Raw genomic sequence first — 72,089 nt, forward strand, 5'->3', positions numbered from 1 at the left:
GAAAGGCTGAGAACATTTGCTCTTGTATATTTGGTATTAATGCCTGTGGCCAGATACAGTATGTTGAACAGAGGCACAGGAATCAGGGCGGAGGGATATGCACTTTTAACCTTCTTCTACTGATGTATTTTCAGTGCGTTTGTTTCTAAAAATTCAGAAGTTCAGAAAATTCAGGGGCTTTTTAAAAAGAAGGTTTAGGGTAAGAAAACAATCTCACAACTGGATGTAATGGGTTAAGCCATCTCCAAACACACCAATACTTCAGGCCAATGAAAGCACTGAATGGGACATTAGTACACGGCAGGAAATATTAAAAAAAGACCCAATGTACCACTTGATCAGTAAAACAATCAAAATATTGGGAAAATGTCAAATTTGAATGCTAACATATTTGAGTTTTGATGGACCCAAGGGCAGGAGAATATAATAAGGAGAAGAGACCTGCAGACTAAAAACCTTAAAGTGGCACAAGTAGAAGTCACTGGGCCCCAACAACAAATGTTTTGAGCCCCCAAAATCATTCTATGATGATCTGTTATATACACATGGCAAAGCTGCCCATCAGTAAGAACCTCCTACCCAGGACCTCCAACACAGGACCTTCTACCCAGGACCTCCTACCCAGGACCTCCTACCCAGAACCTCCAACCCAGGACCTTCTACCCACGACCTCCTACCCAGGATCTTCAACCCAGGGCCTTCTACCCAGAACCTTCTACCCAAGACCTCGGTTCTCCTACCCCCAAAAGATGCTGAGCCTACGGTTTCTGATGTTATTCTGCGTAAGCAGCAATGTACACTGAACTCAACCAATATTATAGGAAACAATGTTTGGATTATTTATGGGAAATGACCCTGAATAACATGTGTCTGTTCTTATTATATAATATTTCAGTTATGGTTTCAGTTTCCTTACAAGATGTTTCCTGTAGAAGAGTAGGAATTTCTTCTAATACCCAGAATTTCCAAGACTAATGAAAACTCCACCTTCTTTGACCCAACAGCTATAACAGATACACTGTCTAGACACTGGGACTGAAAAGGCCACGGCTTTATTGCCACATAATGGACGTTGTAAATTAGAATAGAAGACAACATACACATAACAAAGACCTTTAATGAAGACGTGCCCAAGGAAATACTTGTTATAATTACCAACTAGCACTTATCAGACCTGAGCTGAGTGGGCAAGTGAACGTAGGCAACCAGTTCTTACCACCTTTTGAGAGTCACCCTTGCACAGGGCCTGTGTCCCCTGCTCCCACTGAGTAGGTAAGGAGGGGGGAATTCTTAGACCCCGCAGTCGGGCCCCCCCTGTCCTCCAAGCTCCCCTGCGACCACAGGGTCTGCTTTCTCTATAGTTCCACCACTAATTATGGGGTTGTTCACCTTTGTGAACCTAACCTCACTATATGGCTCTGTACTTCATGTAAACCCATTGGACGATGATCTCAAATCATTATATTAGTTAACCAACCTTATACTTTACCCTAAGTCACATCTTTCTAGCTTCTCAAGTGTCCTGAGAGGGAGGAGCATAACTTGATCCGGTCGGATATGAGATGACATCAATGTATTCATTGCCCTTAGTTTCTTCTCATACACATGCAGCCAGAAAGTTTTCATGTTGTCTCACCATGTCCAGACACCATTTTTGAGTTTTAAATCCTGCCTCTAGATGGTGCTAGAGTGCAAAGACTTGGTAGCAAAACACAACAAATAACGCCATAGACCAGGCTCCACCTGATGGTGCATTTACAGTGAAATCTGAATGATTGTTTACTGAACAGGAGGCAGCTTTGTGAAGGAGAATAAGCAATTTAACTGGTTGATCCACATAACTGAATTGTTGTATGATCTAAATTTGTCTCAGTTCTGTTTCCTCTGATGAAACATGAAACCTGCACACACAGCAAATTGCTGAGAGCACAGTGTGTACAAATGCAGGTCCTTTAGCCCCATGTATAGCGGAACGTCCATGACGTACGAGGAATCATGTGAGGCGGATGAGGAAAATTAAAAAAATTATGACATTTTACTCTGTGGATTTCCTGATATGGTAACAGTTTAGGTTTTAGAGCTGCAGGGAAGTGTATTAAACTGATTCTGTTGCGCAATTTATATATATATTGTGGTGTTACACAAAATTTGCCCTTTTGAAGAACATTTTAAAAGTTCACCCTCAACTCTGTGGGACATGGCACTGCGGTACCTACCCCGGCCCCTGAGTCTGGGTGGGGCTCTGTATTGGCGCACAATTCCTGCTAACTGGGCCTCATTTCACATGCCATTATCTTGTGGTAATGTACAGTTTGGCCCATGAAATGGCATCAGTCTAGCCACAAGCTTTAAAGGGAAACTAACCCCCCAGAATGAATACGTAACTAACAGACAGTTTATATTATATTAAGGGACCTATTAAAGAATCTCCCCAAACTGGAATATATATATCAGTAAATATTGCCCTTTTACATCCTTTCCCTTGAGCCGCCATTTAGTGACGGGCTGTGTGCCCCCTCAGAGATCAGCTGACAGGAAGTGATGCAGCTCTAACTGTAACAGGAAGTAGTGTGGGAGCAAAAGGCAGAACTCTGCGCATTCATTGGCTGATGGGGCCTAGCATGTATGTGTGCCTTGGCTTGTTTGTGTGCACTGTGACTCCTATGATCCCAGGGGGCGGCCCTTAGTACTTAAAATGGCAGTTTCCTATTTAGGATTACCCAATGGCACATACTGCTAAATAAGTATATTTATATGAAAATGGTTTATTTAGATAAAGCCGGGTTTTACATATGAGCTGTTTATGTGATACATATATTTATTGCAATTTGCAGCTACCACACAAATTTCTCAACAGGACTGCAACTTTTTTTTGACACGCCTGCAACTTTTTTTTTTCTATGCGACCGTCGCTCTGCGAATTTCGTAAAAAATTTCTGCAATGGCAAAATGAGTAACTTTGCAGTGAATCCGTGTCTGGCAAATAATTTCGATTCTCACTAGTAACCTCAAGATTTTACATTATTACCAGAACCGTCTGACTGCTCCCAACCAACAGAACAGAAACTGGGATTCCCCTGTGGGGTTTGTGCCAGCGATACGGCAGTTTTATATGGGAACTGGGTATTTGCGCTACTCTATTAACAGAGCAGGTTTAGTGGGATTCACCTCCAACCTCTACGTTTGTTATATTGACAGGTAATCACGTTCCAGGAATGGAGATTCAGGTTATTTAATGTGGGACCCTGGGTATTATCTTCTGCAAATGGTGCTGTCTTGCAGAATCTCTGATTACACTGATATAAATTTGCTGTAAGCAGCAGTCCTGCCCTGCTTTATGGCTGAGATTCTAGCTATCTGTATAACAGAGCATTCTGTCACAGTGGCACAGATCCTATCTGATCCCCCCATTGTAAGCAGCAGTCCTGCCCTGCTTTATGGCTGAGATTCTAGCTATCTGTATAACAGAGCATTCTGTCACAGTGGCACAGATCCTATCTGATCCCCCCCCCCATTGTAAGCAGCAGTCTTGCCCTGCTTTATGGCTGAGATTCTAGCTATCTGTATAACAGAGCATTCTGTCACAGTGGCACAGATCCTATCTGATCCCCCCCCCCATTGTAAGCAGCAGTCCTGCCCTGCTTTATGGCTGAGATTCTAGCTATCTGTATAACAGAGCATTCTGTCACAGTGGCACAGATCCTATCTGATCCCCCCCATTGTAAGCAGCAGTCCTGCCCTGCTTTATGGCTGAGATTCTAGCTATCTGTATAACAGAGCATTCTGTCACAGTGGCACAGATCCTATCTGATCCCCCCATTGTAAGCAGCAGTCCTGCCCTGCTTTGACCCTCTGAGAATTGGTTGCATTTGTAGTGTATTTTGCTGTATAGGACTTTGCACATCAGGAAATCCCCTACGATGTAATTTAAAAAAATCAGTCATACACCTGCTTGGCTGGAGGTAGAACAAAATATTTACATGTCTGGAGGAAGCAACACTAAAAATGTCCAGTATCAGTTTTACTCACTCACTACATAACCAGGTGCAAGGCTCTGAGTATCACTCATGTATTATAAGGGATAATGTACCCCCTACTGTAAATGATAAGGATATTAGCAGTCACTGAGGGGTTCTGTGCCCCCCATATAAAGGCACAAGGCTGCAGGCTGAGTTATACAGGGAACTCTGAGTATCACTCATGTATTATAAGGGATAATGTACCCCCTACTGTAAATGATAAGGATATTAGCAGTCACTGAGGGGTTCTGTGCCCCCCATATAAAGGCACAAGGCTGCAGGCTGAGTTATACAGGGAACTCTGAGTATCACTCATGTATTATAAGGGATAATGTACCCCCTACTGTAAATGATAAGGATATTAGCAGTCACTGAGGGGTTCTGTGCCCCCCATATAAAGGCACAAGGCTGCAGGCTGAGTTATACAGGGAACTCTGAGTATCACTCATGTATTATAAGGGATAATGTACCCCCTACTGTAAATGATAAGGATATTAGCAGTCACTGAGGGGTTCTGTGCCCCCCATATAAAGGCACAAGGCTGCAGGCTGAGTTATACAGGGAACTCTGAGTATCACTCATGTATTATAAGGGATAATGTACCCCCTACTGTAAATGATAAGGATATTTGTCACTGGGGGTTTCTGTGACCAGACTGAGTTATACAGGTCATAGATTTCTGAAAATTGTTGACCTACCCCTGAGTTTGGTAAATAAGATAAAGGATGTTCAGCTCAGGAATTTCCCTGTGACAGTCAGAGTAGAAATCTGAGCTCCAGGTCCTGTTCTGCTTTCAGAGATTCTTTTGTGCATAAATAAATATATAGATCACATGAGAAACGATACAGAAAGATACAAGGAGTGAATAAAATATCAGAAATATAATTGCATTTTTACTACGCACTATACCCAAGCAGCAAATCCAGCCTGGCACAGCAACAACATTATCTCTATAAGATCTTCTGAAATACTGCCCCATTTCCCTGTAATTTTCATGGTCCCAATACTCGGAATGCTCTCCGCTCTCTGAATGAAGAGGATTGGAGCGATGATAAAATCCCCCGAAGGCCGAAGATTATTAAACAATAAAAGCAAAGATTTGGCTAATAAAGTAAATCTCACATGAACCAATCAGCAGAGGCCCCCCAGGCGACCCGGCCGGCAATTGTGCCCGCACTGCCAGAAGCCCCCACCGCCAGAGGCCCCAAACTGCCAGTGTAAGGTCGTGGGCAGAAGAGCTCAACCTGAACCTATCCGCGACCCGCAAATGCTCCGCCTCTTTTGTGATGTCATTGGCAGGGTGGGGGGGGGTGCAGGTCTATAAATAGAGGAGAGAAGCCAGGTCGGGTAGGGTTCTGATTGGGAGGTGGGTTAGGGTCAGGTCGATCCGCACATCACTAATTACTACAATACAAGTGCGCTAAGGGGCAAAATCACATGACCTATTGTACAGCGCTGCGGAATATGTTGGCGCTTTATAAATAAATGTTAATAATAATGTTAATAATGATCTATTTATCTGACAATCTCTATTAACCCCCATACACTGCTGTGTAATAGTAGCCACGCCCACTCTAATGTTTTGGTTCTACTATGAGCCAACTGGTCCCATATTCTCATGTTGGGCTGAACACTTGGCCTCGTAGATCTATAAGCTCCTCGTGGAAACATGAGGGAGGGGCAATAAATCTGAACTCACTAAACTAGAGTTTTGTTGCCCTCTGCAGGTCAAAGAGAGAATTACTAGAACATACTGCGGCATTCACTCTAAACTCAGGGGGCGCTGCACTTCTGAATAAGGGTTTCTGTCCCATTCCCTTCTATGAATTCCTATTCATAGAAGGGAATGGGACAGAAAACCTTATTCAGTTCTGCAAGCTGGGTCAGTACATTCCCCCCAACATATAAATCTGTGCCACCGGCACTGCCACCTCTCCTGCCCCCAAACTGCCCAGCAGTGAGCTCAGTTCCCCTTTAATGTCTGACTTCTCATCACTCAGTTGCAAATAGCTCAACTAATAGTATTTCTAGGGTATGTTTAATGGTAACCCCCAAAGTGATGTTCTTATGTAAAAGCCTCGTTAGCTTGTGCTCCAGGCAGGGGGCGGTGGCCATGTTGTGGGGGTGGGGCGGTGATGTCATGGCATGGGGCTAGTAATGTTGGGGGAGGAACCATGACATCATGAGGGCGGACTATGATATGTTGATTGGTCATTCGCCGCATCAATTAGGAGAAGTCCTGTCCAGATTTCCTTATTAAACTTGGCAGGCAGTTTTGACCTGTAAAGCCCCTGGGTCTGGGTCAAATCCGGACAGGTGGCAACCCCAGCTAAATGCACACAGCCCCAAAGCACTGATGTTTTTGGCAAATAATATACCCTTTGCACATAGGGACATGTCATTTCTTGCTACAAACAGGGCAGCAAGATAATAGGTAGGCTGGCAGGGTTGGACAGGGGGTGCAGGGCTCACCGGGGCTGCCGCCCCAGGGGCCCTGCTGGTGCCCCTGCCCGCCGCGTCCCCCATACCCCCAACCCCCCCCGTAGAGCCTCCCTTACACTCCCCCAGGGGCCCCCGCAGAGCCTCCCTACCCCCCCACCCCATAGGGTCTCCCACCCGACGTCATCCCCTACGCATCAGGGGAGGAACTGTCAGCCAGGGGAGCACCAGCAAGGGTTGGGTCTGGGCCGCTGGGGCCCACTGGGTTTTTTCCCGGTGTCCCGGCGGCCTAGTCCGACCCTGTGGGCTGGGATTCTTTTCCAGAAAAGGCACAACCTTTGCTGTAGATATAAAATACAGAGAAATCTCAGTATTTTGCACCATTAAGCATAGGTAAGTGCATTAAGCCTGCGGGCCCATCAGCTGGTAATGCCAAGTGCCGCCTTTAGCCTCCCCCATCAGAAATAGCAACCTCCGCCTGTGTCCCTAACCAATCACACGGGGCCCTACTAGTCAGCAGTGAGATATTAGAGGACTAACCTGCCCCTAACATAGGGCTAGGCCTAAAAGATACCAGGGGATTATAAGCAATCAATCCCCCCCGCTCCTTTTAGATTGTAAGCTCTATTGGGCAGGGCCCTCTTCATCTTTTAATCAGATTTGTATGGGATCTGTAGGCTCAGTGTATGCACCCATTTATTGTACAGCGCTGCAGAATATGTTGGTGCTTAATATATTTGTATTAATAATAATAGCAATAACCTCAGGAGGTAAATACTACATTGGAGATAGGGTTGCTACCTTTTGAGATGCAGGGGGGCAGGGTGGGGCGTGGCCTAACTGGGAGGGAGAGTAATGTTACATGGGTGGGACTATCACATCATGGGGGTGGGGCTATGTCAGGGTGATCGAGGATTGGCCAACTGCCATATCAGTCACAAAGAGCCCTGCCCAGTTTTCCAAATTGAGGAAACCGGGTGGGGGGGTTTGACCCAGACAGCTTTTAGGCAACTATAATTGGTGATGACACTTTATAACATACTAAATTCACTTTACCTATCTAACAAGTGTCCAGCCCTGTACAGTCACATCATTAGAATAAATACTTGTCCAGAGTAATATTCTGAGACAATTTGCAATTGGTCTTCATTTTTTTATTATTTGTGGTTTTTGAATTATTTATCTTTTTGTTTAGCGGCTCTCCTATTTGGACTTTTAGCAGCTACTGTACAGTATCTGGTTGCTAGGGTCTAAGGTACTTAGTTAAGCGGCACTAAAGGAATGTATAAGTGTGGGAGCCACCCCAGGACTGGCCAAGGATATGATATAAAGCATTATATAAACTGCCATTCGGACTATGTTATATACATTTTGAATGAATTCATGTTAGGATGTATGCACTGTCACTTTAATTGATGTGTTGTGCAGTAATATAATGGCACTATTATGTACTATCACTTTAGTATATTGATTCTGGATAATAAATTATTTTGCAATCTTTATCAATTTCTTTATATTATAATGTTCTGTATATGAAATATCTGCTGTACTTCAACATAAGAGCAATATTGTGCTGTGTCCCTAAAGAATACATTTTATAAAGATATCCTTATTGTGATAATACCCCTGGTGTGTGTTGCTTTATGTGAGTGCTAGTCAAGTGCAAGTAGTCTTATGTACCTGTATGGGGGTATATTTGGGCTCTATTGCACCTTATTCTACTTTTAAAGTTTTCATTCTTTATATATAAAATGCCTGTTTGAGTTTCAGTGTGTACATTGGGGGTGCCGTATAAACAAATACAATTTAATACAGTCAATGCTTCCCAGGTTTGCCCATTTTGGTCATCTGCTGCCTCTTGAGCAATTAGTAAGGCTGAGGGCTGACCAAGTGGGGCTCATTTACCAACACTGGGCAAATTTGCCCCTGGACAGTAACTCATAGCAACCAATCAATAATTTGCTTTTTTTCAGCCAGTTGCTGCTAGAACAATGAATGCAATTTGATTGGTTGTCATGGGTTTTTGCCCATGGGCAATATTGCCCAGTATTGATAAATGACCCCCACTTGCAGGGGGGGTTTCTCCTTAATTGTTACAGACTTGAACTTGGCATTGTCATACCATAGGCGCAGTAGTTTGAACTCACCACTAGGTGTCACTAGATGATTCCCTAAAGGGGTAATAAAAAAGGAATAAGTAAATATGGGGTTCAACTGATCCCAGATAGACGCAGTGGAGGATGAAATAAAAATAGAAAGTAAAAATAATAAAATATTATGTTGAATACTGTCTTTCTTCTCCATGTCACTCGCTTTTATGGCAGCTGTTTGTGCCCTCTGTATGTGCCACCCCCTCCAGGCTAAACTCTTTGACTCTACACTCATTTCTATATAAGCTAGAAAAGGCTGATTATCTCCAACATGACTAAGTTCTCTCCTGTACTGTACACCAGCAATAGAAACAGGGGTTAAAGGAACAGTAACACCAAAACACAAAGTAAATTAATTAAAATATAATGTACTGTTGCCCTGCACTTGTAAAAGTTGTGTGTTTATATAAAGCAGCGACCGTGTAGCCCTAGGGGTAGTTATTCAGTCTGAAAAAGGCACAGGTTAAATAGCAGATAACTCTGTAGAATATAATGGTGTTCTACAGACCTTATCCTTTATCTGCTATTTAACCTGTGCCATTTTGCCCCATTTCAACTGCCCCCATGCCTACTCAGAAGCTTGTTTATCTACATATATATTAGTTTTTTTGAAGCAAACACACCAGTTTTACAATTATATTTTAATTACTTTTCATTTTTTGGTGTTCCTGGTATACAAATTTTTTCTCAGTCCAAGCCATTAATTAGCCAGGAGGGAGGTATTTTGGATTTTTCATTTACATACGCGTACGGTATGTAGGGGGTGGTATCTCCCTTTAATAAATAACGTTTTGAATGATGGGTGGGGCAACCTTGTGCTTAAAAATGTACTTTGGAACCCATGGGGCCACAACTGCCTATGACTAATTACCGGTGGGGTACAAAACGCGTAAGGCGGCATTTTGTGGGATTTGTATGTTTGAGTTTTGAAAAAAACCTTAACATGGAGGCTGAGGGGGTCTAAGACCTATACCCACCACCCTTGTGTGCACTGAAGCAAGATAAGGATTTAATATTAATATCTGTTATAATCTATATATATATAAATAAATATCTGTTATAATCTAAATATCCAGTTGTCTGTGGTGTTGTATATAAATTTGTTTTGAAACAAGTCTGAATACCCATGGCACAGTGACACATATGAGTAATGCCTTGGGTTGTGTAACTGTAACTCTCCTACAGCGCATAGTGCTTAGTAATGACTATATGCAATCCCAAACCACAGAGGCAGTTCTGCAAAACAAACAGCGTTTGGGTCCAGTAAAAATACAGAATAAAAGTCACAAGACAAGTCTGGGCCCTAAGCCAGTGAGCCCAAAGCCATCAGATTCAATATATATATATAATAGGCACATATATTCTCTGTGTTTGTGTCCAGCAGCCCCGGCACCGCAGCACCCAGTTGCCTCTCCCGTCTCCTCTCTATTCTCAGAAGCGAGACACCCACACTGTATGAAAGTGACTGCTGGGGCAGCCGAAAGGAAGTTCTTGCAACATTGCCGGAGTAACTCTCGAGCTACAGGGGGGCTTCATACGTTCAGCTATAGACCCCCCCTAAAGGCACAAGCACATTGTTTGTTTGTTTGATATTTGCCCTTTAGTAAATGCTAACTAGGCTAGACTCGCCGCAAACCATTATTATTGTCATTTCCTTTCGCTCATTTTGGGTGCATTTCACTGAAGGGTGAGTAATTATTCACCTTTTTGTCAATAAACAACAAATGTTGTTGTTGCACAACTAGATCAGCCCATTGCCTATCTCAGCATTAGGATTTTAAATAAGTAAAAACCAACCAGCGGCCAATTAGTTCATTAGGACCTTTACAGGGCTGGACTGACCTGTAGCCAATCAGATCAAGCAGAACATTAGAATATTTCTAGGATATAACCTGCAGGTTAATTTAGGCCCCAGGATGATTCAGGGTGAAGATCCAGGGGTGGGGCCACAGGGGGCAGGGGGGCCCGGATTGCAGGGTCCTCCATTTTACATACAAATCCCACTCCATGCCGATGGGTAGGAGAGAGGTCGGGAGCAGGGATTTATACGCAAGTGGCAGAGTTGTCAACCCCAACGCTTAGATTCCTGGGGGGAATGTGCCACGTTGGCCAAATTTTCACAGACATCCCCCGCGCTTCCAGGAGTGATGCCATGCACAAAATGGCAGCTGAAGCCGAAAAAATTTAACCGGGCGGAATTCACACAGGACTTTGGGACAATACAGAAAAATCAGGGGAATGGTGTGTGGGGATGGGCGACCAGGAGGAGAGCCACCAAAATTGGCAACAAAATTGCCCAACAAATGGAGGGGGTCAAAAGCTCAGGAGTGGGCAGAATGAGGGGAATATGTCAGGGCAGGGGGCCTGGTAAGTTGGCTACTCAAAGGGGGAGCCCAGAGCAGAGTAGTTACGCCACTGGGCCTGGAGAAGGTATAAGGAATCAAAATAGGAAAGCTGGAGAGCAGGAATTAAGGTTTCAGAAGTGGCGGTGGATGAGGTAGAACAAAAAGACATTGGGAGAAATAAGGGGACAGCAGAGGAGGTGTCCAGGAGAAGAGGAGACCTTAAGGAATGGTGGAGATGGGGTAGAGCTGAATGGATGTTGGGGAGTGGGTGAGAGCCAAAGAAATTGTGGGGGAGAAAGGGAGAGTAGCAGGATGGTGGGGAGTGGGATAGAGTTAAATGAATAGTGGAGGAGAGGTGAAAGGAGAAGGGATGGATAGAGGGGGATAGAGGGGCAGAGCAGGGGGCAGGGTAGGGATAAGGTGACAGACAAAGTATTAATAGCAAAAAGGGGAGAGCCTAGGGAATGATGGGGAGCCAAACAAATAGTGGGGTGAGAGGGAGAACAGGAGAAATGGGGGAAGGAAGGAAGGGAAGAAGCAATTTGGGGTATGTGACTATATGAGGGACACATTTTCTGTAGATTTACGACAGCGGAAAGCCCCACATTGCATTTGCCCCAGATCCCCTGTCAGTCTATCACCCCCCCCCCATTATATGAAACCCAACTGGCCTTCAGTCTATAGCTGATAACTGTCTCAAGCCCGTGAATATAATATATAATAAAAGCTTCAATCTATCGTATTTTGCAGCTAAAGATAAATACATCAGGAAATTGCAGAACCGTCCAGTTTAAGATATCAAATCAGTAAACTATTATAATTAATACGTTGGTACATTTTGCTCATCTTACAGTTAAATCTATGGGTCTCTCTTATATTTGTCATTTTCACCTGAACATCTTTGTTTTGCTTATTTATTAGCAAGTGGCACCCATTTCTGCCTATTAGAGGCGGTGGTAGAAATACGGTAAGGGAGGGCAGGCAGTGTAGGTGTCAGAACTAAGGAAGGGAGATATGTATCGACTCCCCCCCCCCCCCCCCCAGGTGGTTTAACCCACTGCTTTATTCCTATTCTTGATGGTCTTTCTCACCTTTCATTTCCTTTCCCAGCCGAGTGACATTTAAAGTGATACTGCAATGTTTCTGTAACCTAAAATAAATTATATACATGTTTTAATTCTTCCTTTCCAAACCCCACAGCCATTGGAAGGGAATAATGAAGATTTAGGGAGGCTTAGATATCAACTGCAATATATATATATATATATATATATATATATATATATATATATATATATATACACACATACATATATATATATATATTAAACTACAACTCACAGCAGCCCCAAGATATCCTGAGAGTTATAGTGTAATGATCAACTGCAGAACTGCCCCCACATTCCAGTAGAAAGTAACAGTACAATCACATACCCTATAGAGCAGGGAGCAGGGGGTAGAACTGCCCCACATCCCAGTAGAAAGTAACGGTACAATCACATACCCTATAGAGCAGGGAGCAGGGGGTAGAACTGCCCCACATCCCAGTAGAAAGTAACAGTACAATCACATACCCTATAGAGCAGGGAGCAGGGGGTAGAACTGCCCCACATCCCAGTAGAAAGTAACAGTACAATCACATACCCTATAGAGCAGGGAGCAGGGGGTAGAACTGCCCCACATCCCAGTAGAAAGTAACGGTACAATCACATACCCTATAGAGCAGGGAGCAGGGGGTAGAACTGCCCCACATCCCAGTAGAAAGTAACAGTACAATCACATACCCTATAGAGCAGGGGGTAGAACTGCCCCACATCCCAGTAGAAAGTAACAGTACAATCACATACCCTATAGAGCAGGGGGTAGAACTGCCCCACATCCCAGTAGAAAGTAACAGTACAATCACATACCCTATAGAGCAGGGAGCAGGGGGTAGAACAGACAGGTTGAGCCTGAAAAAGCAAAAAGGAATACAAAATGGAGCCTCTGTCTATACTGTCCAGTTGCATGCTGGGTATTGTAGTTTTATAGTAACCCTAGCTGTAGGCTAATTGTTAGCTACAAACTACATTACCCAGCATGCAGTGGGACAGGCAAACTAGGGGAAAAAACTTTGACTAGTTTCCAAACTATAAACCCACCAAGGCTCCAAAAAATAGCCCAAAACTGTATCTTGGCGGGTTTGCATTTTGGAAACAGCCTGGGCATTAAATTAGTAGCCCAATTTGGCGGGAAACCCGCCAACCTGGCAACCCTGATCCACCCCTTCTCAAACACTATATTAAACTGTGGTAGGATGTGGTCTAGCCTATGGGCCACTAATAGAGGTAAATGTAAATACAAAAATAGATACATGGGCAAGGAACAAGGAAATGAAAGGGTTTAAAGCCATAGGGGCACATTAACCCTATGGGTCCCTACAATTGTTTAGGGATGTAGTTTTCCTTTAATTGGTTTTATGTAGGCAATATAATAATAAAGATTGCCTTTTATTATATGATGTTAGTGTAGTGTTATGGAGACTTCCCTTGTGTTTGCAATGTTTACCTTGTACCCATACGCACAACATCTGGGAGGGTGTGGGGTATGGGGGCATTTGGTCTATCGCTGGGGGTTACTTGGACTTAAGCAGCTTTGCAAAAGTTCAATAAACATAAACATAACTTCAAAATTTACCAGTAAAATGGAAAGGAACAGTCAGTGGTTTGTGGTAAAGGATAAAAATAACTGATAATTCAGATATGAAACATAATTCATTCAAGGGGCTCCTGTATGCAGCGCTGCACTGTAATCATTAAACAGCATTCAGCTGGCTCAGTAACTACTTCACCAGTGTGAAATGTAAATAAAATGCTCAGGTAGAATAATATCACACAACCGGGTGCAGAGGGGCTGTTTGGATCCCACTAATGGGTGCACACAGTGGGAGATAAGAAATCATCCCCTTGGGCACCCATAGGTAAAGAGTAATGAGGATTTAGAGTTGGAGCAGAAAGGGGAGTTACTGTATTTACTGTACAAACTCGGCTGTTTCTCAGCTGTGAACCAGGAAGTGAAAGTCTATGTTCCACTTAGTGACAGAGGTCAGAATGGGACTGGGAAATCTCACGGTGTTTCTCTTTGGGTTCCATTTACTCCCTCACAGATGTCAACCCGGTGCTTTCCTTTTCTAAGTACCCCCGGCCAAGCCCTGTTACAGCCTTGGTCACATCCACAGTCAGGTTCTCAGCTCTGGTCAACACTTTCTATATAGGAGGTCATTTTGGGTGCATTTTAGGCCTTGGAGCAAATCTAAGTGGGATTCTGGGCATTCTTTGGGTAAATGCTAAAATGGGATGATTCAAGAAAAATGTGTTGGTAAATCTGCTACTTAAGTGGGAACTGGATAGGGAAAACCCTCCAACAGAGCTACCCATAATTATGCTGGTCACCATTTTTATAGTTTTGGGGGCATTATGGCTTCACCCTTTAACTTACTGGCCAAACCCTGTTTCACCCAATTCCACTCCCAACACTACCCAACACTACCTGCTTTGTGAGGTTCAAGTACATTTATTTCCTTTCCACCGGCAGGGGTTAACTAATTGTGATGCAAAGGAGTAGGTGACTGCTGTGACCGGGGAAGGGAGCGAAAAACAAAATAGATTCCAAAAGAATCCTTGTGCGTTGTAATCAGCTGTGGGACTACTATAGGCTGGGTACCCCTGGAACTATAGCAGGGTGACTGTTACCCCAGTGTTTCTATATATCTGTAACCTTGTTATGGGCTAAGGGGGCCCAGCCTGAAGGCCAGTTAGGGGGGGATTTGGGGTGAGTGCTTATTTGTGCCCTGGGTACCCCTGGAACTATAGCAGGGTGACTGTTACCCCAATGTTTCTATATATCTGTAACCTTGTTATGGGCTAAGGGGGCCCAGCCTGAAGGCCAGTTAGGGGGGAATTTGGGGTGAGTGCTTATTTGTGCCCTGGGTACCCCTGGAACTATAGCAGGGTGACTGTTACCCCAATGTTTCTATATATCTGTAACCTTGTTATGGGCTAAGGGGGCCCAGCCTGAAGGCCAGTTAGGGGGGGATTTGGGGTGAGTGCTTATTTGTGCCCTGGGTACCCCTGGAACTATAGCGGGGTGACTGTTACCCCAATGATTCTATATATCTGTATGCAATATGGCAGCCACCTTTCAGTATAAATAACTGTGGGAAAATGATATTATGAATATGAGGCACATTCTATACTTAAAGTTACCTATTTCCCCAGTGCTACTTTCACATGAGAGGACAGGAAATCTATATTTGCAGCTCAGGCTGAAACTAGGAACTCCTCTCTAGTAGAACAATAGTTACAGATTTGGAAGAGCTGCGTCTCAGCTCTGGGGCTCAGTGAATACAGAGTTACTTGCACCATGACTGCGCCCTGCTGTGTATGGGACATTGGGGAGTGGCTGAATCACTGAGGAACATGAGACGGACTATGTACAACTTGGGGAGGACATGCTTGCTGCTAGCCCTGGGGCTTATGCCTTGTATGATCAGAGCAGGTAAGTTTCCCTGATTTGCATCACTTACTGGTATATATATATATACATATATTTAAGGGATTATATTATTTCAGGGGAGCAGTAGGAGCAGTAAATCGCAGGCATGGGAATGGGAGCAGGTGAGGGGGCCTGGTGCAAATTTAGTGCTTGTACAGTGGAGTAACTATGTATACACTCTGGGCAACAGGGGGGCCCGGATTATGGGTTCTGCTGTACCATAGTCCCCCTTTCTCCTACCTTTAAATATGGTGGCACAGTCGGGCAGTGAGGTGCGGAGCAAGAGGGGGGATAGAGGAATTTTCTGCAGGGAGGCCTGGAGCGACCAAGTTACACCACTGCACTTGTACCCTTGAGGCTTTAGTTATGTTAATGGGACTAGAGCTTTCATATCTAACAACAACTCTGTATTGCAGATGCAGTCTGTTTACTAGGCCTATAAACACATATGGCTAGTCAGAACCATAGTGCAGACAGGGACAAAGGAATAATGCTCTCAGCCGCAACTGCATGTAAAACTATAGGAAATGTGCTATGCGAGTGTAGAATCACATACAGAAGTAATTTAGAGGGGTTCCCTTTTGTCCGCTCTTTTTGAATATAGCTGTCTGTGCCGTATTATAGGATGATCTCAAGGTGCCCTGTCCCTAAATCCAGTACAAGAACCTGACTTCAAAGGAAGAACGTAAAATAATTTGAACTATTCTTCTAGAAGCCCTAGACTCTAGCACATTGCATTGCTGAAATCCCATAAAAAGAGGAGAGGAAGAGAAAGGTGGCCATACACGCACCGATATTATGGTGGGAAATGAGGCAAGCAATATTGGTAAAAGCCCTGTATATCAGTTGTCCTGTTGATCAGGCAGGACTGAAAATTTTGATTGTGCACCTTTGAAGTTGCCCAAACATCATAACATTAATGCTGAATCATCAGATAGGGGGAAAGAATTCCTTTATTTTTACCTGCATATCTGACGATTCAGCTCTTAACGTAAGTAGAGTGGCCCAACGATATTTCCTACTTCCAATGATCATGGGAAAGATTGTCATTGTATTGTGTATGGCCACCAAAGCATTAGGGCTCAGTTTATTTTGTGGCTGGGTCACCACTTCCTCAAGCAACGCCTGGGATATTTATTTTGTTTCACAGAACTCATAAACAAACAGTTGTATGTAGCAATTTTTCATCCATAAGCCGTAGAGAACTCACCAAGGTAAAAAGGGTAATCCAGGTGCTCGAACCCGAACCCTCAGAGGACAAGCCGTTAATGCAAAAACAAAAAGAGGAAAAAAGGGGGGCACCCTGGAAATCCAAAAGACAGCCCATTGAAAAAGTTAAAAAGAAAAAATCTTTATTATACTCTCATCTCATAAAGCTTTATCATCTTGCATATCTTGTACCTTCTCTTGGGTGCCATGGGCCAAACTAGTGTTGGTTGCCTGGTGCTAGGGTTTGGTGTACAAATGGCGGGCAGATTATCAGGTGACTAGAGAAGACCCAGCAGTCATGCCACACATTGGTACAAATAACAAACCTAGAGAAAGGGGAAGCTCCTGTATGTTACCAAGAATCTTATGGAGACTGATGAGCTTAACCACTTAAATGATGGAACTCAAATTAATGGCACTGGATAAACAAATAAGCAATATGATGTCACTGGCATTGTTAAAACATGGTTGAGTAAGTCACATGACTGGTCAAGAAATTTGGGAAAAGAAATTAAGAACAGGTCCAGTAAACAGTACAAAGCTGGAACTTTGGGGAACATTTGTGGTGCCATGACCCTCAGTCTCTCACTGTATTTAATGTATTTGTGGTACCACTACCCTCAGTCTCTCACTGTATTTAATGTATTTGTGGTGCCACGACCCTCAGTCTCTCACTGTATTTAATGTATTTGTAATGCCACGACCCTCAGTCTCTCACTGTATTCAATGTATTTTGGGTGCCACAACTTCTGCCCCTCACTGTATAGTGCATTTAGGATCTGGAGTTATTTTTCATAGAAAGTAATGCATCATTATTTACAAGTGCATACTGTGTGTGTGTATATCTATATCTCATTTACCGTACAAGCTAAATAAGGCTAATGCCACATTATGGGCACGAGAAGCCACCCTAAATTATTGTGGAGCAGTATATGCAATTTTGCTTGTTTACCCAATCACCAGAATTCAAGACAGTATCAGCAATGCTATTAACCCATGGAGGTACTATCAGTTCAGGCTGCTGAATCCTTAAGGGCTCTGGTACACGGGGAGATTAGTCGCCCGCGGCAAAACTCCCTGCTCGCGGGCGACTAATCTCCCCGAGTTGCCTTCCCTCTGCCATCCCACCGGCGAACATGTAAGTCGCCGGCGGGATGGCAGACGCGGCGAGGCGATTTCGGGAAATCGCCGAAAAAGCCTCGCGAGTCTTTTTCGGCGATTTGCGCGAAATCGCGCCGCCGCGTCTGCCATCCCGCCGGCGACTTACATGTTCGCCGGTGGGATGGCAGAGGGAAGGCAACTCGGGGAGATTAGTCGCCCGCGAGCAGGGAGTTTTGCCGCGGGCGACTAATCTCCCCGTGTACCAGAGCCCTTAGCAGACTTGTCAGGGAGCTGCTATCTTGCTCCCTTCCCATTGTTCTGCTGATCGGCTGCTGGGGGTGAGGGGGGGGATATCACTCCAACTTGCAGCGCAGCAGTAAAGTGTGCCTGAGTCTGAGCTTTCAGAAGGAGCCAGTGCTACACATTAGAACTGCTTTCAGCTAACCTATTGTTTCTCCTACTCCCATGTAACTGGAGGAGTCCCAAGCCGGACTTAGATTTCTTACTACTGAGTGCTATTCTGATACCTACTGGGAGCTGCTATCTTGCTCCCTTCCCATTGTTCTGCTGATCGGCTGCTGGGGGGGAGGGGGGGGGATATCACTCCAACTTGCAGCGCAGCAGTAAAGTGTGCCTGAGTCTGAGCTTTCAGAAGGAGCCAGCGCTACACATTAGAACTGCTTTCAGTTAACCTATTGTTTCTCCTACTCCCATGTAACTGGAGGAGTCCCAAGCCAGACTTGGATTTCTTACTATTGAGTGCTATTCTGATACCTACTGGGAGTTGCTATCTTGCTCCCTTCCCATTGTTCTGCTGATCGGCTGCTGGGGGGGAGGGGGGGATATCACTCTAACTTGCAGCGCAGCAGTAAAGTGAGACTGAAAAGTGGGAAATGAAGAATATGGCTAGCCCCATGGGAAAAACAGATAACAATGCAGGATTCTGCTGGAGAAGCTCTATTAACTGATGGGGTTTGAAAAAAACATGTTTTCCCATGTCAGTATTGCTTTAAATTCTGGTTCTTTCTGTGGTTCTCTTTTGATCACTAACTGAACTGCTCATTGGATATACTGATTTATACTGTTTAATAATTATATTTCTCTACTCCATTTTTGCTGTATAGCAGTGTAACCCATTTTTGATCACCACTAATCAATGACTCATTACTACCTCTTTAATTGGGGGATTCAACAACATGGCTGCCATTACAGCAGAGGAATAAATGAATGCCCCTTGGTATATTTGGTTCCACACAAGGCAGGCAATGATGACTTCCCAGCTCCAACCAGTGTAAATAGCAAGTGATACCAGCAGAAATCCATAAAAAGAATTAAGGCCCACACCCCAACAAAGACTGACCTGTTTCTTAAAAAAACTACAATTAGTCTTTACCATTTTCTTTAACTTCAGATTTATACTGTTGTTACTGGAGGGCGACATGTCTGTTGGTTGAAGAGACAGGTTTTGGGAGAATGGGTCAATACATCAACACTATGGCAAATAACATACTTACCCCACTCACTGCCTTTCTGTTTTGCAGAACCGCCAGTGTTAGTGACAGAGTCAGTGCGGGTCTGGGCCGGCAGTTCTACAGTACTGAGGTGTCGGCAGGATCCTGGGGACCAATTAGTGATGGTCACATGGAAGGTGCAGCTACTGGATAACTCTCACTGCACCCTGGCACTGAACTGGGAAAACCTGACCAACCGCAACAACTGCAGTGAGAGGATGAGGCAGGAGAATACGTCCCTCAGGATAGAGAATACGGCAGTAACAGACCAAGGCAACTACACCTGTGAGACTGCAAATCCCCTTGGGAACTTCTTCACCTCTGTTTTATTAGATGTTTTAGGTGAGTGTGCTCCATTATACTGTATAGGCGTTTTACTGATCCTGTTTTATATTCCCTGTTACAAATGGTGAGGAGAGCGCTACTCTGATTATAATCGCTTACCTGATACTATTGTGCTCCTGTTTACTAAACCACCCCAGCCCAGGGTATTTTCTCAAGAAGAACTGCAGTGATCAAAATGGCTGTGTCTGCTGGCACCCAGTTTCCATGTATGTGGTTTGGAAAAGCAGCCAAAGTGAACCTTACATTTATGAAACATTTTGATCACAGATAAAGCAGCAGCTTAGTTTTGATAAGAAAGGGTTCATTTCCAATGGGGGGGGGGACAAGGTGCAAAAACAGTTGCCTTGTTTTGCCTACTATGCACCAGAATGGTTTCTTCTGCTCATAGGTGCAATTCTTTGTGCTTCCCGAATAGCCCACTAATAGGTGCCCCCTTCAGTGTATGTGCTGCATTGCATACATATAATGGAACTCACAGGTTAATGGAAGATACCTGTGACCTAGTCGTGCAATTTGGATTTTATATTTCCCTGCAATATGGAGATAATCTGATAGCCTTATATTATTCAGACAGGGAATAATAGTTAAACAGATCACAAATGCCTTTGGCTGTCAGTATATTAATGTACTATACTTCTCCTTTATTTTTCTGTTATTTTCAGTTCAGCCTTCCGTGACGTTGGAGCTAAACAAGCTTGGGGTTCCTGAGTGCCGGGCACATGGGGGGAACCCAGCGGCAAATATCTCATGGATCCCAGAAGGTTCCATCAGTACAAACAGAGCAATGGAGCCAGATAGGAGCTGGACAGTTAGCAGCACTTACACTGCAACCAGCAGCAATGTCACCCAAGTGACTTGTATAGTGTCCCACCCCACATTCCCACAGCCTTACCGCACCTCCATCAGCACCGCCGGCTCGGGTATGTGAAATATATCAAGGATGATAATTGTTCCTCTGGGGTCTGGAATTTTATATCTGTATATTCTATAGTCTAGTAATATCCCAGTGACCCAATGAACCCAGACTGTAAATTATATCCTTATAATATATAATAAATATCTCTATGCACATACACTGGTAAACTAGTAACACCTATGCTCATATGTTTACTTTGTCGTATGCTACTATGTCACAAAGTCTACTAAAACCTAGTTCCATATGATATTAGGTGCGTGTATGGCAAGTCGGCGAGGCAACCAATATCGCAGGAGGCTGCTGATATCGGTCGACTCGCCGATCAGGCGGGTTAAAAGATTTTGATCGGGCGCCATAGAAGGCACCTGAGCAAAATCTGCCTTCAGGGCTGAATCGGCAGAAGGAGGTAGAAGTCCTATTGTTTCTACCTCCATATCTGCCGTTTCAGCCCTGAACGTTAGTGGCGGATTGGATCGAAAATCGCCACGTGTGTGGCCACCTTAACATTAGAGATATGCCCTTTGTTGGGTGAGACATCCCTGAAATAGGCTTGAACTCTGAGTAAAAAGCAATTGGGCACATCCAAGTTACTATGGGAAAGCTAATGTCCCAACTGGTAATGGCAACAAGCAAACAAACACGTTGTCCAAGCACAAAAATAAGAGAAGGGCATTAGTGTATGTTACAGATTAGTATCAGAAATGACTGTGTTTAAAGGGAAACTATCCCCCCAGAATGAATACATAACCAACAGACAGTTTATATTATATTAAGTGGCCTATTAAAGAATCTCCCCAAACTGGAATATATATATCAGTAAATATTGCCCTTTTACATCCTTTCCCTTGAGCCGCCATTTAGTGATGGGCTGTGTGCTCCCTCAGAGATCAGCTGACAGGAAGTGATGCAGCTCTAACTGTAACAGGAAGTAGTGTGGGAGCAAAAGGCAGAACTCTGCCCATTCATTGGCTGATGGGGCCTAGCATGTATGTGTGCCTTGGCTTGTTTGTGTGCACTGTGACTCCTATGATCCCAGGGGGCGGCCCTTAATTCTTAAAATGGCAGTTTCCTATTTAGGATTACCCTGTGGTGAATATGATTGGCAGTTGGGATAATTCCATTCTTTCATGCTGATCCATATAACATTTACGGGGTGGCATTGATTGCTGTGCTTATTTGCCCGCTTCATGGTTGTGGAATAATCATACAAAATCCAGACATACAACCTGTGCGCCAATCGTTCATGTAAAACACATCTGATGGTAGAAAATTGCATTTGGTGAGTCTGACTGTCTTTCACTTTTCCTCTAGATATGTGGAAATTCGTAACAATCCCCCTCATCATTGTGCTTATTGTGGGACTGATTTTGCGCTGGAAACGAAGACAAATCAGGTATTTTATATAAGAACTTCATGAAACTAACATGTGTATGTGAATGCTCATTATCTCCTGTCTACTCAAACAGCTCAGAATTTAGGCCATGAACTTCAATTTGCCTCCTTTGGGGCTTTATTCATGTCCGAACCCCCCACCCCCCCACCCCATGTGTACAGTGTAGTTCTCTTTACACCAGATAATTATAGAATGATCACACTGAATAACCAGCTCAAGGAACCCTGTGGCCATTATTAATTTGATCTGATTTCAAAGTAGCAGGTCTATTATTTTTATTATACAAAAGATTTCAATACATCATGTTTTTATTATTACATGTTTTTATTTATTAGACATTTATTTTACAATAACTTCCTGTTGCCTTATAAGGAACGGCAGAAAGAACTGACAGTTATGCGACTTGCCTAACCACAAGTAATTCTCACGCTTTTCAAAATAAGGACATATAATGGGTATTTGTTGTCCTTTTTCTCTAACAAATAAGGAGGGCAGCAATTTGAGGCAGATGATGGCAGCACAAAGAGTAGCTAAGTTGGTTTTTACCTACAACTTTTGCCCCCATGTAAGCACTGATAAGGTACAAAGTAACATTTTCCGCTGTTTGGCGCTGACTTATGATTCAAAATGACTGTATAAGTATGGGACCTGTTATCCAGAATATTAGGGAACTGGAGTTTTCCGGATAAGAGATCTTTCTGTAAATTAGATCACCATAAATTGCCTACAAAAAAGTTAAACATTTTTTAATGTGGGTTTTTTAATTGGGTTTTTTAACCCAATATGACTGTTCTGCCCCCAATAAGGGGTAATTATATCTTAGTTGGGATCAAGTACAGGTACTGTTTTATTATTACAGAGAAAAGGGAATCATTTAACCATGAAATAAACCCAATAGGGCTGTTCTGCCCCAATAAGGGGTAATTATATCTTAGTTGGGATCAAGTACAGGTACTGTTTTATTATTACAGAGAAAAGGGAATCATTTAACCATGAAATAAACCCAATAGGGCTGTTCTGCCCCAATAAGGGGTAATTATATCTTAGTTGGGATCAAGTACAGGTACTGTTTTATTATTACAGAGAAAAGGGAATCATTTAACCATTAAATAAACCCAGTAGGGCTGTTCTGCCCCCAATAAGGGGTAATTATATCTTAGTTGGGATCAAGTACAGGTACTGTTTTATTATTACAGAGAAAAGGGAATCATTTAACCATTAAATAAACCAAATAGGACTGTTCTGCCCCCAATAAGGGGTAATTATATCTTAGTTGGGATCAAGTACAGGTACTGTTTTATTATTACAGAGAAAAGGGAATCATTTAACCATTAAATAAACCAAATAGGACTGTTCTGCCCCCAATAAGGGGTAATTATATCTTAGTTGGGATCAAGTACAGGTACTGTTTTATTATTACAGAGAAAATGGGAATCATTTTTTAAAATATGAATTACAGGTATGGGATCTGTTATCCAGAAAGCTCCAGATTAAATAATTACCATCTCCCATAGACTCCATTATAATCAAATAATTGAATTTTTTAAAATTGATTTCCTTTTTCTCTGTAATAATAAAACAGTACCTGTACTTGATCCCAACTAAGATATAATTACCCCTTATTGGGGGCAGAACAGCCCTATTTGGTTTATTTAATGGTTAAATGATTGCAGTGCAATTAAACTGCTTTATTAGAAGGATATGGGACAGTGTAAACTAAAATTATTTGTTATGCTCTTATGTTGCTCCTTTTTACCATACAACAATTTAGACAATAATTTAGAACAATATATTCTTGAACTTTTCCTCCATATTTTTTACATTTATGATGTTGATTTAATCTCTAGGGCCCCTAGTAGCTCCAGCTAACTGGGTTGTGAGTAAGTGTATGTGTAAGTAGCACAACTCCCTGACCGCACGTGTTGTGCCAGTAAGTAGGAAGGACTGAGGTTTCACTGCAGTAAGTAGGACAAGTGTATTTCTTCAGAAACAAAAAATGAGACAAAATATGAAAATATCACTATAAAATACTGACCCATTTATTATGGGGTAATTAGAAACCATTTCCATAGAAACACGGCGGGGGGGGGGGGGGGGCAGAGTCTCAATGAAACATTCTAAAGTATAAAAGCAAAACCAGGAGGGAGATTTCTTCATTTTCAAATGTTGAATTCTGGCAATTAAACCTGATCGAGTTTTTTTCACGAGCAAGAATTTTTTCCTCAGTTGCTTATTTACAAAGCTGCTCAGATGGGAAGAACTCAATGGCAGGAAATGCAAGAAAATTACATTTTTATTTCAATTTTTTTTATATTTAAATGTTTTTCATAGGGGAAGTGTGACTATTGGATTTAGAGAGATTTGAGATTTGAATGTGCTAAATTGCTTGGGTTGAAATAAATGTAGCATTTTCAGTTCTAATGGGGGGGGGGGGGGTGTTTCTCCCACTTGTTATTGGATATCAGTAATCAGACTTATTGGGGGGGTACAGAGCAAAAAAAATCAGTTTTAAAAAAAAGGGGGCAATTTTTTAACACGTAGTTACCTAATAAAATGCGTTTTTTTCTGGCCTTAAAACTCGATATGGTATAAATTCGGAGTAACACAATCATTTCTGTAGTTCTAAAATGGCTCGACAATGCTTGTATCTTTCGTACGAAAATATCACAATTACATTCTGAAAGTTGTGACATTTTCGGGCCGAAAAGTTTGTAAACTGCACATTCGTATTCTTTGCGCAAAATATGATTTTTTTTCATGGAAATTTACGGAAATCCACAAAAAACTTGTGGAATTTTACATTCTGAAACGTTCTATAATTTAGAAAAAAATACTAATTTATCTCAAAATTATTTAGTAAATATGCCCCATAAATTTGCAACTTTTTCGAGATTTACTATGCGTCCAAACGGCAAAAAATCCAAATCCAACAACTCACCAGCTGAAACTTGCTGAGATCATGTAGAAGTCAATTCCCTGGAAGATCCTTCTTTTGCTTTGAAACTTAAGAGGTTTCAGATTTTTGACGCTGTTTTTTTGTATGACAATTTGAAAAAGTTGCGGCAAGTCGAAAAATTTGGGATCTTCATGACTTTTCCAGTTCGAATTTTTACAAATAAAAAAATGAGAAATGTTAGAGTATTAGTAAATGAGCACATAAGGGGAGATTTATCAATGTTTGAGGTTTTTTTTTGCACTAAAAAAAACTGGAATTCGAATAATGGTTCAAAAACTTGAATGTCTGGTATTTATTAAGTGCGAAAAAACCGTAAACTTGAATGTAATTCAAATTTTAAAAACAAACTCAAATTCACAAACTTGAAAATTGCTAAATAAGCCCTTAACTGTCTGCATCACACTGAAAGTGTATATTAGGGTGAGATGAGCTTCCCTAACATGAACTTAGCTGAATTGCTGTGAAACCTTGTTTTATCAAGGGTGTGTGGGATGCGGGACCAGGCTTTGGCTTCCTCTTTAAAAATGCATTAGTCACCCATCTACTGTTACTAACGTTACTGATCCCTGAAGGGGAAATGAGAGCAGGGCAGGCAGTAACCCTTCCAACACTTTCCCCTGTCTCTGCCCCTATATATTAGGTACCTACCTAGTGCTACCGACCCCTATTTCTGTAGGTAAATGGGAGCAGGGCAGGCAGTAACCCTTCCAACACTTTCCCCTGTCTCTGCCCCTATATATTAGGTACCTACCTAGTGCTACCAACCCCTATTTCTGTAGGGAAATGAGAGCAGGGCAGGCAGTAACCCTTCCAACACTTTCCCCTGTCTCTGCCCCTATATATTAGGTACCTACCTAGTGCTACCAACCCCTATTTCTGTAGGGAAATGAGAGCAGGGCAGGCAGTAACCCTTCCAACACTTCCCCTGTCTCTTCCCCTATATATTAGGTACCTACCTAGTGCTACCAACCCCTATTTCTGTAGGGAAATGGGAGCAGGGCAGGCAGTAACCCTTCCAACACTTTCCCCTGTCTCTGCCCCTATATATTAGGTACCTCCCTAGTGCTACCAACCCCTATTTCTGTAGGGAAATGGGAGCAGGGCAGGCAGTAACCCTTCCAACACTTTCCCCTGTCTCTGCCCCTATATATTAGGTACCTACCTAGTGCTACCAACCCCTATTTCTGTAGGGAAATGAGAGCAGGGCAGGCAGTAACCCTTCCAACACTTTCCCCTGTCTCTGCCCCTTTATATTAGGTACCTACCTAGTGCTACCGACCCCTATTTCTGTAGGGAAATGAGAGCAGGGCAGGCAGTAACCCTTCCAACACTTTCCCCTGTCTCTGTCCCTATATATTAGGTACCTACCTAGTGCTACCAACTCCTATTTCTGTAGGGAAATGAGAGCAGGGCAGGCAGTAACCCTTCCAACACTTTCCCCTGTCTCTGCCCCTAAATATTAGGTACCTACCCAGTGCTACCAACTCCTATTTCTGTAGGGAAATGAGAGCAGGGCAGACAGTAACCCTTCCAACACTTTCCCCTGTCTCTGTCCCTATATATTAGGTACCTACCTAGTGCTACCAACCCCTATTTCTGTAGGGAAATGAGAGCAGGGCAGGCAGTAACCCTTCCAACACTTTCCCCTGTCTCTGCCCCTATATATTAGGTACCTACCTAGTGCTACCAACCCCTATTTCTGTAGGGAAATGAGAGCAGGGCAGGCAGTAACCCTTCCAACACTTTCCCCTGTCTCTGCCCCTATATATTAGGTACCTACCTAGTGCTACCAACCCCTATTTCTGTAGGGAAATGAGAGCAGGGCAGACAGTAACCCTTCCAACACTTTCCCCTGTCTCTGCCCCTATATATTAGGTACCTACCTAGTGCTACCAACCCCTATTTCTGTAGGGAAATGAGAGCAGAGCAGACAGTAACCCTTCCAACACTTTCCCCTGTCTCTGCCCCTATATATTAGGTACCTACCTAGTGCTACCAACCCCTATTTCTGTAGGGAAATGAGAGCAGGGCAGGCAGTAACCCTTCCAACACTTTCCCCTGTCTCTGCCCCTATATATTAGGTACCTACCTAGTGCTACCAACCCCTATTTCTGTAGGGAAATGAGAGCAGGGCAGGCAGTAACCCTTCCAACACTTTCCCCTGTCTCTGCCCCTATATATTAGGTACCTACCTAGTGCTACCAACCCCTATTTCTGTAGGGAAATGAGAGCAGAGCAGACAGTAACCCTTCCAACACTTTCCCCTGTCTCTGCCTCTATATATTAGGTACCTACCTAGTGCTACCAACCCCTATTTCTGTAGGGAAATGAGAGCAGAGCAGACAGTAACCCTTCCAACACTTTCCCCTGTCTCTGCCTCTATATATTAGGTACTTACCTAGTGCTACCAACAGGGTCGGACTGGGCTGTGAAGGGCCCACCGGGACTCCCGTCCCGGGGGACCTTCAAGTGCACTCATTCGGGCGCATCCCCAAATCCCCCCCCTGTAGGGGCCCCCCTCACAGGGCCCCCACCCAACGTCCTCCCCGGGCGCATAAATTTGACGTGTCAGGGGAGGAGCGTTCGAGAGGGGGAGCGCCGGCAAGGGTCGGGTCTGGGCCGCCGGGGCCCACCGGGATTTTTCCCGGTGTCCCGGCGGCCCAGTCCGACCCTGGCTACCAACCCCTGTATTTAAAGGTAAATGTCACCCTTTCACCAACATTCCATGTTTGTCACTGCTTGACTTTGCTCCCCATGACATTTGCAGTGCACCTCCCATGTAACCACATCACCTGGGGAAAGTCCCTGCCCACAAAGCTGACAATGTGGTCGCTCACTAAAAGCCTGAGTTCCCCACAGCAACAAACAGGAAGTCTGCGCACAACTTCCTGCTCAAAGAGAGGCATAAGAGCTGAGCCAACTGAGGCCTGTATTCTTAGTGAGGCAGCATGAGTCAGGGGTATTTCAGTTATTTGCTAATGTTTATATTGCACCTAATCTAACTGATCCTCTCAGCATCTCTAGTTAAAATGGCATCGAGAGGCAAAAATTAGGATAAAATCTGGGGCAGGTTGTGTGGTGGGCAAGGTGGCGCTCGGCAGGCTAGGCCCGGCACTGTGTATTAGGGTATTGATGTTTGCTTTCAGTGGGCACAATATTGACATCTATCTGTGGGTGCAAAGATACTGTAACTCTGGGAGGGACTCACTGTGAGAGAAAACATGATGAATTGCACTATATTGTTGCTCAGAATCCTGCTAAAGTTACAAGCTGAAGCAGGAAAACATCAGGGAGGCTGCAGGGTCGAGTTCTTTAATTAAAACTGAGGTTAAACTAAGCTCACAACTAACCATAAAGGAAGGGAGTTAAACCAACCCAGTAACTGGTTGTATGTATGTATGTATGTATGTATGTATAACATATTTTTAAAGCACCACAAAGGTACACAGCGCTATACAATCTTACAATATACAATATTACACACAGGGAGGACAAGTGTAATGACAAATACAATAAATAAGTATAAATACACAGGGAGTAAGTGCCATGGGGTAGGAGACACAGTAGGAAGGAGGTCCCTGCCCTGTAGAGCTTACAATCTAAGTGGTTGGGTAACATACAGGAACAAATTGGAAGGTAAGAGGCACCAGGTATGGGCATTTGCCCTTAAGCGCAGGACTGGGCAATATAATGTTTTAGTGCCCCAGAAGGTACAGTGTGAGTTTAATGTTAAAGAGAGTGGGTGAGTGGCTGTGGTTTTAATTGTCAGATGATCAGTGACCGACTGAACTTCCCCTTAGAAGATGCTGAATGTTGTATTACAGATCCGCGTTGGTTATCAAAGCTTTGTTTAGCAGGAAAGCAACATGATGCCTTAGCAATAACTGTATCGTCCCGCACTATATATATATATGTGTAATAGGGTGAGGATCAGTATTCCTAGGGTGATCCTGAAACGTACATAATGTAGATGGCAATGACACCCTAGGGGGACCCGAAATTATTTGTCCATCACTGAATATAAAGATTCAGCTTAGTTTTTACACCCAAGAGGGCTCTGCCTATGGCCCAGTATGGTACTTCTGATCCCAACCAGCAGGCACATCCAAGTCTTGTAGCAGAGTTGGGCAAACAAAATGGCAGCTATGATAATAAATGTAACATTCTGTGATCAGAAAACAGGAATAACATCTCAGAATGCCCTATATTGTATGTGAAATTGAATGTATTTCCTATTGAAAAATCAATAATAAAAAGACAATTATATAAATGTTACATTTTTATTTACAGATATTACTACAGGAGGGGCCTGAAATGTGCAGGAGGAACAGAAGAACAGGTAATTAGAGTGCAATGAGACACTGCTGTCTGTCTATAAATGCAATGGGGTCTTCATTCATGGTGTGACCCTAGAAAGGTTGCCCAACCTACAGTGCATAAATACTTCTCAGAATTTCATATTCAAATATGTTACACTTTTAAGCTGCCCCCACCCCCCTTTCTGACAGGCCATGTCTCTAACCTACCCAGGCCACACCCTGATCTACCTAGGCCACACCCTGATCTACCAAGGCCACGCCCTGATCTACCGAGGCCACACCCTGATCTACAGAGGCCACACCCTGATCTACATAGGCCACACCCTGATCTGCCCCGGCCACACTCTGATATGTCCAGGTGGATTTGTGGCAAGCCACAAAGGCCCAGGCCTAGGGGGGCATAAATATAAGGGTGTCATGGCGCCCAGCTGCATGTAAATGTAGATCTACCTTGGCCACACCCTGATCTACCTTGGCCTCACCCTGATCTACATTAGCCCAACCTGAATCTACTGTGGCGACACCCTGATCTACCTTGGTCACACCCTGATCTACCCTGGCCACACCCCGATCTATATCGGCAACACCTGAATCTACTGTGACCACACCCTGATCTACCCTGGCCACGCCCTGATCTACCCAGGCCACACCCTGATCTACCAAGGCCACACCCTGATCTACTGAGGCCACATCCTGATCTACCTTGGTCACACCCTGATCTGCCCTGGCCACACCCTAATCTACCTTGCCCACAACATGATCTACCTTGGCCACACCCTGATCTACTTGGTCACACCCTGATCTACTTGGTTACACCCTGATCTATCCAGGCCACACCCTGATGTACGCAGGAAACATCCCCAGTCTGTCCAGGCCTTGTTTTTCTGCTCATTTGCAGCCTCTCCTAATGATCTGCTCATAATGAAGTCCATTGTGTGCATTTGCTCTACGACAAGAAGTATTTTTAAATTCCACATTTTTCTTTTAGACTGAGACAAATGGCTTTCCATTCCTAGGCCCCTAAAGCCACATTAGAGTGTTAGCTACTGTCTGTCCTGTTGGGCTTGGGGTGGCTTGGAACCCTATCTCTATAGAAAGAAGTTTGTGTGGCCACTTTCCTAGTAATACAGACATATTTCTACTGATCAGTCTCATTACGTTTAGCGTAACCCCAGTAGGCTGCTAAAAGCAATACCCAGTGCTACATCTCTCACTTTTGGGCACTTTTGGGCAGGGCCTTCTTCACCTCTTGTGTCAGTTATTGGCTACTCTGTATGTCCAATGTATAAACCCACTTATTGTACAGCGCTGCGGGATATGTTGGCGCTTTATAAATACATGTTAATAATAATAATATCAGATGAACAAAACAAAACTGAATCCTTTCTTTGTAAAGGGGACAGTAATTTTAGTACCTGCCATATTTCTCACATATAATATGTAAAAACCAATGTCGTAGAATCTGCAGGAAATAACACAATGTGGGATCATTGCAGTCCCTGCTGAGCTGCCTGTTTGCATGTAGACAAGTTGGAAAATTTACCAAAGTGCTTAGTGCCTGTGTGTGTGTGTATAGGCTGATTTGTGTGTATGTGTATATACTAATTTCACCTTTAAATTGACGTTTAGTATCATGTAAAGAGTGATTTTCTGAGACAATTTGCAATTGGTCTTCATTTTTTGTTATTTGTGTCCGAAGTACCCTAGCTATAAGGCAGTGGTTCTAATGGGAAACTGGAATATGAATAGGAAAAGACCACAATAGAAAGATAAGTAAAAAAAATAACCATTGTAAAACTGTAGCCTCACAGAGCAAAACTCTATGGGCTGCCGGGGTCAGTGACCCCCATTTGAAAGCTGGAAAGAGTCAGAAGAGGAAGGCAAATTTGTAGTGAGGAAAAAGTCGAGGTTGCATCAAAAAATTGCAGTTTCTCATCACTGCCCATTGTGTATCGTTAGGTCACTAACACAAATAATCTTTTGACTTTGCAGAACAAGGAAGAGATGGAACCGTATGCAATCTTCACCCAGAAAATAAATACCGTCTACAGCACTGCCTTTGAGACCACACGTGAACCCTGATCATGGACAGTTCTAGATCCGGTCAGTTCCACAGAGTTCCAGAGCTGTTCTGCTTTGGGAGAATTACGGGACTTTCTATGGGATTCCAGAATTTTGCTCATAAGAAACGGAACAAAAAGTTTCCCGTATTGGAATGACTTTGAAGTTTAGTTGTCATGGTGATGGAATATGGAAACACCGATAAATAGTCATTTCTGTATTAGAGACCACAGCTGTCGAGTCTTGTCCTGTTAGTTGCCAAAGTGGTGACATAAACTACTTTCATTAACTTCTGGTTTATCTCCATGTTGGAATTTCCTATATAAAATCTTCTAAAAGTTTCTTCCAAGGTTGGAGCAATGTTGCCTCTCCCTGAAGTTCCATCATTTCAATAGCACTTGGACAACTTCAGCCAAAATGATAATAAATATCTTCCTTTATTTTCCCCAGTTCTGACAAAGAGAAATCATTTTAGATATATTTTGGACAAACATCTTTTAGAAATAGGGAAAAATGTGCCAAAAATGTTTTAACACTTGTGCCAGAGATGAAGTTTTATCAGTAGGCAAAGTCACAAAGAGATTGGAATTTGTCAAATTAAATGAAATAGAAACCAATTTTAGCTTGAAAGATTGAAACTATAGGGTTAAATATATATATTTTTTTAAACTTCAAACAGTGGAGGGGAGACATGTTTGTATCTGCTGAACATTTGGATGGTTGGTGAGTAGTAATGGGTTAAAAAATTCACTAGGCATGAATTTGCGACGAATTTCCATGGATTTTCTCGAAACAGGCGACAAAATTTGCCGTGCATCCAAAAATTGTCACCAGCATCAAAAGAATTGTCTCTCGCGTCAAAAGAATTGTCTCTCGTGTCAAAAGAATTGTCTCACGCGTCAAAAGAATTGTCTCTCGTGTCAAAAGAGTTGTCTCGCGCCAAATAGAATTGTCTCTCGCGTCAAAAGAATTGTCTCTCGTGTCAAAAGAATTGTCTCACGCATCAAAAGAGTTGTCTCTCGTGTCAAAAGAATTGTCTCTCGTGTCAAAAGAATTGTCTCTCGCGTCAAAAGAATTGTCTCTCGCGTCAAAAGAATTGTCTCACGCGTCAAAAGAGTTGTCTCGCGCCAAAAAGAATTGTCTCTTGCGTCAAAAGAATTGTCTCTCGTGTCAAAAGAATTGTCTCACGCGTCAAAAGAGTTGTCCCGCGCCAAAAAGAATTGTCTTTGCGCGTCAAAAGAGTTGTCTTGTGCCAAAAATAGTTGTCTTTGCACGTCAAAAGTATTGTCGCCAATTATTTTGATGCAAATTTTTCCCGTTTTGCTAATTTTTCGCCATAAGATTAGCAATTTTTTTTTGCGCAGCAAAATGGGACAAATTTGCTCATCACTATTGGTGAGTAGTAAAATTCCAAATTTCACCATTGGTGAATTGTTTCCGTAGCGTAAAAAAAAAAGTTTTGTCGCATCCAAAAAAGTGTGGTTGCGTCAAAAACGGCGCAGGTGCATAAGAAAAGTTGTGTGGTACCCACATTTTGTGAATTTTTTGTCATTTCACCGATTATTTGTTTTGCAAAAAACTTTGCAGTTGCATAAAAAAAAGCACGGTTGCATTAACAAAAGGTGTGGTAGTGTCAAAATAAACTTGTGAGTCACACTGTATTCCCAAATTTCCCAAAATTGAGGATATTCGTTTTCCTTATTAATAAATAAGCAACCATTGGATATGCCAGTTTATTCGATTTAGAAAAACAAATTCCCAAACTCCAAAATTGATAAAATACGCCCACTAGTATTAAGGTGGCCACACACACTAAGATCCGCTCGTTTGGCGAGGTTGCCAAGTGAGCGGATCTTCTCCCAATATCCCCACCTACGGGTAGGCGATATCGATCTAATTCAGTCTTTTGGCCCTGGGGCCAAACCATTGAATTAGAACGACGGGTATAGGTGTCCGTCACTTCGGGGACCGTATCAATAAGCCGATGTGCTCCCTAATCCAACTAATCAGTCGGGCAGGCCTGTCGTTAGTGCCCATACACGGGCCGATAAGCTGCCGAATGGGTCTACACCACTCAAACTCCAAGGGGTATATTTATCTAAGTTATTTATCAACAGTCGAGTCGATTTTTTTTTACCATTTGAGTTTCTTTGTGCTTAAAAAACTCGAATTTAAGTTATGGTTTGAAATTCAAATATCCAGTATTTATTGTGCAAAAAAATCAAAAACTCAAAAGTAGAAGTTCCCCATGTAAAAGCTTGTGAGTTCCTATTGAAGCCAATGGGAGTCACGTCGTATTCTCACACTCATTCAAGTTTTTCGAGTTTCCAGAGCCTGTAAAAATGTGAAATATTCTTGTTTTTTTATTTGAAAGAGTTTTCCTTATAAATAAATAAGTGACCTCTTGATATGAGAAGTTTCTCGATTTAGAAAAACAAACTTGAATTCGCTGATAAATAAGCCCATTAGTGTTACAATACCCCAAGGGGTATATTTATCTATGGGTAAAGGCGAACTTAACAGATTGTTATGGTGATTTATTATTATTATTATTATTATTATTATTATCATGACTAATCAATATGCCCCTAAGTGTGATTGACAGTGAGAGTGTTGCTTATCTGCCCCCATCATACAATGTATATGTGCCTAATTTTGCCTAATATATAAAAATGTATATAATTTATCCAAGCGGCGCTGTAGTGCAAACTGAGTGTGAGTGTAACTAGGGCATACTCAGCACGTCAGTGTAACACAAACACATTCCACATTTCCTGAATGTCGTCTGAAGAAATGTCACAGGAAATCTCAATCAGCTTGAGAGTGTGATACAGGAAGGTCTCCGGCAGAGCGTCGGTAATCAGTCTGGAACAGAGCCGCTCGCCGCTCTTCCGATGTGGCCAGAAACCCTCTGCAGCCAACACTATGACCACAGGCGGATGACACCCAGCAACGATGTGTTTTTTTAGCCTGAAGTCATTGTAACATGGTCTTTCTACAAGCCACGCGCTTTGTGCTCTGCCTGATTCTGTTTATTCCTGCCAATGTGGTCGCAGCAGGTAAGACTCACTTTTTGGCAGTATACTACTCATAAAGCTTTATGGGGGTAATAGTAAAAGCATAATGCTAACTTTATATGTAGTAATGTTTAAATATATATTTCCTGTGGTTTGGGTTGGTTTAAATGTCACCGTTTGTCAGAAAGTCAGATCTTAGTTGGGATCAAGTACAGGTACTGTTTTATTATTACAGAGAAAAGGGAAATCATTTAACCATTAAATAAACCCAATAGGGTTGTTCTGCCCCAATAAGGGGTAATTATATCTTAGTTGGGATCAAGTACAGGTACTGTTTTATTATTACAGAGAAAAGGGAATCATTTAACCATGAAATAAACCCAATAGGGCTGTTCTGCCCCAATAAGGGGTAATTATATCTTAGTTGGGATCAAGTACAGGTACTGTTTTATTATTACAGAGAAAAGGGAATCATTTAACCATGAAATAAACCCAATAGGGCTGTTCTGCCCCCAATAAGGGGTAATTATGTCTTAGTTGGGCTCAAGTACAGGTACTGTTTTATTATTACAGAGAAAAGGGAATCATTTAACCATGAAATAAACCCAATAGGGCTGTTCTGCCCCAATAAGGGGTAATTATATCTTAGTTGGGATCAAGTACAGGTACTGTTTTATTATTACAGAGAAAAGGGAATCATTTAACCATGAAATAAACCCAATAGGGCTGTTCTGCCCCCAATAAGGGGTAATTATATCTTAGTTGGGATCAAGTACAGGTACTGTTTTATTATTACAGAGAAAAGGGAATCATTTAACCATTAAATAAACCCAATAGGGCTGTTCTGCCCCCAATAAGGGGTAATTATATCTTAGTTGGGATCAAGTACAGGTACTGTTTTATTATTACAGAGAAAAGGGAATCATTTAACCATTAAATAAACCCAATAGGGCTGTTCTGCCCCCAATAAGGGGTAATTATATCTTAGTTGGGATCAAGTACAGGTACTGTTTTATTATTACAGAGAAAAGGGAATCATTTAACCATTAAATAAACCCAATAGGGCTGTTCTGCCCCCAATAAGGGGTAATTATATCTTAGTTGGGATCAAGTACAGGTACTGTTTTATTATTACAGAGAAAAGGGAATCATTTAACCATTAAATAAACCCAATAGGGCTGTTCTGCCCCCAATAAGGGGTAATTATATCTTAGTTGGGATCAAGTACAGGTACTGTTTTATTATTACAGAGAAAAGGGAATCATTTAACCATTAAATAAACCCAATAGGGCTGTTCTGCCCCCAATAAGGGGTAATTATATCTTAGTTGGGATCAAGTACAGGTACTGTTTTATTATTACAGAGAAAAGGGAATCATTTAACCATGAAATAAACCCAATAGGGCTGTTCTGCCCCAATAAGGGGTAATTATATCTTAGTTGGGATCAAGTACAGGTACTGTTTTATTATTACAGAGAAAAGGGAATCATTTAACCATGAAATAAACCCAATAGGGCTGTTCTGCCCCAATAAGGGGTAATTATATCTTAGTTGGGATCAAGTACAGGTACTGTTTTATTATTACAGAGAAACAGGGAAAACTTTTCGAAAATTTTTAATAAATGTGGTAACCTTCACAACTAATAAAAACACTTTAAAAAACTAGAGAGTCGGGTTGGACTGGGCCACCATTATAGCTGTATATTTGCTGCCACACCCTACGTTCAGTACAACCTCTCTTCTACCAAGTCATTTGGCCAAAGTCGGCTTCTAGCCCCACAGCTTTCTCCTTACCCAGAGCCAATGCATAGCCGTGCCCAATAACAGTGTTATTATTATTATTAACATTTATTTATAAAGCGCCAACATATTCCACAGCGCTGTACAATAAGTGGGTTTCATACATTGGACATACAGAGTAACATATAAAGCAATCAATAACTGATACAAGAGGTGGAGAGCCCTGCCCAGAAGAGCTTACAATCTACAAGATTGCACCCTTCTGTCCAGTCACATTGAGGCATGATTCTAGGAATGGGCACTATGGGAATTTCAGTTAGCACTCTATAACCCCATGACTACCATACCTGGCCAGTAAACATAATACTTGGTGCTATTAGTAGAGGAGAAGGTTATCCAACGGGAGGAGGTGGAAACTACATACAGTTCTGTTACAGTTGAGAAGAATAGGAATGGAGAAAACTGAAGAGTGAGGTGCCCACAAACTAGATTGGGATCTAACAGTAGATCTTGAGCCAGTGATAAATAGATTACAGAAGCCCAACACTGTCACAAAGAAATGGATTAGATCTCCTCTCTATGTATTTCTCATAATTCAGGCTTCAAATAAAATGGATGTTGTTTAATGAAACACAACCCTCTTTCTTTCCGTGTAGTTAAATGAAGTAACATTTTCCATGCCCTCATAAAACCTGAGGTGTTAGACCCTGATGCCCTCACCTTACGAAAAGTGAAGACCACAGGATGGTAAAAATTAGCCACCCCCGCATTAGAGAAATATAAAGATGGGAGGAGATGAGAATTAAGGTTGGAAGGAGTAGAAACATACACAATGGAAAGTAGAAGCAGACAGGTGAGAATAGAAATAGAGGAGAGGTTGTTCTGAAGCAGAAGATGTTCATGTATATTGGTGGGGCCGTCCAACCCGACGCTATAGTATGGGATTTCCAGTGTTTGGCAATGGCTCCACTGGTCATGGCAATGGGACAGTTACTTCAGTGACAAATAGAGGATGAAAAAGAGAGAATAATAAAGTATAAAAATGAATATAAATCTAGTTCCTAAGCTCATTTTAACCTTCAATGAGACATTAGTATCCAGCTTCTTTGTGGAATTTGAAGGGTCAATAGTTCTCTGGTATCTGTAACAGATAAACTGGCATAAAAACTTGGGGGTGACATTGTGCTATTTGCACTAGAAGAGCTGAAATTCTCCTTTAAAATCAGCACAAGGGATCAATAAAGATTTTTTTTTTTTCAAAAAGAGAAGCACCGGCCAGGGGCATGGGGTGAACAACTAGAATTTTCAAGTGATTTTTAGGTTTCTTTTTTTTTTAAAGGGACACTGCCATGATATTTATGGGGCACTTTTTATCTCTAAATGACCCTGTTACACAGCAAATAATTCCCTCTGCCATTTAACCTTTTATTCTTGTACCAACAAATGTATTTGTAGCTGTAATATTGGTGTGTAGGCGCCATCTCAGTGCCTTGTGCCTGAGTCTGAGCTTTCAGCCAGCGCTACACATTAGAACTGCTTTCAGCTAATCTATTGTTTCTCCTACTCCCATGTAACTGGAGGAGTCCCAAGCCGGACTTGGATTTCTTACTATTGAGTGCTATTCTGATACCTACTGGGAGCTGCTATCTTGCTCCCTTCCCATTGTTCTGCTGATCAGCTGCTGGGGGTGAGGGGGGGATATCACTCCAATTTGCAGCGCAGCAGTAAAGTGTGCCTGAGTCTGAGCTTTCAGCCAGCGCTACACATTAGAACTGCTTTCAGCTAACCTATTGTTTCTCCTACTCCCATGTAACTGGAGGAGTCCCAAGCCGGACTTGGATTTCTTACTATTGAGTGCTATTCTGATACCTACTGGGAGTTGCTATCTTGCTCCCTTCCCATTGTTCTGCTGATCGGCTGCTGGGGGGGAGGGGGGGGGATATCACTCCAACTTGCAGCGCAGCAGTAAAGTGTGAGTGAAGTATATCAGAGCACAGGTCACATGGCTGTGGCACCCTGGGAAATGAAGAATATGGCTAGCCCCATGGGAAAAACAGATTACAATGCAGGATTCTGCTGGAGAAGCTTTATTAACTGATGGGTTTTTAGCTCTGCTAAATGTTAAGAGATCCGCTTAATCATAATATGGGGCTGTGACTTCATTTGAACCACATCCCGTATTCGCCTCCTTCCTCTATTTAGGGGAACATCAATAAGATCATTCTTGCCACATCTTATCCCAAAAGCAATGATTTGTATGACTTTTATCACACCAACTACAGAATATTGCCGAGCCAATTGCTGTTGCACAATGTCTAAACGTCAATAAGACTAAAACTGTGTTTTTGGAAACTTTCTAACTTTTTGTATTATCTACATTAAAGGTCATGCTTCGGCAGATGCCACAGAGAAACCTGAAACTGGGTCCCACCCCATCCTTGGTAAGTTGATCTATAGTATATCTTGGGGATTCTGGCAACGAGGGTTGGTTTTGGGGCAATAGGGTACATAGTGTTGGGGTTACTGATACTGAGTAGTGGCCTCTACCCCAATAGAAGTTTATAATAATAATAATAAAAAAAAACCAATATGCCTTCCATAGAAACAGATGTTTAAAAGCAAAATCAGTGGACAAACTCTATGTTAAAGCACAGAAGAGCACTGGGGCCAGCAAGAAAAAAAAATATTATGACTTGAAAAGTTGAAATGATGATTTTTTATCTCATAATTATGACTTTACAAAGCATTCCTGAGTAAACAGCCATAGAAGCTCCCTCTGTTTGTTTAAGATAGAAGCTGCCATTTTAGCTTGGCCTCCGTAGCTTCTGTGTTGCAGTTCTGGCTTCTGGTAGCTCAGATTACACAGCACAGTTGAGACAAGATGGGGGGGGGAGAGAGTAGAGATGGGAGGGGGTGGAAAAGGAAGGGGGAGAGATGGAAGGGGGGTGAGAGCAGAGATGGGAGGAGGAGAGAGTAGAGATGGGAGGGGGAGAGATGGAAGGGAGGAGAGCAGAGATGGGAGGGGGGAGAGATGGAAGGGAGGAGAGCAGAGATGGGAGAGGGAGAGAGTAGAGATGGGAGGGGGGTGGAAAAGGGAGGGGGAGAGATGGAAGGGGGGGAGAGAGTAGAGATGGGAGGGGGTGGAAAAGGGAGGGGGAGAGATGGAAGGGGGGAGAGCAGAGATGGGAGGGGGAGAGAAGAGCAAAGTGAGCAGACTTGTGCCGTACCCTGAAGGATTTTTCTAAAAGAATGAAGTCTGATACCAAAGAACATTTACCAAACAGTTACCAAACGATAGACGACTCAGTGCAGCTTTTCTGGGAGTGTTTATAGTGTTTTTATTTACATAAACCTTTCTGACAAAGCTTATTTAGTTTTTACCTTTCCTTCTCATTTAAAAAGTCTACTGGGTTTTGTAAAAAAAACAAAAATCTGACTCTTTCTACTTTTCAAAGTCATAATTATGAGTTTTTAAAAACTCAGAATTGATCACATTTTTTTTTTTTGCTAGCCTCAGTGCTAATACATATTTAAGAGATTTCATATAAGGCTGATACTTTTTATTATGCTGGGCTGAGGAGCTCGCCATCTGTAGTGAAAGCACAAAGAGCACTGGAAACAACGTATTCCTGTGTGTGCGGCACATCCTGAGTGCGCGGCATCTCTGGCACCATAGGCGTGTGGTTCTTATCTGACACGGTTCTAGTAACCCGTGGGAGGCTGAACCCCAGGGGAGATCTTTCCCCAAGATGCACAACCCTGACCTTTATATCAAAGGGATTTCCCTGTGTTGGAAAGATCTAAATCACTGCCTGGGGGTTCTACCAGGTATCTTTCCTTTCATGTGTAAAAGTAAAACAAATCTTTTTCCATCGTCTTTGAAACAGTTTCAAAATGAAACTGAAATATCTCGTTCTTAAGACTGAATAAGGGGTTAAATCATTACTGCAATTATTTTATGATGCCTGAGAAAAGTTCTGTATAAAAGCACTGATAATACTGGGCTGGAAGTTTCTCCTAAACACACCTATATATTTATTTTTGTATTTTTGGTATATTTAGCAAATTATTTCCCAAAATCACCATAGAAATGTAACCCCTATTTGGCAATAAAATAGACAAACCCCAGGCTAGTAAAGGTGTTATAGCATGGGGTACATGCGACTCTGTTAGACAGGATGGGCCTTCGCTATATGGAAGAGACCTGCAGAGCAAGGGTGTAGTGTAACTACAACTCACTGTAGCTGTGCAGTGCAATTTAGCAAAGATGGACGCCAGAAGGTTCTTGTAGTTGAACTATAGCACAGGTTTATTGTCAGAGGCAATAATCAGCAGGGTTTGACTCACAATGCAGATGTTTAATGATAGTAGTACTCTGAGGATAACAAGAGAGGATGCACGCCGGTTTATCCCACCTCTTTTGGGAGTCTGGGCAGGGTAAATGCACCTGGTCAGTTTGGCACCCTTTTGGAAGTAGTCAGGATAGATACCTCGGCCCTCAGGTTGAATACCTCTAGCTTGAGAGTCCTACAGCTGACTGTGGAACAGGGTTGAGATACTGCCTGTCTCCTATGTCTTAAACCGTGGCCCTATGCTGAGGCAACAGTGCCTGTATGGAAGGGTACTTCCAGCTACTTTCCTTGGTGGAGCCAAAACTGCTCTTGCTTCCTTCCCTGTCTATCCCACTCTCCTAGAGAGTGCTCTACAAGAGTAACTATCTAACTGGTCCTCGATCATGGGGTCCCTATCCCCGACTTCAACAGAGTAGGTATTAATCTCTGGGGCAATAAGGCTTTACTGGGACCTTGTTCTGATCCCAGGCTCAGTGACCTATTCCTGAGACACAGAGGCAGCCAAAGAGGAAGCCACACCCTCCTGCTAAACACTATATGAAAGTGCAAGGGGTGTGGCCAACCAAATAAACCAATAAGGTATAAGTGTAAAGGGTAAACTAGATACATGGGTCTGTGCCCAGTAACAGCAGAAACTAAGGAGTTGTAGGGTTTAAAGCCATAGGGGCATATTAACCCTATGGGTCCCTACAGAAAAAAATTAGAATTCTCTCCAAACGTTATGATTCTCTCCTTAGTACAGTCTCTTCCCTCGGCACCAGTCTCTGGGTATTTAGTGCAAAGGAACAAATATTTATCCATTAAATATACATAAAGGGAGATTTTTGTTGTTAAATATCCTGTGGTTTGTTTGTGACCCAGCGACACTTACTCTCACGTACTGATGGGGGGGGTTGGTTTCACAATAAAACATTATTTGTTTGAATGATAAAAATAGACAAAAAAAAGGAAAACAACTAGAAAATAAAACAGTTAAAACCGTAACTTCAAACGGATGGTGGGCGGGAAGGTCCAACATGTATTTTGTGATTGGCGTTTTAGACGTTTGTAGGGTCTAAATAGGACAAATGAGTCATTGTGGCTCCGGTTGCTATGCTGCGTTGGAAACATATTATTATAAGCAGCTGAAATGTGAAAGATGGAAAATTTGAATTAATTTGATTCATTTGTTTTTTTCTGGCATTGAAAGTTGTATAAACTCAACATGGTATAAATGAATTAAACTCGATCATTGCTGTATTTATAAAATGGCATGATAATGTTTGAATCGTACGAAAATTTTGAGTTTAAATTCAAAAATCCAAAAGCTGAAAGTATTGTTAAAACTTGAAAAATGTAAGTTTAAACGGACGTTCGAATTCCATGAATCCTCTTTATTTTTCCCAAACAGGAATTGCTCCCGCAGCCATTTTAGGAGCACTGGCGCTCATTCTCGGAAAACAATAATGTGTTTAAGTTTCCCTTGGAATACCAAAACTTTATACGGAGCAACGCCAACACTGTTGTTTTCATAAAAATCTTTCTTTATTTATCCAGTCTTTTTAAAAAAAGCATGTTGTGCTTATACAGAAAAAACCATACGCTTGACGCGTTTCGTGGTATCACACCACTTTCTCAAAAGCTGCATAAGTTTCCCTTGGAACTGGGTGAAATAGAAAAACAATGAGGGGATTAAGTTTCCCTTGAAAAGTGCAAAGTAGAAAACAATGAGGGGATTAAGTTTCCCTTGAAAAGTGCAACGTAGAAAACAATGAGGGGATTAAGTTCCCCTTGAAAAGTGCAAAGTAGAAAACAATGAGGGGATTAAGTTCCCCTTGAAAAGTGCAAAGTAGAAAACAATGAGGGGATTAAGTTCCCCTTGAAAAGTGCAAAGTAGAAAACAATGAGGGGATTAAGTTTCCCTTGAAAAGTGCAAAGTAGAAAACAATGAGGGGATTAAGTTTCCCTTGAAAAGTGCAAAGTAGAAAACAATGAGGGGATTAAGTTTCCCTTGAAAAGTGCAAAGTAGAAAATAATGAGGGGATTAAGTTTCCCTTGAAAAGTGCAAAGTAGAAAACAATGAGGGGATTAAGTTCCCCTTGAAAAGTGCAAAGTAGAAAACAATGAGGGGATTAAGTTTCCCTTGAAAAGTGCAAAGTTAAAACAATGAGGAGATTAAGTTCCCCTTGAAAAGTGCAAAGTAGAAAACAATGAGGGGATTAAGTTTCCCCTGAAAAGTGCAAAGTAGAAACAATGAGGGGATTAAGTTCCCCTTGAAAAGTGCAAAGTAGAAAACAATGAGGGGATTAAGTTCCCCTTGAAAAGTGCAAAGTAGAAAACAATGAGGGGATTAAGTTCCCCTTGAAAAGTGCAAAGTAGAAAACAATGAGGGGATTAAGTTCCCCTTGAAAAGTGCAAAGTAGAAAACAATGAGGGGATTAAGTTCCCCTTGAAAAGTGCAAAGTAGAAAACAATGAGGGGATTAAGTTCCCCTTGAAAAGTGCAAAGTAGAAAACAATGAGGGGATTAAGTTCCCCTTGAAAAGTGCAAAGTAGAAAACAATGAGGGGATTAAGTTTCCCTTGAAAAGTGCAAAGTAGAAAACAATGAGGGGATTAAGTTCCCCTTGAAAAGTGCAAAGTAGAAAACAATGAGGGGATTAAGTTCCCCTTGAAAAGTGCAAAGTAGAAAATAATGAGGGGATTAAGTTTCCCTTGAAAAGTGCAAAGTAGAGAATAATGAGGGGATTAAGTTCCCCTTGAAAAGTGTGAAATAGAAAACAATGAGGGGATTAACTTCTCCTTGAAAATGTGTCAAGGACAGGCTGTTACTTGACTTGTTACTGTTCTATTCCCCTACTATTCTAATCCTCCATAGGACTCGACAGATCAAACCTGTCGGAACTAAACATTAATAAATCACAAATTATGGTTATTTTAGAAAAACTCGGAAAACTCGGGAAACAATAACGAATAAATAGAGTTCAGGCGAAAACCCATTCATAAATCTCGAAATTATCGAGAAGTCGAAAAATTCCAACTTAGTTGGGATCAAGTACAGGTACTGTTTTATTATTACAGAGAAAAGGGAATCATTTAACCATTAAATAAACCCAATAGGGCTGTTCTGCCCCAATAAGGGGTAATTATATCTTAGTTGGGATCAAGTACAGGTACTGTTTTATTATTACAGAGAAAAGGGAATCATTTAACCATTAAATAAACCCAATAGGGCTGTTCTGCCCCAATAAGGGGTAATTATATCTTAGTTGGGATCAAGTACAGGTACTGTTTTATTATTACAGAGAAAAGGGAATCATTTAACCATGAAATAAACCCAATAGGGCTGTTCTGCCCCAATAAGGGGTAATTATATCTTAGTTGGGATCAAGTACAGGTACTGTTTTATTATTACAGAGAAAAGGGAATCATTTAACCATGAAATAAACCCAATAGGGCTGTTCTGCCCCCAATAAGGGGTAATTATATCTTAGTTGGGATCAAGTACAGGTACTGTTTTATTATTACAGAGAAAAGGGAATCATTTAACCATTAAATAAACCCAATAGGGCTGTTCTGCCCCAATAAGGGGTAATTATATCTTAGTTGGGATCAAGTACAGGTACTGTTTTATTATTACAGAGAAAAGGGAATTATTTAACCATGAAATAAACCCAATAGGGCTGTTCTGCCCCAATAAGGGGTAATTATATCTTAGTTGGGATCAAGTACAGGTACTGTTTTATTATTACAGAGAAAAGGGAATCATTTAACCATGAAATAAACCCAATAGGGCTGTTCTGCCCCAATAAGGGGTAATTATATCTTAGTTGGGATCAAGTACAGGTACAGTTTTATTATTACAGAGAAAAGGGAATCATTTAACCATTAATAAACCCAATAGGGCTGTTCTGCCCCAATAAGGGGTAATTATATCTTAGTTGGGATCAAGTACAGGTACAGTTTTATTATTACAGAGAAAAGGGAATCATTTAACCATTAATAAACCCAATAGGGCTGTTCTGCCCCCAATAAGGGGTAATTATATCTTAGTTGGGACCAAGTACAGGTACTGTTTTATTATTACAGAGAAAAGGGAATCATTTTTAAAAATTAGAATTATTTGATTATAATGGAGTCTATGGGAGATGGCCTTCCCCTATTTCAGAACTTTCTGGATAACGGGTTTCTGGGTAATGGATCCCATACATATACCTATGGGTCTACAGCCACAAAAGCATGATGGAGGAGGCTTACTCGGCAGTTCCTTGTGACTTCTGAGCATCTCTGGGATCCCTTACTGAGCCTGCACAGTCTTTGTGGCTTTTCACACTCACACCGTAGTTTATGTGGTCAGTATAGCGGGCATGCAGCTAATCAGTATCTGTGCGTCGCCTTCGGCTAAAAAAACCCACACGCGCTTAATGCCAAAGGTGTGAACCAAACACTGCAAGAAATGGCGCTGATATACAGAAACCTGCTGACTCAGGAATATGTGCTCGGAACCCGACATATTGCAGGGCTGCAGCGTTTCATGGTTAGTAGCAGGGAAGGTTATATTTAGCTGTATTATTGTTACCTGCAAAAAATGTTCTTTTGCATCCGTCGAGATGTAAAATAATTTGGCACATTTATATAAATTCAAATATAATACCCTGTATATAATATATAAATTCTGTAACTGATATATCATACATAGTTTAGTTACATATTCTCAAATCAAAATGGTTCCCTGGAGAAGAAATAAGAGCAGAGCAGGCAGTAACCCTTCCAACACTTTCCCCTGTCTCTGTCCCTATATATTAGGTACCTACCTAGTGCTACCAACCCCTATTTCTGTAGGGAAATGAGAGCAGGGCAGGCAGTAACCCTTCCAACACTTTCCCCTGTCTCTGCCCCTATATATTAGGTACCTACCTAGTGCTACCAACCCCTATTTCTGTAGGGAAATGAGAGCAGAGCAGGCAGTAACCCTTCCAACACTTTCCCCTGTCTCTGCCCCTATATATTAGGTACCTACCTAGTGCTACCAACCCCTATTTCTGTAGGGAAATGAGAGCAGGGCAGGCAGTAACCCTTCCAACACTTTCCCCTGTCTCTGCCCCTATATATTAGGTACCTACCTAGTGCTACCAACCCCTATTTCTGTAGGGAAATGAGAGCAGGGCAGGCAGTAACCCTTCCAACACTTTCCCCTGTCTCTGCCCCTATATATTAGGTACCTACCTAGTGCTACCAACCCCTATTTCTGTAGGGAAATGAGAGCAGGGCAGGCAGTAACCCTTCCAACACTTTCCCCTGTCTCTGCCCCTATATATTAGGTACCTACCTAGTGCTACCAACCCCTATTTCTGTAGGGAAATGAGAGCAGAGCAGGCAGTAACCCTTCCAACACTTTCCCCTGTCTCTGCCCCTATATATTAGGTACCTACCTAGTGCTACCAACCCCTATTTCTGTAGGGAAATGAGAGCAGGGCAGGCAGTAACCCTTCCAACACTTTCCCCTGTCTCTGCCCCTATATATTAGTAACCCTTCCAACACTTTAGGTTTAATTAGGGTCACACTGGGGGGGGTGAGACTGGGTGAAGAATGAGTTTGGGTTCTAAATGACTGCAGAAGTTTAGAGCACAGAGGGGAAATGTATGTAAATGTGAACTTAATTGCTAGACCGCAGACTAAGCAAAAAGGATATGTAACCTTTAAAACCATTTGATTCTTATTTAAAACTTTAGTAATTATACAGGAAGTATATATATATATAAATACAGCCCTACAGATACTTGCACACTTCTATATAACATGTACAGTATATAAATGAAAGAGAGGCTTCTGCATTGTAATGTATGTGCTGTTTTGGCAGTGTCAGTCCCTAGAGGGGAAACAGCAGTAATGGAGTGTAAATACAAGGTGCCTACAGGAGAGACCTTCATAATGATCACCTGGAAGTTCCATCGATCGGATCAATCCCACTGCATTTATTCAAACAAACGGAACCAAACGTTTAATAACTGCAGCAGCAGGATTGAGTTCAACAGCTCCTCCCTGAGGATATATAATGCTACAGAAACTGATGATGGGACCTATAGGTGTGAAGTTGTAACTGCAGATGGGACCTTCTTCCACAATGTCGTTCTACAGGTTGTAGGTAAAGAACAAACTTTTACCCTTTGTTGGTCATTGGTCTTAATAGAAACCATTTCCCTATTGCTATGAGACCAACGAGCTGATATTCTACATGCAGTTACCCCCATTATTTTCACGCTTTATACTCCCCATGCTATCTCCTGCCTGGCTATAGAGCGCAAGCATTAGGGCTTTGCCCACGAGTACTCAATATGGGTGGTCATTGTCAAAATCCAATAATCTTCTTTGATTCCTATTACCATTTCGTCATTTCTTGGCTTCTGAGTGGACCTCTCTCAGCTGGAAATGATGTTGAAAAATGAGCCAATGGGGTTAAGGCTTCTCACGTGATGAACTCCAAAGACTTGAGGTCAAGAATTAGTGGAGGCCACAATATTTGCAATTTTCAGAAATACTTGGAGATGAGGCTTAAACCCAAAGACTCTGAAACCCAATGGAGTTTAAAAAATATATATGTCTCATTGGCTACTATGGCTCTCTGAGTTACAGGAAGCTTTTGTCTTCTATCCCAGAATGCTGTTATACACTCAATGAAATATGACTATGCTTTATGCTTAGATATCTCTTGAGAGAACTTATGCAGTTCTTAATTGCAAAGGTTCATCAAAGTCCACCTAATTTTATTGATTGATAAAGAGCAATGAAGAGAATAAAGTAAACATAGCATCTCTTCTTCTAGAATTCAGCCATGCATTGACCATGTTCCATAGATAACATCAATCCCTTCTATTACTTTGAAGGTGGTAGAGAGACCAATGTGGAGTGTTTATTCCACTTCTTTCTCTCTCTTTACCTAAACTTTGGGGTTGGAGAGTAAAATGAATGTTAGAGTTTAGGGCAAAGCTATTAAGATGTGATATAGCTGTGCCAGAGCTTGTATTAGACACTGGAGGGTCAGTGATCCCCAACCAGTGGCTCAGGGGCAACATGTTGCTTCCCAACCCCTTGGATGTTGCTCTCAGTGCCCCCAAACCAGGGAGTTATTTTTGAATTCCTGACTTGGGGGCAAGTTTTGGTTGAATAAAAACAAGATTTACACCAAATAAAGCCCCCTGTAAGCTGATAGGGTGCATAGAGGCTGCCTAATAGCCAATCACAGCCCTTATTTGGCACCTCCATGAACTTTTATGGTGCTTATGTTGCTCCCCAAGTCTTTTTACATTTGATTGTGCTGCTCCCCAAGTCTTTTTACATTTGATTGTGGCTCACGAGTAAGAGAGGTTGGGGATCCCTGGTCTAAGTTGTAGCAAGAGCACCTCTCGGAATGTTGTATCTGAGTGCCAACTATTATGTTATTTCATTATCAGTTTTTTAAAACTAATTTTTTTGTGTGTTTTTCAGTTAAGCCTTCAGTGACATTGATATCAAACAGGCATGGATTTCCCGAGTGCCGGGCACATGGGGGGAACCCAGCGGCAAATATCTCATGGATCCCAGAAGGTTCCATCAGTACAAACAGAGCAATGGAGCCAGATAGGAGCTGGATAGTTAGCAGCACTTACACTGCAACCAGCAGCAATGTCACCCAAGTGACTTGTATAGTGTCCCACCCCACATTTGCACAGCCTCAAAACTATTCCATATCAATTGCACCCTATAAAGGTATGTGCCTTCCATTCTTCTATCTAACCTGTTATTATTGCTATCATTATTTGCTGTAATTTAGTCAATCCTGTCTCAAGGGGGCTGTGTATCGTTGCTAATACAACATTTCAAATTAAGAGGTCATGGGAGAAAGAACAGCTCTGGTGCCTTATTGACCAGCAGGTCTTTCCAGGGGACATAAGGGCAAGTTATTGTACTGGGAGATAGTTGACTGCCCTTTTTGTGTGCTTTTTGTTGCCAATTTAGCCTTAAAAATAAGTTCCTGCTGTGCTGTGGAGACCTCAGGGTTTGGCAGTATGAAGGTGTCTTGGTTGAACTCTTCTACACTTGGAATGGTGGGAAGGACATTTGTCAAAGGTCTAAACTATTAGTCCTTTGTTATGTGTTTAAATAGCTTCCTAAACCCTGATGGCAGACATTCAAGATTAAGATTGAATCTTCTGAAGTAACCAAAAAAGGCCAAATAGTTTTATAACATGAACAGACAACACCAAGTTACTCAACTTGCCATCAGCGCTAAAGAACCTTGATGAGAGCATAAGTGAATGGCTTGACTAAGACTAAATAGGTGCTACAAGCCATGTGACTTATAGCCAAATCTAAATAATAGTAGATTTTTTTGGTTTGGTCCAGGTCTAGTATCCATTGCAGCCAATAAGTAGGTAGGTACTTAGGGTTTGGTCCGGGTCTAGTACCCATTGCAGCCAATAAGTAGGTAGGTACTTAGGGTTTGGTCCGGGTCTAGTACCCATTGCAGCCAATAAGTAGGTAGGTACTTAGGGTTTGGTCCGGGTCTAGTACCCATTGCAGCCAATAAGTAGGTAGGTACTTAGGGTTTGGTCCGGGTCTAGTATTCATTGCAGCCAATAAGTAGGTAGGTACTTAGGGTTTGGTCCGGGTCTAGTACCCATTGCAGCCAATAAGTAGGTAGGTACTTAGGGTTTGGTCCAGGTCTATTACCCATTGCAGCCAATAAGTAGGTAGTTACTTAGGGTTTGGTCCAGGTCTAGTACCCATTGCAGCCAATAAGTAGGTAGGTACTTAGGGTTTGGTCCGGGTCTAGTACCCATTGCAGCCAATAAGTAGGTAGGTACTTAGGGTTTGGTCCAGGTCTAGTACCCATTCCAGCTGATAAGTAGGTAGGTACTTAGGGTTTGGTCCAGGTCTAGCACCCATTGCAGCCAATAAGTAGGTAGGTACTTAGGGTTTGGTCCAGGTTTAGTACCCATTGCAGCCAATAAGTAGGTAGGTACTTAGAGTTTGGTCCAAGTCTAGCACCCATTGCAGCCAATAAGTAGGAAGGTACTTAGGGTTTGGTCCAGGTTTAGTACCCATTGCAGCCAATAAGTAGGTAGGAACTTAGGGTTTGGTCCAGGTCTAGTACCCATTGCAGCCAATAAGTAGGTAGGTACTTATATACTTTGGTAAATTACGTTTATTTTTTTAATTAAATCTTTATCCTTAGGAAGTACATATATTTTGTTGTTGACAATACCACTCGTGGTCCTCGTTATCCTCATCATCGTAGGATTCCTGTTTTTCTGGACAATGTCTCAAAGACTCAGGTACGTGCCCTTCCCTTTATATGATAGACGAGAGTCTAGAGAAACCTTAATCAAGTGCTTCTTGTTGAGAATGTGAGTCACGAGCTTGAGAAAAGCCTTTGAGAAAAATGGGGACTTTTTATCTGAAATGACTGTGCTCTACAAACATGAGAATTTTTTTCTTCTAACCGTAATGTATGTTATCTGGATAAACCTTGCACAACCCTATGGGAAGGGGCACTTCAAGGTCTACTGCCATCTACTGTTTATTCGGCCCGGAGAAGAGGAGCTTAGGAGATTCTATGATGATATTTTGGTGCCATATTGGCTTCTTCTTCAGGCGTTGGAACGTTGGAGCTCTTTCTCAGAAGCGATTACAATGGCAGATGACTGGCCGCCATATTTAGAGCTAGGAAAGAATCCTTTTCTAAAGGCCAACTGGATAGATCTGTAGATATTTTTGTCCCCAATATTATGATCCAACCTTACACGTTTGTGCCTTTTTGCAGGGCGTGCCTAAGCAAGGAAATAAAAAACACAACGGTGACACCACAAGATACTAATGAGCAGGTAAGGGTTGGTAACTGGTTCTCAATCATTTATTTTTTATTTTGTCTTATGTGTTTAGTACAGCAGGAAACCTACACTGCTATTATTTATGGTATTTATATGTACAGGCAACTTTCTCCTACAGGTACTTACCTCGCTGCTTGGGTAGATTTATAGCATCCGGCATTTACGCAAAAAGGCTATATTTATGCATCGGTTAGTTACACCCTCTGTGAGGGTTGATTTGTCTTTGGTGCATTTATACTTTACAATAAAACTTACCCTTTATTATATCTAATAATAAAAGGAGAGCAGAGACAATTTAATGTTGTGTCTGTAATTCCTGTGCCAGAGACACGCAGCTCTCTCCTCTCTCCTGCTCCCCCCTCCCTCTAGATTGCAAAGAACTCCCTCCCCCCCTTAGGAATGTGGATCTGAGCCAATCAGCAGGAAGCTGACTCGTAGTCTAACTAACTGAGCATGTACACCGGTCTGGGTCTCGGTGCAGGAGTGAGGCATTATGGGAGCTTTCTTTACACAGCTCAGCGTTTTTTCTTCCTGTTTGGCTTCTGATCATCTGAACGGGAGAAATATGGGGAGACTTAAGGGCACTATTGAGACAACTGAAGGTATGCCTGCAGCTGGAGATTAACTCTTTATTAGCCTTTCCTTCTCCTTTAAAATGAACCTGCTGGTCCCAGTGTGACTGGGTGCAGTGTTCCACGGTATTTTCCTTTTTAAAAAGGAAATGGGAAATGTGGAACTATAACTCTCACACTTATTACAAAATGGCTGCCACAATGATCCCATAACCAATAAGGGCATACTATATGAGCTTTTGCAATGTGCCTGGGTCCCAGAATACTGTATATTTCTCTGAGCAGGAAACACAGCAGGTTGATTTGGCTGCTGCTATCGCCGTGTACTTCTGTTTCCCAGTTAATCAGTCCCCCAGTGACATCTGACCACATTCTCTGGATCCCAAAGCTACGCCCCCTGTTGGCTGTTAGTAAAGGATTATAACACAACAGTTAATGAACAAACATAGGCAACCCCTACTCACCCCATTTTGCTAAATTTGAACCCTAAGCTACTGTAGCACCTCTCCTTTCTACAAACATGTGCTGTGTGAGTGTTGTGCTTTAGCGGCCATCTTGTTGCTCATTCAAGTTTGTACCCTCTATGTATCAAATATATGCATTGCAATAGGCCAAGGCAAGATGGAGCTTTTATACCTTTAAAGAATAGTTTGTACAGGGTTCAACTGACTCGGTTTATTGGGACAGCGCCTTACACATTGGGCCCCAGGTTATTGTCCTTAAGGGAAACAGGAAAAGTTGTAGTAGGGACGCACCGACTCCACTTGCCCGGACAAACCAAATCCAAATCCTAAATATAACGTGACTTTTGGTTAAAAGAACAAGTTAATCCTAATTTTTTTTCCATTTTTACCGCTTCATTTGGATCCAGTTCAGGATTAAGCTAAATCCGTCATGAAAGATTCGGACAAATCCCAAAATAGTGGATTTTGTGCATCCCTAGTATCCATGGTTGGACTGGGTGTGTGGGGCCCCCGGTGCTGCTCCCTAGGGGCCCTCGCGGCCCGACCACCGTCTCCCCCCCTTCCTCTTTGGTGCAGTCTTTGGTTAAGTTACTGCCTTAAATGACACGGATACATGAAATTGCTGCCAGTCTGTGCTGCCATCTACTGGGTGCCAGTCAGTCTGCCTGATGGGATTAGTAATTAGCAGGAAAGCAGTGTATTAATGACTGAACTGAAACTATATCATTCTTGACCATTTAAAACATTTGAACATGACATTTAAAAATACAAAAACATGTAAAATAAATATATAAGAATTTAAATAAAATTCTTGACAATATCTTTAACATTTTCTGTTGCTTTGCTCAGTTGCCACCTTAAGTGACACAATAATACGTGACATTGCTGGCAGTGACGAGCCTTTCTTGTAAAATACAAGGGAACTGGGAGTGATAAAGTCGGTATATAGAGGCCATATAACAGCAAGATCATTCCTTATACCCTAACGAGGCACATTCTTTCTAATTACATTCAGTAGGTCATGTGATACTAGTGCCGTCATTAAATAAATCTGATTATAACTGAATACATCACTAAGAACTGTTTAAAAAGATGTATTTTTACTCCAGGGGCCCCCACACCCCCTCGAGGGCCCCGACTGCCCGCTCACCCACCAGCCCCTCCCCCTTGTACTTTGCCTGGGAGTAATTGATTGGGGGAGTAATGCCAGCAGCGAGCAGCAGATGGGGATTGGGTCTAGGGGGCAGCTAAATCCCAAATAGTGGCTTTTGTGCCTCCCTAGTGTCCAGGTTTGGAATGAGTGTGCGGAGCCCACTGGTATTGCCACCCCAGGGATCCGGCCACCACCAACTACCCGCCCCCCCCCCCCCCCAGAGTGCATAGCTTGTACTTACCCAGGCACAGGGTCAGACTGGGGGGGTGCAGGGCCCACTGGAGCTGCCCACACATGGGCCCACAGGGTCCCCCGCCTCGCACCCCTAAACCTCCCCTGCAGGGGCCCCTGTCCGATGTCCTCCCCTGAACCCATATGTGAAACACGTCAGGGGGGACATTGGAGGCCAGAGGAAGCAGCAATAGGGTCGGGTCTGGGCCGCTGGGGCCCACCGGGTTTTTTCCTGGTGTCCCCGCGGCCCAGTCTGACCCTGCCTAGGCTTGCCCAGGGAAACATGGATGCTTCCCAGGAGGAATCAGGTCGGGGTCAGTGGAGCCCGCTGGCCTAGTCCAACCCTGTTCAGGGGCCAATAAACCTGCCAACTAGGCACCTCCAAGCCAGATCTGTAGCTCATTTAGGGTTGCCATCTGCCCAGTTTTGACCCAGACAGCCAGGTTTTCAGGAGGGCTATTAGGGTCAAAACTCCCTGCCCGGTTTTCGAAATTAGGGAAACCGATTGCTACGCCATAACCCCACCCCTGATGTCATCGGTCATGCCCCCAACATCGCCCTGCCCCCAGGATTTCTAGAAGGTGGCAACCCTAAGCTTATTGGTTAATGTATGTGCTGCCTCTGACAGCCTCCCTAACTGCCACCCAGGGTCAGACTGGGGGGTGCAGGGCCCCCGAACCCCTCAAGGTGCCTCCTCTGGCTGCGTCCCCCGCCGCGCACCCCTAAACCCCCCTGCAGGGGCCCCTGTCCGGCGTCCTCCCCTGAATGCATATGTGAAACTCGTCAGGGGAGGACATCGGAGGCCAGAGGCAGCAGCAATAGGGTTGGGTATGGGCCAGGGCCCACCGGGCATGCTAGGATCTGATCATTACCCCTGGGCCTACAATTGGATTGGACCAATTTGACAAATGAACGTTTAGCCACTTTTATGTGTATTATGGAAGTATCTACTTCTTATATATAGTAATTTGCTCTTTGCTATCAGTATTTATCTCAGTATTTGCCTTGCATGTTGGTTTCTGTGATCTAATAGGATTTTGTGCTTTTCTAGAACAAGGAAGAGGTGGAGCCCTACGCCAGTTACACCCAGAAAATAAATACTATTTATAATTCCATATCAGAGATATAACGGGAGCCGGGGAGCAGCCCAAGGATCTTATCACTCAGTCACGGAACTTCATTAATGATAACGCTAAAAACTGGTTACTGTGTTATGTATTATAAACTGTATCCTTACTGTATGTTTCTGGGGTTATTTTTCTGTTGATTAATTGAAATGTACATAGAATAATTTAAATACTGGACGAGCAAATGTATCTGCCAATCCAACGTCCAGCGGAAATACTTTATTGCACTTTATGAAACTGGATTTGCAAAATGTCATTTTATGTTTATGTCCCGATCCTCAGCAATAACGATTTCTTTCGTATCCGGCAAATCTAAATGGGAAACTGCAACGAGCAATAGAAATGTCAGGGCATTTACAAACCTGAAATAAAATACTCAGCTGTGACCCGGTCTCCTGTAAATGCCTTTATTTGGCTCAAAAAGTCGGAATTTTTCTATTGGTTTTCTAAAAAGGGAGTAATGGAAGCATTAGCTGCCCCTGAAGGTTTGGGTGGGTAACCCTTGTATTTGCTCTACATACAGGGTCTGTTATTATTAAACCATAGTCTGTATCTCTGTTATAGGTGTATGGTGTATAATATTGAGGGGGGAGAGTTAGGCTGTGAGCCTAGTTTAGAAATCATCAAATTTGCGAAATGGTGAAAAATTCATGAAACGCATTTGTCGCACAATTTTTTTGCTTGTAAAAAAAAAGATGCGGGCGACAAAATATTTTTTTTGACATGCGACAAATTTTTCAGCTGCATATTTTCACGGGAGTTTTGTGAAACAATTGGCCACTAGAAATGAGGAATTCTGCAGTGAATCCATACATATGGCCTTTTCCATTATCAGATGATGACTGGGAGTTGCTTATCACTGAGGGGCATATTTATTATAGTGTGTAAGCCCACTTCTCCGGTGATGTTGCCCATAGTGACCAAACAGATAGTTGATTTTGTTTTCTAACTTGTAGGTGAGTGTTCAAATCTAATTGCTGATTGGTTGCTATGGGCAACATCACTGGTCAGGGAAGGACTGGACCACTTGGACACCGGGAAAATACCCGGTGGGCCCAGACCCGACCCTATTGCCGCTTCCTCTGGCCTCCAATGTCCACCCCTGACGTGTTTCACATACACGCGTTCTGGGGAGGACAACGGACAGCAGCCCCTGTGGGGGGGGGGGGCGTTAGGGGTGCACAGTGGCAGGGGATGCGGCCAGAGGAGGCACCTTGTGGGGTGCGGGGCCCTGGGGCACCCAGTCTGACCCTGTCACTGGTGATATGTGTGGGCTTAGACACTATAATAAATATGCCCCTGAGTGTACAGATTTTAATGGCAGGTCTAAATGATATGTATAGGTGCATCCCTGAGTTTATGTTGGTACCGGGCAGGATTGAACCTGGATGGAGACCGTGCCACCCAACTGATGGTACCTCCGTACTGGTGAAAGTTCAGCCACAGGAAAATGGATAATTAGAGAAAGGAAAAACTAAAGAGACAAGTTAAAGGGGCAGTAAACCCTCAGGTACAATGTGAGTGCAATAAGTAGGGCTTGTGCTGAACTTACTTTTTGCCTCTTGTTTTATTCGGGAAAAATCTATGGTTTTTGTTATTTATTGAGCTAAACAGGGAAACTGAAGCTACTCCATGTTTGGTCGTTGAGCGCTAGATAAATAAATTATCAATGCTCAGAGCCCTGCATAATGGACTTCTGCATATAAAACAATCACAACAAAGGGTGAAGGGAAGGGGTTGGACTCTCTAATCAAATTATATATTTCAAAAGGCTCCTTAAGAGTATATTTATTTAACAAAAATAGTATTCTCACTTTAAATAAACATGCCTTTGAAACCCCAATGTTTTTGTTGTGTGATTAATGTGCCCTGCAGGGTTCCTGCCCCAGTATGGGAGCCCAGGGGTGTGCCCTGCAGGGTTCCTGCCCCAGTATGGGTGCCCAGGGGTGTGCCCTGCAGGGTTCCTGCCCCAGTATGGGAGCCCAGGGGTGTGCCCTGCAGGGTTCCTGCCCCAGTATGGGTGCCCAGGGGTGTGCCCTGCAGGGTTCCTGCCCCAGTATGGGTGCCCAGGGGTGTGCCCTGCAGGGTTCCTGCCCCAGTATGGGAGCCCAGGGGTGTGCCCTGCAGGGTTCCTGCCCCAGTATGGGTGCCCAGGGGTGTGCCCTGCAGGGTTCCTGCCCCAGTATGGGAGCCCAGGGGTGTGCCCTGCAGGGTTCCTGCCCCAGTATGGGAGCCCAGGGGTGTTCCTTGCAGTGCTGGTACCACCTTGGCCGAGCAGTGTAAATTGGCCATATTCTTTTCTCCTGTAAAAGGCTATTATCTTTAACAAGGGCAAAGGATCTGGCCAGTTTTGTGCTTAGTCTCCTCCAGGCACTGGGGGCTTTGAACCCAAGTGTCCCTCCAGCTTGGTGGCCATGTTCCCCTCACCCCAGAGAAAGAAGCTTTTCAACAATTCCCTTTTATCCAGACTCTTCCTTTAGTGATGGGTGGGAGGGAAAATTACCAGGGAGCATCTGGCCCTAATCTGGTTCCCAACCTACACCCGACCCATCTGAGTGAAGTCTCCCTCTTTATCTTGGCCAACGCCCTATTCAATGACATTGCAGATGAGCAGGGCTGGCACTGGGACATACATGGAGCAGAGGGGGTTGATACATCACCAAAGAAGCAGGGCCCTTCTTTAAGGCCCAAGAGCCCCCTATAACTGCACCTTAGTCACAGCCTGAATCGCCCAACCAACCTATCACTGCTGTTGTTAGATATCCTGTTTTCCTGCTGATAGGTGCAGATTATTCTCCTATTTACCTTGACTTCCCCAGTGAAAGCTGCCCTTGTGGGTTGTATAGTATATTTACAGGCACAATCCCACCTCTACAACCGCTGTGTTGTCACAATGCATTCACACCTAGACCACATCTGCTTATTAGTGAGGGGGGGGGGGGGTTAGTTACTGAGTTACTGGCCAGTATCACAATGACTTGTGTAGTTGTGTGTGTCATTTAGATGCATTTTTGTTTTTCACAAATTTTCAAAGGCAAGTCAATTCCCTCATTGTTTTCTGTTTCACCCAGTTCCAAGGAGAAGTTAATCCCCTCATTGTTTTCTATTTCACATGTTTTCAAGGAGAAATTAATCCCCTCATTGGTTTTTATTTCACCCAGTTTCAAGGGGAACTTAATCTCATCATTGTTTTCTATTTTACACAATTTGAAGTGAAACTTGACACATAATTGTTTTCCAAAAATGGGTGTCAATGCTCCTAAAATGGCTGCTGGAGCAATTTCACTTTGGGGCAAATAAAGAGGATTCATGGGAATGAACGTCTGTTCAAAGTTTTAACAATACTTTCGGCTTGAAAAATTCAGAATTTTCAAATGTAAACTTGAAATTTTCGTACGAACGATTCAAGCATGATCGTGACATTTTATAAATACAATAATGATCAGTTTAATTTGAGTTTATAACATGTCGAATGTATATGTCAAGGCCAAGGGTCGACCAAGGAACAATATTCAGCGACACTATAGGTTCCCCCAGTTTTTGGGAATCTCCTTCTAAGTGGAACCCAGGCGGTTTCTCTATCTAGCCCTCAGTCTGTACGATTGTTCCCTACTTCTGGGCAGGGGCATATTTATAGTAAGGAACCGGAGGACCTGTGCCTAGGGTGGCAGGTTTTTGGGGTGGCCTTCAGGTGCCTATATTTTCTTTTTTATTGAGAAAAAAAAAAAATCTATATATATATGCCCCCAACCTCCACCACGGGTTTCCATAAGAAATCTGACGATGGAGCTGGGGGGTAGGGGGTAGCGGACTGTGTGCATGATGTCATTTCCCCAACATTGGTACATGTGACATCATGCATACACTGCACGTGCATGACCTAAATGTGTAGATGTGTGCAACATAGGAGCGTATTTAGGTGCCTAGAGCAGCATCAGACCTAAATACACCCCTACTTCTGGCCAGTAGGATCTTAATCCCACTGACAATCCTCATTGGAGCCAAAGCTGCTCTCTAGCTAGCTCTAACTATCTGTCACACCTAATGGTGTATACCTATAGTATATCCCGATCTATCTAGAGTTCTAGACCTAAACCTAGGCCTAGGTACCACAGCATGTCCCTCCTGCCTGCACATGTGGGACCCAGAGTACATGGCTGCTCTGCTTTATATATTGTCTAGTGGGCAAACTATGGAACTACATTGGTCATACTTTGGCCCAGGAAAGGGACTTATTTCCCTTCTAGAATATGGACCCCACTTAGGTAGGGGCCTGCCAGGGAAAAGGGGCAGCCATTTTAGCAGTCACTTTGCAGATCACTTTACTGTTTTCTGTAATTTACTGTAAATACAACAGAGTACAGCAGGGGAATGTAGTCTAAAGCAAGAAATGATCGGAGGGGGATCCAGGACTGATTCTTGTGTTGTTTAGCAGAGATAATCCAATATAACAGTCACTATTAGCCTGCTAGGGCAATCTTTTCATGGTGGGGTATAAAATAGATGTACAGTATCTTACAGAACGGAAAGTTCTAAACACCAGCCGAGAGGTGTGCGGTCAGTATTTCCTTTACATGAGGGCTCAGTGCTCAGAGGAAGTTGTTATTGAACCATCAGACCCCCCCCAACCTCATTTATATCTGAACAGAAGACACATCACGATGAGAGCATTAATTTCATATCTCTTTTTCACCATTTTTCAACTGAGTTCAGGTAAGAACATAATATAGAATCGGATCTGGAGAAAGGATAGAGATAAAATAGGATTGAATGGTCCATAATATCTTGCAAAAGGATCAGTGGATTTGGGGTGCAGTTGGGTTGCGCTGTATGGTGTTCTACCTCTACAGGTATCATTTTGACTAATTTAGTCTGTCTCTGTAATAATAATACTTTATGTACCATATAAGGTTTATATAGTCCCTAATACACGGTGCTTGGCCGTAACACCCTTCCTTATATAGCTATATAATTTGCTTATAATCTACCTGTATGGGAGATGGCCTTCCTGTAATTTCAGAGCTTTCTAAAGGGTTTCTCGATAATGAATTCCATACCTGTATTATAATATGAATGACATTAAAAATAAATTCTAAAATATAAATGACAAAACAATATAAAATCATAGCAATTTAGGAACGCATTCACTGTAAACTATGGAAAATGAATACATTTACATGGAATCTAATTTTATGAAAGGTAAAATGAAACAATGTTGATTTTCAAGCCATTTGCTTGTACATAGACTCCATTATAAGCAAATAATTCTAATTTTTAAAAATGATTTCCTTTTTCTCTGTAATAATAAAACAGTACCTTGTACTTGATCCCAACTAAGATATAATTACCCCTTATTGGGGCAGAACAGCCCTATTGGGTTTATTTAATGGTTAAATGATTCCCTTTTCTCTGTAATAATAAAACAGTACCTGTACTTGATCCCAACTAAGATATAATTACCCCTTATTGGGGCAGAACAGCCCTATTGGGTTTATTTAATGGTTAAATGATTCCCTTTTCTCTGTAATAATAAAACAGTACCTGTACTTGATCCCAACTAAGATATAATTACCCCTTATTGGGGGCAGAACAGCCCTATTGGGTTTATTTAATGGTTAAATTATTCCCTTTTCTCTGTAATAATAAAACAATACCTGTACTTGATCCCAACTAAGATATAATTACCCCTTATTGGGGGCAGAACAGCCCTATTGGGTTTATTTAATGGTTAAATGATTCCCTTTTCTCTGTAATAATAAAACAGTACCTGTACTTGATCCCAACTAAGATATAATTACCCCTTATTGGGGGCAGAACAGCCCTATTGGGTTTATTTAATGGTTAAATGATTCCCTTTTCTCTGTAATAATAAAACAGTACCTGTACTTGATCCCAACTAAGATATAATTACCCCTTATTGGGGGCAGAACAGCCCTATTGGGTTTATTTAATGGTTAAATTATTCCCTTTTCTCTGTAATAATAAAACAATACCTGTACTTGATCCCAACTAAGATATAATTACCCCTTATTGGGGCAGAACAGCCCTATTGGGTTTATTTCATGGTTAAATATTCCCTTTTCTCTGTAATAATAAAACAGTACCTGTACTTGATCCCAACTAAGATATAATTACCCCTTATTGGGGGCAGAACAGCCCTATTGGGTTTATTTAATGGTTAAATTATTCCCTTTTCTCTGTAATAATAAAACAATACCTGTACTTGATCCCAACTAAGATATAATTACCCCTTATTGGGGGCAGAACAGCCCTATTGGGTTTATTTCATGGTTAAATATTCCCTTTTCTCTGTAATAATAAAACAGTACCTGTACTTGATCCCAACTAAGATATAATTACCCCTTATTGGAGGCAGAACAGCCCTATTGGGTTTAATGTTTGAATGTTTTTAAGCAGACTTAATTACAGAAAGACCCCTTATCCGGAAAACCCCAGGTCCCGAACATTCTGCATAACGGATCCTATACCTGTATATACACTGTTGCTTTCTCTTTTGATAGGATCAGAGTGCATACCACAAATACACATTAAGAGGAATACCAAGTATAATGAATCTGTTGGAAAATTGCTTTCATTACAATGTCCGGTCAGTTTCTGCTCTGAAGAACTTCCAGTTGTGACTTGGTGCAAGCTTACAGCAATTACATGTGAGTCTCTCAGCGCGGGGCCGGGGCGGCTCATGGAATGGACCGGCCGGAAGGAAAATACGGCCGTTTACTTACTAACGTTTGTAGGGGCCCAACTGAATGACACTGGGTATTATCGCTGCACTTTAACCACCCAGTCAGTGATTGGAAGAACAGTGAGGGTTGAAATCACTGGTAAGCTGGAAACATTTTTAAAATCAGAATTTGCTATGATTTTTAGTTGTGTAGGGACCCATGGGGTTAATAGTTACCTTATTTACATATCTTTGTTATTGGCTCTTAGAGATAGTGACCACTTCCTGTCACAGTTTATTATAGTGATTAAAAAGGGGGTGGTGCTTCCTCTTTGGCCTCCATCTTCTGAACAAGGTGGATGTGTGCTGGGGAGCTTAGTGTAGTGTAATGGTGTCCAGTTAAACAGAATGGCCAATTCTAAGCAACTTTTCAAGGGGTCTTAATTTTTTATCTTTTATACTTTTTAAATTATGTGCCTTTCTCTTCTGACTCTTTCCACTTTCAAATGGGGGTCACTGACCCCGGCAGCCGAAACCTATTGCTCTGTGAGGCTCCAGTTTTATTGTTATTGTTACTTTTGATTATCTTTCTATTCAGCCCCTGTTCTATTTATATATCATTTACCCTCTCAAACCACTTCCTGGTTACTAATGTAAAGTGGATCCTAGTAACCAGATAACTGCTGAAATTTCAAACTGAAAAGCTGCGGAACAAAAAGTAAAAGAATAAAAAAAAGACACAAATAATAAAAAACAAAGACCAGCTGCACATTGTCTCAGAATAGCACTTTCTACATTGTAATAAAAGTTACCTTTTAGGGACCAGCCTTTTAGAAAAGGTCAGGGAGCAGAGACCCCAAGGAAAAGGTGATGTAGATGTAGGACTAGCTGTGTCAAAGGTAAGATAGGAAGGGCAGCCATTGTCTCCACAAGGTATCTCACCATTTGACATTACTGGACTAAAGAGTTGTAGTCATACAACACCCTCTCCCTTCCTCCTCCACTTAGCAATGGTCCATCTGGGAAGAGGCATGTTTGGGCCAAGATAGGGTTAAATTTGTTATATGTTCTGCTCCTGTAAATAGATAACAGACAATAACTGCCCAGCTGGCCGGTAAGTAGCACACATCAACATAATCAGGGCTGGATTTCATCTTCGGGCGCCCAGAGGCCGCTCCCATTCAGTGCTCTGTATGTAAGCACATGTTACATGTGGCTGGGTGGGCATGCCACCCCAAATTTATGCTGCGCTAGGCCTCGCCAGAAATCCGGGCCTGGACATAATTAGTCGATTTTGTGACAGTGAGGTTAGAAAACACAGCAGTCTTTCCTAATAGTGTAAGAGAGGGGACATTTGAGCTGTGTGATGGGGACTGCAGGGGGATTCCTTGTGCAGACGGGGTTAATAATCACTGTCGCTAATTAAGAGGCAGCTGAGGGAGGAGCGGCATGGAGAGGTAAAAAGGTGCATGTTCCCCCCACCTGGAGCCGCTCTGTTCTGTATATACTTCGATACAAAGGCCACTAGAACCCTATACACAGTGCTGGGAAAGTAAGGGGCCTGAGAGAGTGTTCATGAGAGGTCGGGGGAACTTCCTGAACTCATTAAATGTCGGCTGTGTGAGAGCGCAGGGCAGGTGTAAATGTGAGTAGGGGTAAGTCAGACATGGTGTCTGAGGAGGTGAGAGACGAAAAGGTAGAACTGTCTCCTGTGTGTGCGGATGGGCCGGCCGCAGAATTGGCCTCCTGTCAGCTGAACTGTGTGGGAAACACAAGGTGCGATAGAAGAAAATGTGTGAGGTGAAACGCTAGCCCTGCACCATGTATGACTGTGAAATGGCCTGTTGCTGTATTGCTCCACATGAGGGAGGCAACTGGCCAGTACATAAAGTAAAGAGTCTTTGGGTGGGCGAGGGGCACAGAGCTGCCTGTCTGTGTGAGGAACTCCCAGAGGGGCTGGGGGGCTGCCTGTCTGTGTGAGGAACTCCCAGAGGGGCTGGGGGGCTGCCTGTCTGTGTGAGGAACTCCCAGAGGGGCCGGGGGGGCTGCCTGTCTGTGTGAGGAACTCCCAGAGGGGCCGGGGGGGCTGCCTGTCTGTGTGAGGAACTCCCAGAGGGGCCGGGGGGGCTGCCTGTCGGTGTGAGGAACTCCCAGAGGGGCTGGGGGGCTGCCTGTCTGTGTGAGGAACTCCCAGAGGGGCTGGGGGGGCTGCCTGTCTGTGTGAGGAACTCCCAGAGGGGCTGGGGGGCTGCCTGTCTGTGTGAGGAACTCCCAGAGGGGCTGGGGGGGTCTGCCTGTCTGTGTGAGGAACTCCCAGAGGGGCTGGGGGGCTGCCTGTCTGTGTGAGGAACTCCCAGAGGGGCTGGGGGGCTGCCTGTCTGTGTGAGGAACTCCCAGAGGGGCCGGGGGGGCTGCCTGTCTGTGTGAGGAACTCCCAGAGGGGCTGGGGGGCTGCCTGTCTGTGTGAGGAACTCCCAGAGGGGCTGGGGGGCTGTCTGTCTGTGTGAGGAACTCCCAGAGGGGCCGGGGGGCTGCCTGTCTGTGTGAGGAACTCCCAGAGGGGCTGGGGGGCTGCCTGACTGTGTGAGGAACTCCCAGAGGGGCTGGGGGGCTGCCTGTCTGTGTGAGGAACTCCCAGAGGGGCCGGGGGGCTGCCTGTCTGTGTGAGGAACTCCCAGAGGGGCTGGGGGGCTGCCTGTCTGTGTGAGGCCCCGAGCATTCTGGATAACGGATCCCATACCTGTATATACACTGTTGCTTTCTCTTTTGATAGGATCAGAGTGCAGCCCACAAATACACACTGAGAGGAATACAAAGTATAATGAATCTGTGGGAGAATCGCTTGCCATACAATGTCCGGTCAGTTTCTGCTCCAAAGAACTCCCAGTTGTGAGTTGGTGCAAGTTTGTAGGGGAAACCTGTGAGTCTCTCAGCGCGGGGCCGGGGCGGCTCATGGAATGGACGGGCCGGAAGGAAAATACGGCCGTTTACTTACTAACGTTTGTAGGGGCCCAACTGAATGACACTGGGTATTATCGCTGCACTTTAACCACCCAGTCAGTGAACACTGTGGGCCGTACAGTGATGGTCAAAATCACTGGTAAGTTGGAATTTGTTACGATTTTTATTTGTGTAGGGACCCAAAAGGGTTAATAATTACCTTATTTACATATCTTCATGTGAAGATGACCACTTCCTGTCACAGTTTAATACAGTGATTAAAAGGGGGCGGTACTTCCTCTTTGGCCTCCATTTTCTGAACAAGGTGGATGTGTGCTGGGGAGCTTGGTGTCAACAAGGCCCAATTTTTTAATATGCTATAGAATGGCCAATTCTAAGCAACTTTTCAAACAGTCTTCATTATTTATCTTTTATAGTTTCTAATTATGTGCCTTCCTCTTCTGCCTCTTTGCAGCTTTCAAATGGGGGTCACTGACCCCGGCAGCCAAACCCTATTGCTCTGTGAGGCTCCAGTTTTATTGTTACTGTTACTTTTTGTTCCTTATCTTTCTATTCAGCCCCTCCCCTATTCATATATCAGTCACTCTCTCAAACCACTCCCTGGTTTCTAAGGTAAAGTGGAGCCTAGCAACCAGATAACTGCTGAAATTTCAAACTGGAGGGCTGTGGAACAAATAGTAAAATAATTAAAAAAAAAAAACTATGAATAATAAAAAACAAAACCAACTAATTTTTAATGCATCAGAGAGTTGTAGTCGCACAACACCCTTTTCCCTTCTCCTCTACTTAGCGAGGGGAAATGCAAGGGGCATTTTTGGGCCAAGATAGGGTTACATTTGTTATATGTTCTGTTCCTGTAAATAGATAAGACACTCCCTGCACAGCATAGTGTTTTGTTTCATTTCCAGTCAAAATTAAGAGTTAATACAGTTAATAGAGCTTGTAATCTGTTTGTCCCATGGGGCTAGCCATATTCATTTCCCAGGGTGCCACAGCCATGTGACCTGTGCTCTGATAAACTTCAGTCTCACTTTACTGCTGCGCTGCAAGTTGGAGTGATATCCCCCCCCTCACCCCCAGCAGCCGATCAGCAGAACAATGGGAAGGGAGCAAGATAGCAGCCCCCAGTAGGTATCAGAATAGCACTCAATAGTAAGAAATCCAAGTCCGGCTTGGGACTCCTCCAGTTACATGGGAGTAGGAGAAACAATAGGTTAGCTGAAAGCAGTTCTAATGTGTAGGGCTGGCTCCTTCTGAAAGCTCAGACTCAGTCTCACTTTACTGCTGCGCTGCAAGTTGGAGTGATATCCCCCCCCTCACCCCCAGCAGCCGATCAGCAGAACAATGGGAAGGGAGCAAGATAGCAGCCCCCAGTAGGTATCAGAATAGCACTCAATAGTAAGAAATCCAAGTCCGGCTTGGGACTCCTCCAGTTACATGGGAGTAGGAGAAACAATAGGTTAGCTGAAAGCAGTTCTAATGTGTAGGGCTGGCTCCTTCTGAAAGCTCAGACTCAGTCTCACTTTACTGCTGCGCTGCAAGTTGGAGTGATATCCCCCCCCTCACCCCCAGCAGCCGATCAGCAGAACAATGGGAAGGGAGCAAGATAGCAGCCCCCAGTAGGTATCAGAATAGCACTCAATAGTAAGAAATCCAAGTCCGGCTTGGGACTCCTCCAGTTACATGGGAGTAGGAGAAACAATAGGTTAGCTGAAAGCAGTTCTAATGGGTAGCGCTGGCTGAAAGCTCAGACTCAGGCACAAGGCACTGAGATGGCGCCTACACACCAATATTACAGCTACAAATACATTTGTTGGTTCAATAATAAAAGGTTAAATGGCAGAGGGAATTATTTTTATCTCATTTAAAGATAAACAGTGCCCATAAATATCATGGCAGGGTCCCTTTAACCTTCGTTGCACCTGGGGAAGAAACATTTATATAAAATGACAATATTTTAACCGCTTTGAGTTTAGCTGTGAATGGCCAATAATGAGAGTAATGGGCAGACAGTCACAAACAATGTACATTTGCTTTGCTGTAACCTCCACCTACAGCCCAATGTTGTTTCTGATTTCTGTTCTAGGCCATAAGGAAAGGACGACTGCCCAGCTGCCCAGTAAGTAGGATGTATTAACGTAACTCATGGATATATATTGCTTTCTGTAAATTCTACTTTTTTTATTACGCTCAAGCATTTTGCTGTCCTTTTCTCTGCTGTTTCCTATAATAAAATCCATTCTATTCACTCATTACTACCACCGGTACATAACTGGGCTGCCATTATTCCCACCATATTAATAACCGGTACTTTCCTGACATCTGCAGAACATGAAGACTCATTAGGCTCCTAAAGAACAACTTAATCCAAAGTGCGAGTCCTTTACAGGGCTTCTAATTCTTCTTAAAGGGAAACTTAACCCAAACACAACTCAAACTTTTTGAAAAGTAATTGTAAAATATTGAGCAACTTTGCAATATACATAAGTTAAAAATATGCAGCCTTTTCATAATGTTTGATGTAATAATCTGGTTTGGAGCCGTTCCCTAAGCCCCGCCTCCTGTTCCCCTGCTGATCTGGCTCAAATAAAATGTAACAGTAGTCGCCTGCCCCTCAGCCTGCCTTCAGCCTGCCTCCTCCCAATCCCACAATTCCCTGCTGCACACGTGATGCCAATAAGGAAAGGAACATCCCAGTGCAATGCATTGTGGGTTATGTAGTTCCTGCATGCTGAACATCAACCACTGGTGTAATTTGGTTGCACTGGGCCCCCTTGCAAAAAGATCTTCTGAGGGGGCCCTGCACAAACAGTTCCTTGCCAAAATAGAAATATAATAATAAAATAGGATAATTACACAAATTTGTGAAAATGCTGAAAAATTCACGACCAAAAATTCCCAAAACGTGGATACCGTTTTTGGAATATGCTGCCAAATCAGTCAAAAGGACCCATATCGGCAGCTGCAATCAGCCCGTGTATGGCCCACCTTTAGAATGAAGTTGCCACACAGGAGTCAAAGTAGCCCTGAAATAAGGATACAGGAGGGCTTCAGAGTTTGCAGCTGGATCAGGGATTCTGAATCTGTTTATTCTTATCTTCTAACATGTAGTTCATTTAATATGGAGTTGGACCTAGTGATGTAGCTGGTACAGCAATAGGGCTCCCAACCTGCCCCACAGCTCTTGCAGGAGTTCCCCCGAACAGCTTTAAGCTTTATAAAAGACTTACAAGCCAATTAACACACCCCATTTTTTTCTAAAAATACTCCTTTTATATAGTAGAAATGGCGGGATCAGACGCAAATGTTATACCCTCATACTGTACTACCTAAGGAAAACAATATAGCAACTCCTACATATAAAATACAAATATAGAGAGAAGGCAGTGAGTTATAACTATGTGCCAGTTTTTCCCCCCATACACAGTGCCCCCATACACAGTGCCCCCAATGGCCCACAGTACCCTTCATACACAGTACCCCAATACACAGTGCCCCCCATACACAGTGCCCCCCAATACACAATGCCCTTCATACACAGTGTCCCCCAATACACAGTACCCTTTATAGACCGTGCCCCCCAATACACAGTACCCTTCATACACAGTGCCCCCCAATACACAGTGCCCCCCACACATCCTCCTACTTCTTCCATGGTTCCTCTCCTTATGCGGCTCCATGTACGGCAGTGCCAGGCCCTTTTATAAGGTTGCGCCCCATGTGTATGCGTGACGTCAGGCCGATATGCTGCCGAATCAGTCAAACGGCCCATGTATGGCCCACCTTTAGAATGAAGTTGCCACACAGGAGTCAAAGTAGCCCTGAAATAAGGATACAGGAGGGCTTCAGAGTTTGCAGCTGGATCAGGGATTCTGAATCTGTTCTTATCTTCTAACATGTAGTTCATTTAATATGGAGTTGGACCTAGTGATGTAGCTGGTACAGCAATAGGGCTCCCAACCTGCCCAACAGCTCCTGCACGAGTTCCCCCGAACAGCTTTAAGCTTTATAAAAGACTTACAAGCCAAATTCAATGTTCTGTTCTGTACAAACGATATTGTATTCTGTCCGAGCTCTTTATTTCTAATAAAATATGTTGCAGGTACAACCCATACAAGGGGCGGCTGCTCCGGAGTTGAAGGCAGCACCAGGCTCGGCTACTGGGTGATATTGCTGAGAATCCTCATAGTAATTGGGGCCAGCTCACTGCTGTTTTATTGCCTGGGTACAATAACCGGTAAGGGATACAGAAGTTCTCAATATTTATGTTATTTATATATTTTGCTTTCATTTCATCCCACCCAAAGGGGCAGGCATCTACCAAGAGCCGGTGGAATTTTGGGAAAGATGAGGAAAGCCCTATTTCTGTATATGGGGAGAAACTGTAAAAACAAAATTAATCTAGCTTAAATCTATGAATGTATAAAAGGGATATATCTAGTTCTTGTTAGAAGATACCTTCTGGGACTTTCTCCCGTCGGTGAGGACCATATCAACTTGCCGATACAGTCTTCGTCTGACAGAGTTTCATACCTGCTCAATAGATACCTGGCCAATTTTCTGTACAAATATTAGTTGGGCAGGCCCATTGGTCCATGGGTCAATAAGCTGCCAATTCAGATAATTGCCAAATGTCTATCTCTGTTTGCCCCTAGGCCCCCTTGGGAGTTGAGACCTTGCAGAGCATGGAATTCTAGATTCTGTAGGTGCAATAAATAAAAGACAAAGTTAGATCGAGTCTTCTCTCCGCACTCAGTGCTTCTCTGTGGTGTAAAAGGCTGGGCATCCAGGGATAAGCAGGGCAAAATTAATCTTTTGTGCTCACTATTAATGTTTATTGCTGTCTCTGACTGATGATACCATAAATAAATATGCTTCCTATAAATCCTCCATTTTTGTTTCAGCAAACAGAAGATTTTCAAAGACTCTGCGAAGGGAAAACGTAGGTAGATTTTTGCCTTTTATTATATAGTTTGGGCTGTCAGATTTACCGGCTACACTGCCCTGGCTGTGGCTATAGTTTATATAAATACCCCGCTGTGTAGCCCCGGGGGCAGCCGTTCCTGCACTGGTACAACTGGGGTGTTTGCTACAGAAACCCTACTATAGTTTATATAAATACCCCGCTGTGTAGCCCCGGGGGCAGCCATTCCTGCACTGGTACAGCTGGGGTGTTTGCTACAGAAACCCTACTATAGTTTATATAAATACCCCGCTGTGTAGCCCCGGGGGCAGCCATTCCTGCACTGGTACAGCTGGGGTGTTTGCTACAGAAACCCTACTATAGTTTATATAAATACCCCGCTGTGTAGCCCCGGGGGCAGCCATTCCTGCACTGGTACAGCTGGGGTGTTTGCTACAGAAACCCTACTATAGTTTATATAAATACCCCGCTGTGTAGCCCCGGGGGCAGCCATTCCTGCACTGGTACAGCTGGGGTGTTTGCTACAGAAACCCTACTATAGTTTATATAAATACCCCGCTGTGTAGCCCCGGGGGCAGCCGTTCCTGCACCGGTACAGCTGGGGTGTTTGCTACAGAAACCCTACTATAGTTTATATAAATACCCCGCTGTGTAGCCCCGGGGGCAGCCGTTCCTGCACTGGTACAGCTGGGGTGTTTGCTACAGAAACCCTACTATAGTTTATATAAATACCCCGCTGTGTAGCCCTGGGGGCAGCCGTTCCTGCACTGGTACAGCTGGGGTGTTTGCTACAGAAACCCTACTATAGTTTATATAAATACCCCGCTGTGTAGCCCCGGGGGCAGCCATTCCTGCACTGGTACAGCTGGGGTGTTTGCTACAGAAACCCTACTATAGTATTGTTATAATTATCTTTTCTCTTATATATTTGTATAAGTACTATGGTCAACAAACACCACTCACCAAGGTGATATTTTAAGTATATTTAATGTGTGGAAAAGAATTACAAAAAGTACATACAAATTACCAATGATTAAGCCAGTCACAAACAATATTGACAGCTTCCCAATACAATACAAAGTATGTATGTATTCATTTAAAGTGGTAAAAATGTATGTATGCATGTGTGTTAGAGTGAATGTGTGTAAGTGAGAGCTTGTGTGAGTGTGTAAGGGTGTGTGTGTCTGTATATCTGTGAGACCAGCCTTTTGTTGCTGATATATATCCCTGTTGGAAAATCCTCCCCCACTGTATTACCCCTAAGACCATATGTTTCCTATCAATCACATTCCAGACTCAAGGAACAATGGGGTATGTATAGTGTATGTATAGAGATATAGTGTAGATTGTGAGTCAGGGTGCACATTTGAACCATGTTAACTCATTCAGGCCTGGGATACAACTTATTTTCCAATACCCAATATTTAACATTTCCCCCTTTGCACACTGACTTGACAAGAACATAATATTTGTACACAAACTGGAAAAGAACTTTGAAGAGAGAGTCCTTGAAAACCCAGTCTACAAATTTCCAGAACTCCTTTGCAATACACCAAATGTTCATTGTACAAATGACAACTGATGTAATATCATGTAATGAGATGGTAAACAGTGATAATTTAGAAGATTTAAAATAATCTATTATCTATAGGCGGTTCCATCCTCTGCTCATCCATTCACTGTTTCCTGGTTTGACTTTAAAAATCTTCCATTACAGTCTTTGGTCATAGCACTGTGTTTCACTGCAATTGAAACTGTAACTTCAACTGCACTTTCTTACCACACCTTTCATGGTCTTGTATTCAAAATGTGTCAGCAAACATCAAAAGTGACAAATAAAAGTTCGGTACTCAATTATGGGAGTCAGTTATACCAAGAAACCTTGTTCCTTGTTACATTGTTATTCCATATTTATCAAACATTTCTCCTGTGAATGAATCCAGATGGGCTCCCTGTAGTTGGGTAAATCCCCGGCATCCTGCAACCCTTTGTCCTGTAGGGCCCAATGGATTTAAGCCTTGGCTCTTTTAGCAGATCAGCCACTAAGCACCTTTACAGAATCAGGGAGTTGTACCAGTACCGGCATCACCAATGTCACTCTGAGGTTCCTGGCATGTTTGCATCTATCCTGATGTAGAACAGCCATAACATAGGCCGTACCCAATGAAAGGAAGGTGGGACTTGAATAAGCAGTAATAACACAGTCTTTAGCAGGATCTTAGAAAAACAGTCTGTTAGAGACTGAACCAGACACTGACAGAATCAGGAGGGATAAGACAGTCACTTTGTGAACAGTTCATAAAGTTCAGAATCAAATAATTTCTCCGGTAACCCTTATGAATGTTATCTTTCAAGTATAATTTCACCCTGAGTCACAGTCTGTGTTGCAAATCACTTCACACCAAAACCAGCACTTCTCTTCAAAGGATGTTGTTCCTCTTCTGTTGTTTTGCAGAGTCTTGTCCAGCATGGCCTATAGCTACTGCTAAACTGCACATTTATACTAATCTAACATTTTATCACTGTATTACCATGCCATTCTTATGAATATGATGTTATACATTTCATGCTTAATAATGTCCTTCATATTGAAAATCATAAATATCTTATGAAAATGCAAGGAAAACATAAATGGGAAAAAATTATAAATAAAAACATATAAAAATTATGCCTTCTTCCCAGTTCTTAACAAACATGTGTTTAAGGCATAGACATAAAAATCATTATTGTCCATTCATTACCTTAACCTTTTAAAATGTTGTAAGTAATAACTATTTTCATGGTCCCAACATAATTGCATATTAAGGAAAACATTCTTAAACTGTATAATCTGTTATCTATTGCAGGATGTTTTTATCCATGTGATACTTTTCCCCATGATCAACACATTTAATATTTCCTATGAAATATAAAAGAAATATTTCAGCAGCTGATGTTATTCAGATGTTTCTTCTCATCCAGATGAGTGTCTAAGATGTATTACCTGTACAATGAAATGTTAAATCCCCAACTTTGCTTTATTTATACAAATAATGATACCGCATATACATGTTGTTAAAACAAGAATGAGTTCTTTGTTCTTTGCTGGGAAATGTATTTGTCACTGGAGCCTTATGGTCTTTTGTTTTTCATTAGTGTTAATATAACTATTGAGAAAAAACAAAATCAAACTCCTAACACATACACTTTATACCCTGTATTAACTATATAATATATAGATCAGTAGTATGTGTGTATAGTATGGAATCACATGTGTCCTTGTGTAATAGGATACCAAAGCCCATCTGTTTCAAAGACCCTTAAAAACCAAGGTTCTCAACCAATTTAACCAGACTCCATGTTAAAACAAATAAACTTACATAGTCAAAAAGACCATTATTTGAGACCTTAAAAAACATAATCCTATCCATCCCAGCAATTGCCTCATACCTTAATAATTCCTGCCTGCATTAAAGTTGGTTATCATTCCTGCATCATATCTTAATATGTGGTCCATAGTAACATTTCTATAATGACATCTTTCATAGATTTAGAAATAGTATCTAGATAACATTTCTTATTTATATTAAGTTAGTTAACCTCTTGCAATAATGCACCTCTCTACTGGAAACCAGTTCAATAGTTTGACTAATATCATACAGGTTAAATTAATTAACCTGTGCAATCTAAACTTTGATGGAAATTATATTTTACATTACACGTATAAAAAAAATTAACACTGA

At 42.7% G+C, this 72,089-nt stretch overlaps 3 protein-coding genes across 9 annotated transcripts in view; all 3 read left to right on the forward strand.

Moving 5' to 3' along the window:
* Positions 1-15,102: 15,102 nt before the first annotated feature.
* Positions 15,103-31,746, forward strand: cd200r1 (CD200 receptor 1). The gene is made up of 6 exons (XM_002940917.3): positions 15,103-15,489; positions 19,338-19,649; positions 20,315-20,572; positions 21,880-21,961; positions 29,208-29,256; positions 31,229-31,746. Exons 1-6 carry the CDS (start codon positions 15,375-15,377, stop codon positions 31,316-31,318), a joined length of 906 nt encoding a protein of 301 aa, XP_002940963.1. The 5' UTR covers positions 15,103-15,374; the 3' UTR covers positions 31,319-31,746.
* Positions 31,747-34,247: 2,501 nt separating this feature from the next.
* Positions 34,248-54,186, forward strand: LOC100127716 (uncharacterized loc100127716). Its single transcript, NM_001113050.1, has 7 exons — positions 34,248-34,356; positions 38,439-38,495; positions 46,245-46,529; positions 47,870-48,130; positions 49,599-49,698; positions 50,187-50,247; positions 53,725-54,186. The coding sequence occupies exons 1-7, from the start codon at positions 34,284-34,286 to the stop codon at positions 53,800-53,802; spliced, it is 915 nt and encodes a 304-aa protein (NP_001106521.1). The 5' UTR covers positions 34,248-34,283; the 3' UTR covers positions 53,803-54,186.
* A 6,299-nt stretch (positions 54,187-60,485) lies between these two features.
* Positions 60,486-72,089, forward strand: part of LOC101732729 — a 16,292-nt gene continuing 4,688 nt past the window's right edge. Inside the window, exons 1-5 of one of the 7 annotated variants that reach the window (XM_018091377.2) lie at positions 60,486-60,642; positions 63,256-63,582; positions 65,530-65,562; positions 67,546-67,680; positions 68,348-68,385. In XM_018091377.2, coding sequence (XP_017946866.1) covers positions 60,501-60,642; positions 63,256-63,582; positions 65,530-65,562; positions 67,546-67,680; positions 68,348-68,385 — 675 coding nt within the window. In that variant the 5' untranslated portion in view covers positions 60,486-60,500. Of the gene's footprint in view, positions 60,643-61,713; positions 61,790-61,938; positions 62,138-62,164; positions 62,259-63,255; positions 63,583-65,529; positions 65,563-67,545; positions 67,681-68,347; positions 68,386-72,089 lie in introns of those variants that run through there. The other 6 variants (XM_018091383.2, XM_031896462.1, XM_018091380.2 and 3 more) reach the window with 6 other exon arrangements.

The sequence above is a fragment of the Xenopus tropicalis genome, chromosome 2 (assembly GCF_000004195.4).
Source record: "Xenopus tropicalis strain Nigerian chromosome 2, UCB_Xtro_10.0, whole genome shotgun sequence".
NCBI lineage: Eukaryota > Metazoa > Chordata > Amphibia > Anura > Pipidae > Xenopus > Xenopus tropicalis.

Coding starts and splice junctions, on each gene's coding strand:
- cd200r1 (XM_002940917.3), top strand. CDS start 15,375: ATGGGACATTGGGGAGTGGCTGAATCACTGAGGAACATGAGACGGACT. Junction 20,573..21,879: donor CATCAGCACCGCCGGCTCGG/GTATGTGAAATA, acceptor CTTTTCCTCTAG/ATATGTGGAAATTCGTAACA. Junction 21,962..29,207: donor TGGAAACGAAGACAAATCAG/GTATTTTATATA, acceptor TTTTATTTACAG/ATATTACTACAGGAGGGGCC.
- LOC100127716 (NM_001113050.1), top strand. CDS start 34,284: ATGGTCTTTCTACAAGCCACGCGCTTTGTGCTCTGCCTGATTCTGTTT. Junction 38,496..46,244: donor TGGGTCCCACCCCATCCTTG/GTAAGTTGATCT, acceptor CTGTTTTGGCAG/TGTCAGTCCCTAGAGGGGAA. Junction 49,699..50,186: donor ACAATGTCTCAAAGACTCAG/GTACGTGCCCTT, acceptor GCCTTTTTGCAG/GGCGTGCCTAAGCAAGGAAA.